The sequence below is a fragment of the Hibiscus syriacus genome, unplaced genomic scaffold (assembly GCF_006381635.1).
Source record: "Hibiscus syriacus cultivar Baekdansim isolate YM2019G1 unplaced genomic scaffold, ASM638163v2 tig00110432_pilon, whole genome shotgun sequence".
In the NCBI taxonomy this organism is placed as follows: Eukaryota; Viridiplantae; Streptophyta; class Magnoliopsida; order Malvales; family Malvaceae; genus Hibiscus; species Hibiscus syriacus.
The window spans coordinates 358,296-430,384 of NW_024062735.1; the positions used below are offsets into that span (position 1 = coordinate 358,296).

Below are 72,089 nucleotides of genomic sequence, written 5' to 3' on the forward strand. Positions count from 1 at the left end.
GGCATAAAGCTTGAGCTATTTGAATCTTAGTGATACTATTTGCATGATACCTTTCTAAAACTGTGTCTGTGTCATGTTGTACAGCACGTGTTCTTGTTTATACTTCCTAGCTTGTAATTAATCATGTCTGATTTAGTTTGTGATTGTGATGTTATGCATGTACTGTAACATCCCAAACTAGGGGTTAGTGACTAAATTGTAAAGTTTCAGAATTTGATGAATTAAGTAGAAGAATGGAATAATTCAAGGATTTATCTGGAAATAAATCCTAAAAGTTGTTAGTAATTATCAAATGAAGTAGAGGGCAAAATGGTCATTTGACTATTAAATGAATTAAAAATATATATGATAAGGATTAATATGTTAGAGGGGATAAGGATGAAGAGATATTCTCTTCATCTTCTTCTTCTTCTTCATGTACGAGAGAAAGAAGAGTCAAGCTTGCAAAGGTAAGATTCCTTGTTAGCTGATTATTTGTTATTTTTAAGAGTGGGTTTTGATCATTAGGTAATTCTTAAGCTTATGGATAGTTTAAGTTGTCCTAAAATTGAAAGATAAAGAAGTTATGAAAGATTAAAGAAAATGAGTTTTTAAAGGAAATTCTGGAAAAGAGTTAATAAGAGATTTTTAAGATGGAATTTGACTTGTCATCAATAAGAATAAGAGATTTATGAAGTTAGAAAAGATTTATAACAAATTTAAAAGTTTAGTAAGATTCTTAATTTTAAGAATCTTGATGAAATATGGAAGATAAATATGATTTATATGGTCATAAGTTAGTTTCAATAATGATAGTTGAGTTTAAAGTCATAATAGGGATCAAAATAGAAGAATTAAGGGAAGAGTTGATGATTTGCGTGTTAAAATGTCAGTTCTGGGCAATGTGCATCGATGCACATTCATTGTGCATCGATGCATCGATGATAAATACCAGAAATTGTTTAAGGTGCATCGATGCACATGCAGTGCATCGATGCATGATTTTAAATAGAAAACATCGAGTAGGATTTATGCATCGATGCATAAGGAGTGCATCGATGCATCCCCATTAATAAGGAAACATTGAATGCATTTTATGCATCGATGCACAAGTAGTGCATCGATGCATACCTTCATTAAAAGAGGAAATTGGCTTTTCTCTTAGCCTAAGAAGTGACAGTTTAGAAAATATCAATTGGAATATTGATATGAATCTGTGTATTGTTATGTAGAGATAGAACGTGATCCGTTTCAGGACAATTGAGGAATTAGAATCGAATCAAAGCAAAGCTAAGGTGAGTGCAATTTATTTTGTACTTATTTTATTGAATTAACATTGGCTTGTGATGAGCCAGTGATGGAGTTACTATGGTAAGAAGTAACTTCTAAATTGTTATGTGATTACCATGTATGCATTAATACATAGAAATAGATGGATGCTATGTTATATGATTTATATGCTTAAGTGAAAAGGCAACATATGATATATGTTATTTGACATGACATGCATGGTTACATGAAAGAAAGCTATGTGACTACATGTATATGTGAAAGAAGCTATAAGCTTATATGCACATGTGATATATGTGATATGAATTATATGAAATGATTTACGTGAATACATGTATATATAATACATGTGATATGATATGAGATATATGGTTACACATACATGTGGTATGTGACAGAAGAGAAAGAACAAGTGATACGAAATGTATAAATAAATGCCCATAGTATATGATACGAGAGCTATAGGTATAGTTGGCATGCCAAGAGTCGAGGGTTTACCTATGTTGAAAGGAACATATGGATAGTTGTCGAGGATCTTTATGACCTCTGGATAGTTACCGGGGTTCTTTATAACCTCTGGACAGGTCCTTCGGGACGAATACTGAACGAATGTTCGGTGCCCCATGAGGGAATTTATACGAGCTGTGGTGACAGCATTAGTGCACAACCTCAATGTACTCACATACCTCTATTCTCAATAATATACATGGGCAATGAAATTGAAAGACAAATGAAAGTGAAAGTGATAAAAGAAGGTAAGTTGCATGTGTGCATGACCTGATTGTATATTGTTATCATAAAATAGATTCATGCATATTGATATGTCATGATTCAATGATATGAATGCACATACATGAATTATATGATGTTATGTGTGTTTCTGGGTATAGTGATATATGTGTTATATGATGAGTATATGGTAAGTGGAAAGGATTATTGATAGTGTTTGCATATGTATGTCTTTTATGTATATGAAATGATATATGGTTATATTATATGTTTTATATGCCTCACTAAGTCTATGACTTAGCGTGTAAGTGATTTACACGTAGGTACCAAGAAACGAGAAGTGAAAGAATAGAAGTGGCAAAGACAATATCACTACTAAAAGATCAGATCAGAAGTATTTGACAAAGTATGTATTTGGTTATGTATAAAGTGTTGGCATGTAATAAGTCATTAAGTACGAGCACTCTGATAAAGTCTGTATTTTGTTTTAAATAAAGTTTTAAATTTCCCGGGATTTTTCTTAAGAGTCAAGATTTGAAAAGTCATGTGACACGTCGGACTCGTATCCGGGTCGGGTACGGGTTGGGGTGTTACATTTAATGGTATCAGAGCTACGGTTTAGCCGATTCTAGGCTAAAAACAAAGTCAAAAGTGTTTTAAAAAGTATACATGCCAACGAAATAGTGAAAACTTCTGATCTGATAGAAAGTAAGTATACTGTTTTGCTAATAGAATGATATGATTGTATTTTATTAGATGTCTGGACAAGACAACTCCCGAGACGTAGCGGGAAATGATAGATTAGCTGAAGGTAGTAATTCACCTGCCCTGGCCAGGCAAGGTGAAGGACATACACTTTCTGGAGTGCCTGTGCAAGACCAAGACGTTTTCTTTAGAACGTTAGACGCGGTGTTGATGCGTTTCCAATCTCCTGCTCCTTCCACTCCGAGAAGGAATATAGCAAAAGATTTAAAAGGATTAGGAGCTCCTGAATTCAAAGGTGAAGTTGAGGAGAGTCCTGTTGAAACGGACTTTTGGCTCAATGACGTAAAGATTATGCTAGATGGACTTCATTGTTCTGATATGGAAAAGTTAGACGGAGTAGTCTTCTTGCTTCGTGGACAAGCGAGAATATGGTGGACGAACGTTACTCTAAGAATAACAAGTGACCAAGTGACCTGGTTCTTGTTTTTAGAAGAGTTCAAACACAAGTATATAGGAGACCAGTTCATCAAGCAAATGAAACAAGAATTCTTGAATCTGAAGCAATTGGATCACACTATATATGAATATGAGTGTGAATTCAATAAGTTGAGTCGTTTTGCGGCTGAGTTAGTTCCAACAGAAAAAGATGCATGCGAATGGTTTGTGGAGGGCTTACACCCGAGATTAAAGGAGATGTTGATTGTGTTAAATCTGTCCTCGTTTCAAGAGGTAGTGAATCGTGCAAAAGCTCTTGAAAGAGCTCAGAATGAACGTTATGGGGATCAAAGAGTTCAATCTTTTAAAAGAACGGGGCCTTCATCGAGTTTAGTATCACCCAAAAGAAGTAGAGATCCTGATTTTCGATCTCAAGCACGGTCAGAGTCGATGACATCCTCCGCTAGAGGATCAAGTCAGATGAGAGATAGACAGACTCAATTTGTAGAGTCTGGTGATGGAAGAGCACAATTGAGACATTTTCAGAATTGTGGAAGATATCATGGTGGGATATGTAGAATTAAATCTGGAGCTTGTTTCTGATGTGGGGAAATAGGACATTTCATGAGAGATTGTCCATTGAATGACAGAGAGCTTGCACAATCAGAGTGATCTGTTTTGATGTCTCAAAGAGGTAGGGGTAGAGGTAGAGAAAGAAATCAAACAGAATCTTCTACTCAACAGGAGATGCGCTCCACTGCTAGAATATATAATCTTAATGATAATGAAGACTGTGAGGACCCAGAATTATTAGCAGGTATCTTTCGGTTGTATAGTAAATGCGTTATGATATTGGTTAATTGTAGTAGTTTTATTGATATAAACCCATTAAGGTATAATGTTCAGGTAAATAAGATTTGTGGTTACTTGAGTGGATTAAATAGCGTATGAGAACATGAGAAAATATATGGTTTAGTTATGCTATAAGGAAATCTTGATAATGAGGAATAAATAGAAAAAGATATGAGAATGATAGAGTTTAAAGAATCAAGTAGGATAAGTGTTATAAGTGGTGTTAGATTATTTATAGCATGAGTGAAAGAGATATGTATTGAGTAATTAAAGAGGACTGTATATAAGGATTGCTTCATATTGTTATAAAGTGAAAATTCGAGGACGAATTTTCTTAAGGAGGGGAGAATTGTAACATCCCAAACTAGGGGTTAGTGACTAAATTGTAAAGTTTCAGAATTTGATGAATTAAGTAGAAGAATGGAATAATTCAAGGATTTATCTGGAAATAAATCCTAAAAGTTGTTAGTAATTATCAAATGAAGTAGAGGGCAAAATGGTCATTTGACTATTAAATGAATTAAAAATATATATGATAAGGATTAATATGTTAGAGGGGATAAGGATGAAGAGATATTCTCTTCATCTTCTTCTTCTTCTTCATGTACGAGAGAAAGAATGAGTCAAGCTTGCAAAGGTAAGATTCCTTGTTAGCTGATTATTTGTTATTTTTAAGAGTGGGTTTTGATCATTAGGTAATTCTTAAGCTTATGGATAGTTTAAGTTGTCCTAAAATTGAAAGATAAAGAAGTTATGAAAGATTAAAGAAAATGAGTTTTTAAAGGAAATTCTGGAAAAGAGTTAATAAGAGATTTTTAAGATGGAATTTGACTTGTCATCAATAAGAATAAGAGATTTATGAAGTTAGAAAAGATTTATAACAAATTTAAAAGTTTAGTAAGATTCTTAATTTTAAGAATCTTGATGAAATATGGAAGATAAATATGATTTATATGGTCATAAGTTGGTTTCAATAATGATAGTTGAGTTTAAAGTCATAATAGGGGATCAAAATAGAAGAATTAAGGGAAGAGTTGATGATTTGCGTGTTAAAATGTCAGTTCTGGGCAATGTGCATCGATGCACATTCATTGTGCATCGATGCATCGATGATAAATACCAGAAATTGTTTAAGGTGCATCGATGCACATGCAGTGCATCGATGCATGATTTTAAATAGAAAACATCGAGTAGGATTTATGCATCGATGCATAAGGAGTGCATCGATGCATCCCCATTAATAAGGAAACATCGAATGCATTTTATGCATCGATGCACAAGTAGTGCATCGATGCATACCTTCATTAAAAGAGGAAATTGGCTTTTCTCTTAGCCTAAGAAGTGACAGTTTAGAATATATCAATTGGAATATTGATATGAATCTGTGTATTGTTATGTAGAGATAGAACGTGATCCGTTTCAGGACAATTGAGGAATTAGAATCGAATCAAAGCAAAGCTAAGGTGAGTGCAATTTATTTTGTACTTATTTTATTGAATTAACATTGGCTTGTGATGAGCCAGTGATGGAGTTACTATGGTAAGAAGTAACTTCTAAATTGTTATGTGATTACCATGTATGCATTAATACATAGAAATAGATGGATGCTATGTTATATGATTTATATGCTTAAGTGAAAAGGCAACATATGATATATGTTATTTGACATGACATGCATGGTTACATGAAAGAAAGCTATGTGACTACATGTATATGTGAAAGAAGCTATAAGCTTATATGCACATGTGATATATGTGATATGAATTATATGAAATGATTTACGTGAATACATGTATATATAATACATGTGATATGATATGAGATATATGGTTACACATACATGTGGTATGTGACAGAAGAGAAAGAACAAGTGATACGAAATGTATAAATAAATGCCCATAGTATATGATACGAGAGCTATAGGTATAGTTGGCATGCCAAGAGTCGAGGGTTTACCTATGTTGAAAGGAACATATGGATAGTTGCCGAGGATCTTTATGACCTCTGGATAGTTATCGGGGTTCTTTGTAACCTCTGGACAGGTCCTTCGGGACGAATACTGAACGAATGTTTGGTGCCCCATGAGGGAATTTATACGAGCTGTGGTGACAGCATTAGTGCACAACCTCAATGTACTCACATACCTCTATTCTCAATAATATACATGGGCAATGAAATTGAAAGACAAATGAAAGTGAAAGTGATAAAAGAAGGTAAGTTGCATGTGTGCATGACCTGATTGTATATTGTTATCATAAAATAGATTCATGCATATTGATATGTCATGATTCAATGATATGAATGCACATACATGAATTATATGATGTTATGTGTGTTTCTGGGTATAGTGATATATGTGTTATATGATGAGTATATGGTAAGTGGAAAGGATTATTGATAGTGTTTGCATATGTATGTCTTTTATGTATATGAAATGATATATGGTTATATTATATGTTTTATATGCCTCACTAAGTCTATGACTTAGCGTGTAAGTGATTTACACGTAGGTACCAAGAAACGAGAAGTGAAAGAATAGAAGTGGCAAAGACAGTATCACTACTAAAAGATCAGATCAGAAGTATTTGACAAAGTATGTATTTGGTTATGTATAAAGTGTTGGCATGTAATAAGTCATTAAGTACGAGCACTCTGATCAAGTCTGTATTTTGTTTTAAATAAAGTTTTAAATTTCCCGGGATTTTTCTTAAGAGTCAAGATTTGAAAAGTCAATGTGACACGTCGGACTCGTATCCGGGTCGGGTACGGGTTGGGGTGTTACATGTACCATAAAGAAACCCTGAGAAGAACTGACAAGGGCTCTAATGGAAGCGAAAGATGGCAACATTGTTAAGGAGGGAATAGAGGATTCACTTGAGACATTCAATGAGCTTGTGAAGGAGATGACGTCAAAGCAACAAGATATAAAGGACTTTGCTTTTAAGACTAAGACCATGGTAATTTACTCTTGCTCAGTTTATTCTTGTCTTTATATACCTGCATGTCCATTTCTGTTTTTTCAGTTATTAGTATCACTTTATGTAACTTACTTCATTGATAACGGGATAAATGTCTCTTTTCTGTGAAACTGTGGCTCAATACTTCCAGCTAAATGTTTTTAGAGAACAGTGTACTAGTGTGTATAAGGCTGTAAAAGTGTATTAACTCAAACAATGTAAGTAGTAAGTTGAATTTATATTGTCATTATACATTTTGTTTTTTATTTTTAATTGATGTGAACCAAAGCTAGGCTTAATTAATAATTCACTCTCTACCGTAGTAAAAAGAATATATGAGGAATTTTTAAGGTTTTTAATCACTTACTACATGGCTGTCTTATGTGACTTTTTTGGGTAAAAATGAATATTTTTAATTATAACATAGCAATGTTGGCAATTACATCAGTATCGAGCTGGACAAAGATGGTGCATTGCACTTGTTTTTGACTTCAGATTTTATAGGACATTTATCTGATCTATGTCTTTATTGTGGTTGTTTGTCCAAACATAAATATGCATGCCTTTTGTCATTGAAGACTTTAAATAACATTTTGGGTTTCCAACATATATTATCTCTCATTCAATGAATCTTTTTTTTTTTGGTTATCCGGCAAAACAATTCCTGCAACTTGGGTTAGCCATTTCACATTTGAATTTTGATATAGTATAAAAGATGCCAAAGCATATTTTCTATGAATTTATCGTGAATATAACTATTTAGGATGGCCGTGTGAGGACCACCACTTTTGAACCTTAAAACATACCAAATTTGGTTTTACTGAATGATCATGTTGATGATGCATTTTATCCACTAGTAGCCAATGCATTTTGTTTTTACTCTTGTTTTTTCTAAGAGCTATTAATAGTTCATGCGGATCAGTTTCAATTGTGTGTTTTTATTTTTGGGAAAAGTTGTTCAAGATATGAACTAGTTTACAAAAAGATAGATATAGATTAAATCTGAGCTTGAAAGACCTTTCTCTAATAGTTTGTAAGCAGTACCTGATTGTTTGGATATGTATAACCATTTCCTCCTATCTCTAATATATGGGGTTCTACTACAGCACATGCAATTACATTAGGTGCTTAGAAACAAAGGCGTTGTATATACCGTGCACATGGAAGAATCAACCGAAGTATTAAAACCATGCACCTAATGTCGTATGGAGACTGTTCTGTCTATGTCTCGTGTTGATTTTGTTTCACGCAATATTTCATTTTTCATGTGTTCTTATTCTAGAACCATTTAGTGCTTGTTCTCATATATATTCATTCATATTTATATTCTTTTGTGTCTGATTATTTTAGGTGTTGTTGAAGAAGCAATTGCATTTTTTGGTGAAGCATCTACTCTTTGTGCAAGGTACACAAAATCTTACTGGATTTGGATGACTTTACCCTCTTCTTTACCAAGTTATGTTTGCTCTCAAGATTCTAATTTTACATTATTTAATATCAGGTGGCATTTCAAGCTTTGAAATTTACTCCACCAATCCTTGAACTTGGTAAGAGCTAGTTTCAAGTTATGCAATGCTATGTGCTCCACTTGATACCCTATCATATACTGAACAATCTTCTCTCGTATACTTCAGGATGCTTAAAGCTTTGGTGGCTCTAAAGAGTGCAAAGATATTCTTTAAAGTTATGAAAGTTTAGTTTGTTAGCTTTGAACTTAATATTCTTTAAATATATCATGTACGATAAATGATGATAAATTGTTTTCTTTAATAAATTACTTACCTTCATATTCTCTAGTTTTGAAAAGAATGTTGCTTGATAGAACTAGGCTTCTGGTTATTGCAAAAAAACAGCTGACGTTACCAGCTCTTTAAATAATGTCATCAGACCCAATGTTTAAACTCATTAGTAAAATAATATTATATTAGCATTAATAGAAGTTTAAGGATTAAGATAGTGATGATAAACAATTTACAGGTTCAACGAAGAGCAACCCAATCAAATTTGCCTATACTAACCTTTTACAAATAGCGGCGTTAATATATAGCGGCATTTTGTATTACAAATGCCACTAAAAACAATAGAATTAGCGGCGTTTGTGGACAAAAACGACACTAAAGACAAGAGAATTGGTGTTGTTTGTGGACAAAAACGCCACTATAAATCATAACATATAGTGGTGTTTGAAAGAACAAACACCACTATATAACTCAACCTTTTGCGGCGTTTTAGATTCACAAACACCACTAACTTTTGTGTCATTCATTTTAACGGTGCTTCTTGCGACGCTCTTACTAGCATCGGTAGTGTTTTTAGCGACGCTTAAAAACGACGTTATAAGACTAAAAACGTCACTAAAAACCTGTTTTGATGTATTGTATCTACTTTTAGAGGATTTTTATTTCTTTGAAATATGAGTTGAAATGGATTAGTCAAAGGGTGTCAACATAAATTATGTTATAAAACGATAATGTTAATAATTATTTTATAATTTTTTTAATTGATGATAAAAATGGAAATTTAATCAAATTTCATGTAGTTGACCTGGAAACAAAATAATAAACTTTTGGGAGACAAATGATTAACTCGAAAGGCCCATGAAACCCAAAACAATAACTTGAGAAGAAGCCACGTGCTCTCTGCCCTCTCAAAATCCAATAAGCTGCCTGTTAATACTACATTAAAATATTCTAAGCGTTTAAGTTTTGTTTACATATATATTTGATTTATACCTTGTTATATATGACTCTTACTTGAAATTATTTTATAGTATAAGATAAGATTTTTTTTAACCATCATTTTCATTGAATTAACAACAGTTTAACAAAATATTGCTAAATATCCCATTCAGTTCGAAATTATTATGATTAAATTTGTTAATATATAAATTTAAAAAGTTACATTATATATTTATTTATGATTAAATTGACTAAACTTTATAAAATCATTAGCCACCAACTGTTCTATGCAAATCGAAATGAAATGATGAGAAATGACTAAATTAAAATTGAATTTATTTAAATATATTCTCATTTAATACCGTTAATCTCAATTTTCTATTTTCACTCATTAAACGGTCTTAAATTTATATAAAACTAAAAAAATTACACTATGTAATTGAATCCTCTCTCTCACACACACACGTAATCTTATTACACAATGTAAAATTCTTTTAGTTTTAGATGTTAAATGAGTAAAAAAGAATCTTGAGATTAATAGTAGAAAATGAGATTCATAAAAAAAAATTAATCTCAGACATCTACTTTCACTCATTCAACGATTATAAATCTATATAAAATAAAATAATATTTTACTTATATAACTGAATCCTCACTCATATATATATATATATATATATATATATATATATATATATATATATATATATATATTGAAGGGAAAGTAAGTGAATGACCATACGTTTCATTGAAAGAATAGTTAGGTTACGTACGTAAATGGCGCGAAAGAGCTTCGAAGGGTGAAAAGTTGATAATAATATATAAAGCAAAAATAGATGTGTTTTTCTTTTCCTCCTACTCCAAGCCATTCCTAAACTTAATTTAGTTGTTGTTTTTGGGGTTGATTTTGTTAATCGGGTTTTCTAAATTAGAGTCCGAAATTGCAGGGAAATTAATAAAATTGTAGAAAATTCCAAACATTTTAACGCTTAGCAAAGGTTATTTTAGATGACAGAGACTTTAAAGATATCCATTATTGTTATTGAAATGCGTGATGTTTCACAGATCTCAAGAGACGCATTGCCCAATCATCTCTTGTTTCTGTGTTTCACCTCTCAATCGGCGCCGCAATTGACGTTTCCCTCTTGCTTAGTGGCCACATGCCTTTAATTATTACAACCTTAACCCACGGTTTTGCTTTTTGTTTTTAGTGTTTGTCTTCATAATTATATTTTTTAATGTTTTCTATACAAATAAAACTAAAATTTAATTGAACTTGTTTCAATGACAAAGTGACGTCTTGAATTCTTTAATATTATTGTCCATAGTTTCATTAAAGATGGATGACTAATTTTGTTATTCAAAGGATAAATAATGAAAATTTATTGATTATTGTGTTGGGGGGGGGGGAACAAGAGATAGGACCAAATTTTACATTAAATTCCAAAAGGTCATGAACAAAAAAGTCCACCACTCATTTAAATCGCAGTCAATTAAGTCTAAAACGTGTAGGGACAGCCTTTTGAAAACCGACACCTGCCGGTTAATCCCTTCGAAGTAAGTGGCGAAACTCCCATCCCCATCGAATCATGGCATCTTCGAAGTTGACGAGAAAGAGGGTGATAAATTAATTAAGTAAAAATTATGAAAAATCTAATGGTTTTTTGAGAGAGAAAGCACATGGGGGGCAGAGTCCAGAGTTTTATATAAGAAGATATAAGGTGACCCTCCAATTGCAAGAGAGAAAACACCAAAGCGAGGCCACCAAGAAAAACAAAATTTGAGAGAATTTTTCGACAGTGTTCAATCATTTAAGTTTTCTCCATAATTCCCCCCTTTGATCTGCAATTCCCCGCTTCTCTGAATCCCTTTCTGTTATCGTCTGTCTTTCAAGCTCAACAAATTAGTGTAAAAAACAAAGCCTACACCAGGTTGGTTTTTGAAAGCCAGGTGATCCAGAATAGAGATCCAGGTTTCTGTTTTTTTTAAAATCAATTAGTACACGGTTTTAATCTTTATCTTCATCAGCTAAGAGGGTTTGTTTTTGTTCCCTCAAGGTTGTGTTTTTTTTCCTTCTATCAAACTATTGCCTGTTTTAGTTTTTGAATATGGCAGCAGCTATAGATATGTATAATAGAAGCAGCAACTCGGTCTTTTCAGATCCTTCTAGAGAAGAGTTAATGAAAGCACTTGAACCTTTTATGAAAAGTGTTTCATCTACTACTCCTTTATCTTCTTCTTTTTCCTCTTCTTTTTCATATTCTCAACTTCCTTCACAGCCTAGCAAGGGTCATGGGTTCTTTAACCATAACAATCTGGTGAGTTTCGAGCAAACAGGTTCAATCGGGCTTAACCAACTAAACCCTACCCAAATCCTTCAAATTCAAGCTCAAATTTATCAACAGCAGCTTGATTCTATGGTTCCAGCAACACCTGTTCAAAACAAGAGGCTCAACTTTCTTTCCCCGAAAGCTGTCCTTATGAAACTTGTCTCCTCAACTCCTCCAAAGCCTGCAAAACTCTACAGGGGAGTGAGGCAGAGGCACTGGGGGAAATGGGTTGCTGAAACCAGACTCCCAAAGAACCGAACCCGACTTTGGCTCGGTACTTTCAATACAGCGGAAGAAGCAGCTTTGGCTTATGACAAGGCTGCTTACATGCTCCGAGGAGAATTCGCCAGGCTCAACTTCCCCCACCTCAAGCACCAAGGATCTCATGTTTCCGGGGAATATGGTGGCTTCAAGCCTCTCCATTCCTCGGTTGATGCAAAGCTACAAGCCATCTGTGAGAGCTTGGGGAAGACCTCTCCCGTTTCCGATACAAAACCCAAGGTGAAGAGCGAGGAGATCGATCAGTCTCCAAGATTATCCGACCCTAAAGTGGAGAATTCACTGTCAACACCAGATTTATCCGATGAATCATTGGCAGGGTCTTCTTCGCCAGAATCCGATATCACTTTCTTGGATTTCTCTGATTCAAAGTGGGAAGACAATGAAAACTTCAGTTTGGAGAAGTTCCCTTCAGTGGAAATCGATTGGGAAGCCATCAGGGAACTTTCTTGAGTCTTGAAAACAAAATTACAACTACTATCATGTAATCTTTTTCCAGTGTCATTACTACTATTATCACTTGTAGCCTCTACAGTGAAATTTTTGACATTTGTAGAGCTGCTAAAGAGTTTTAATTAGGTGTCATGAGTTTAGAATCTATGTCATGTCAATATGTTGTAACAGAGATATCTGCCTTTGTAGACTGGTCCTGCTGATACTTTTTATCCTAGCAACGGCCATTGGAGTCCTTTGAAGTTAATGTTTTATTAAAGGTCCAGTGTAAAGTTTAGAAAAATATTATCAGATGACTATTTATAATATATTTTATCTTTAATTATGTATATGGTTTGCATGTGTTGGTGATTGATTCTCCTCCTCCACATGTTTTTGCCCTAATCTGTCCATTGAGATATCACTCTTCGTATCGTAAATAGTGATTAGCAAACAAAGATTCCTTGTAAACATTAACCTCAGAAGTTGCCGAAGCAATTGTACATTAATAAGTCTTTTTGCAGAAATTGTACATTTCTTTTTCATGACATAAAGGAAGATAATGAAGAAATTCATTATGTATTATTATACAAACCTTGACATGAAATCATATGTTCATGTTTAACTCAAAAAATCATTTTTCTCAATTTTAAGTTATTCAAGTCAACTTGAATTATTGAGTTGATTATCGAGCTTAAGCTAATTTGAATTTTGAATTTTTTTTATTCATATGAAAACCAAAAAATTTAACTTATTATTTTGAGAGTTTTGTGATTTGGACCATAATTTCTTTATTTCTTTAATTCATCCTTTATTCTAAGTCCATTTTTGCTCAAGGTGGATCTCGCTCTCATAGCCTCTTGGTTACTCCATATACATGTCATTGTCAAGTTTACCATGTAAGAAAATATTATTGACATCTATTTGCCACAACTTGCAGATTTGCTAGCAGCCAAAGCTAGTAAGACTCGAATTGTTATAATCATTACCACTGAGCTAAATATTTCTTCATAATCTAGTTCATATTGTTGAGGAAAATCTCGTACAATAAGTCGAGCTTTATACCTTTCAATAGAGCCATCTGGTTGGGTCTTCACCTTGTAAACTTATTTACAAGATATTAGTTTCACATCTTTTGGTTTTGGAACTAAATCTCATGTCTGATTTTTTTAGTGCATTAACTTCTTCTTCCATAGCTTTCTACCACTCTCGACTTTGTGTTGTCTCTTCATAAGTGGATGGCTTAATGGGTATATATTCATTCACAATAGCAATATTGTTGGCATACCTTGGATTAATTAGTTTGGCTTTGTTGATCTTCGTAGTTATTGTGCATGCTTCTCAACTTTCATTTGTCTTGGACGAAGCTCCTCGGATGAGGTTGATGTACACCAATCTTCCATGAACTCTTGTCCTTGGAGTGTGATATTTCTCTTTCTTCACTTGGATTTAATGTTTCTCTTAATTTTCTTCTTTTTCTTCTTGAACCTTTTCTAAGCCATGAAATTATGGAAACTCGATCTTCTAAGGTGACTACCATGAAGAAGCTTCATCAAATATTATATTTCTTAAAGTGTAACACTTACTGGTGGTTGGATCAAAACAACTTTATCATCGTACATCATCATAGCTGACAAAGATGCATCGAATTACCTTTTTTTTCAAATTTGCTCCTTAGGTGATCTAGCATGAAGACTTAGCATATGCATCCAAATATTTTGAGATGAGTAATAGTTAGCTTGACTTCTATAGCCTCTCATACCATGAACTAAATCCCAAGTTTGTTTGTGAGAGCCTATTAATTACATACACTACAGCAAAACTGTTTTGTAGCGGCGTTTTTAGCGGTGTTTATAGAGTAAACGCCACAAAATGTAAACATATAGCGGTGTTTACAATACAAACGCCACAAAATGATACTTTAGCGGTGTTTGTTTAAAAAATGCCGCTATAGAGTAGTACTTTAGTGGCGTTTTAAGTACAAACGCCGCTAAAACTCGTACTTTCGTGGCATTTTAAGCAAAAAGGCCGCTAAATACTCGTACTTTAAAGGCATTTTTCTACAAACGCCGCTAAATACTCATGTGGCATTTTAAGCACAAACGCCACTAAAATACTACTCTATTGCGACCTTTATATAAAAACGCCACTAAATACGAGTCTTTAGCGGCGTTTGCTTAAAAAACGCCTCTAAAGTACGAGTATTTAGCGGCGTTTTTACTTAAAAATGCCACTAAAGTAGCGTGATACAAAGTTTTTAAAAATTCAAAGAAACACTTCAGCCTCCTCTCAGGCGCGCCACTCTCTCTCTCTGTACTTTTTTATATATATTCTTCGTCCTTTTCTTTCATCGTCTCTCTGTCTCTCTTTAAATTTCAAAGTATATATTCTCTCAGATCTATTTCTTCATCACCATCTCTTCCTATTATTTCCCTCACTGTAAGGTTCCATAATTTCTTCCCAATTTTTTTATCCCTTTGTTGACTTCATATGTTTAGATTTGATTGTAATTTTGAAGTTCACCAACGCGGCAAGTTTACAGTTTCTAACCCTTTTTCATTTTTATTATGGTTACTTACAATTTTGGTGCCTAAATCGGAGACTGAAGAAAATCCCTTTTCACCAAATTTCATTCCTCCCCCTAGCAAAACAAAACAGTGAGAAAATCTCACCATTTTAGGAATCTGATGGACGGATCAAACGTTATGACGTCCATAGTTATCGACCAGTTATACGAGTTCTCGGAGCCATGTTTCTTTGATTTCATGAAAGGAGAATTGGAAGACGAAGCACACAATGTCGAGCACTGGTTCGCAACCTCCTTGAGCTACGCTCCTTTCTGTATGTTCTCTCTTTTTTCTCTCTCTCACTATTTTCTCTATAATAGTATCATTTTGATCCGTTATTCTTGGTATTTTTAGGGTTTTGATTTAGTCATTACTTTACTTTAGATTTTAACCTGATTGAATTTAATTATTTGTTATTGAATTATATTTTGAAAATTATAGGACTCGTGGTTCTCTTAATTGCTTAGATCTGATAGGGAAAAAAAGAATTGTGATGTAATTAAGCTTCACCGAATTAAGATAGTTTTCAGGGATAATGGGATATTAATCTAATCAACAATTTACCTGTTACCAAGTAAAATTGTTGCATTTTTATCAAGGAGAAAATTTGAGATTTTTAATTTCCTTTTGGTATTTTTCATTATGCAGTTTTTTTTAAAGAATTGTGGTTTTTTTCCCAACATTAATCGAGTTATGTATGAATACTTTGGTTCTTATAATTGTGTCTTTGATTCGATTATGTCGGATTTTCAGTGCCTTAACTGAAAAAACATGTTTAAATTTTCCCGACGATGAAGAGAAAAGCAAATGTACTGTGCAAGTAGAAGTTGAAGTTTGCACCCCTAAACCATTGATGATTTCTCAGTAAAAAAAACTAGTGAGTGATAAGAAGCATCAGACGGCTAAAAAGATAGCTAGAATGATATGGAACCCCTCGGTGTTGAAGATGAAAACCGACAATGTTAGAACTCCTAATATGGCTCTAGAAGATGTCACCTGAATGTAGCAATCGTAGGAGTGGAGATGTCACCTTACTGCATGAATTCAGAATCATGCTTATTGATGGTGCAATCGTGTAGTAATTAGTTGTCACCTGAATGTTGTATTCTGCATAAAGTGATGTTAGATAATTTTTTAGTAAATTTAAAAAGTGTCCATCTTATTTTTTTAACCATCTATTCTATTGTTAGCAAGTAAAAATATTATAAATATTAAGCCTCTAAATCATTCTAAAAACACACTCCTCATCCCTCTTGAATTTATTAAGTATTCATGTCGAGAACTTTCATTCCTATACGATAAGAGAGATGAAATATGTTGCTTCCAGAGATGCTATGGTTTTTAGCATGTTATAGGGATACGAAGTCTTGAAAGATGATAGATTTTACAAATCGAAATGTCTAGATTTTGAAAACTTACAAGTTTGCTCTGTATTTTAGTTTCAATTGCTGATCAACTGCCTTATGTAACTAAATCATTTTTCGTTTTGGATTTTGTGAAACTTATTTATTATGATCCTTCTATTGGTTTATATTCTGGTCAGTGGTTTATTAATTCAGATTTCTTCAGTGTTGCCAGAGATTTTTGGTTTTAAACTTGTTATAGGAATAAAAATCTTGAAAGACAATAAATTTTATAAAACCTGAATGTCTAGATTTCAAATGTATTATGTGTCGCTATATGGGTTGTGGTTTATGGTACAAAACAGTTGAGGAACCTTCTTTTCATATATACCTATGTCTTAGGTTCGCTTCAATATCTCATAGTTTTACATATTATGCGGATGAGCCGCATTTCATCTTCTTGGACAACAATTCTAAAATATATATAAATGAGATATAGATGTAATTTAGCTTAATCTTATTCTAACAGGACCTTTGCTTTTATGTTGTGTTACTGTACTATTTTCTGTCATGTAATTTCAGTATTTTGCTTGAGCAGCTACTTGTAATATTTGTTAAGTACTTGCAGCATTCTTTACAATTTTTGCAAGCTCAATGTGTCCGAGATAACTCTTCTTCTTATTTTAGTGCAATAGGGAAGAGCAGAGGATCCTACTCATTAAGAGATTGAGTTAACAATTGTTCCTAGTCCAAATAATGGCACTCATTGGGGACAACAGGTCTGAATTGCTCAAATCCACACACTTACTTCCAACTATAAGTATGCAATTGCTAAAACATTTAGGATCAATTTTGGAATCATGCATTAGAATTTCAGTTCTATAAAGCTTGATCAAGCAATTTTTACTTATCCTTCTTTCCTAATTTATCCATGCATTAATAGTTAGTGCTTTTTTTATATACAAGGCTTTGGTTTGGCAGTGTTCGTAGCATAAAGCATGTTCATGTGTATTTGCTTCTTTATTTTCCTAATGATTTTTTATTGCTTTTTATTGTTGGACATGTTTTTCTCTTTTATCATCCTCTTCATGTTGATGAAGAAAACTAGAAAGCTACTAAATGTACTGAAACTTGTAAAGTTATTGAGATAAACTTTTTTGGTCCTCAAGTATGTGTTATTTCTTTTTTTTATATGAACATGGGTACAATTTTGTCTATTTCCCTTATTTCAAGAATTTTGTCGATTTCCCTTATTTTGTTGTTAAGTATTTTTCTTTTACACATTTTATGATAAAGATGCTATTAACTTATGTGTTCATGACAACAATTGTGGTCTATCAGTTATTCTATAGAATGGTACTTGGACAGAGCTTTAGTTGGGATGCCATTATTGAATTTCTGGTCAAAGTCTCACTTGGAGCGTAAGTATCCTTCATTTTCAACAACTATGACAGGGGTAAAGATGTGCAACAAATAAATAATTAAAGGGAACTTTATTACAGGCAAGTCCTCTTTGAGAAAGTAGACTTTGCATGCCTTCAAGCTTGAAACTAATCAACCACTCATTCTGTAACAACCATTTTTAGAAATTATATCTGATTATAAGGCTCTTCTCGGTTTCAGTGTGGGCAGCGGTGGGCGTAGTCCACAAGGTTGCAAGAGATCATCTTTCGCTTATGCTTTCCATTAAGAAATGTCCAATAACTTTGAAAATGGTTGCAGACAAAGAAAAATGGGAGGAGTTGTAGAAGTTGAATCTCCAAGAAAATTTGGAATGGCTTTTAGGTCAGGAATCTAGCCAAATGGCATTTGTAGCTTATATTATATGCATACTAATTTATTTTTCTTTCCATATGTGGACTTGAACTCAATATTTTCGAAGTAATGAACATCAAAGCTACATTACATTAAATTTTAATGTTTATAAATTTTAATTTATTTTGTTGTTAAAATTGATGGTTGTTGTTAATTATATAAAGTTACATGATATTAAATTTAGGTGATGTGTAGCAAAAATGAAATATGCAAAATATCAATTACTCTTAGCTAAAGAATGGTATTAGCGACGTTTGTATTCAAAAACGCCGCTAGATATATGACCTTTTGCGGTGAGTGTGTCCAAAAACGCCGCTATTTATCTAACCTTTTGCGACGTTTGTGTCCAAAAATGCCGCTATTTATCTAACCTTTTGCGGCGTTTGTTCCAAAAACGTCGCAAAAGATCGAGACTTATGGCGGTGTTTTTGGCTCTCAAACGCCGCTAACTTTAGCGACGCTGTTTTTAGCGGCGTTTTTTCAATTGCCGTAAGCACTTTTAGCGGCGCTTAAAAACGCCGCTATAGGACTAAAAACGCCGCTAAAACCCTATTTTGCTGTAGTGATGTGATGTTATCCTCATACATTCAACCAGGAATCTTCACAATATATTCTTAGCATGAAACATGATTCGACAAGTTTCGGCAAGGTGACGATTCTTATGCTACACTACTCCATTTTATTGTGGAATATTGAGGTAAGTTAATTACCTTATGATTTTGTGCATCTTAAGATACAGATTGATCACAATCGATAAATATTCTCTTTCATGAGATATGTGTAGGCACAGAATTTTCTTATCGAGTTCACCTTCTATATTTTTCTTAAATTCTTTGAACTTCATAAAAGTTTCTGAATTTTGCTTCATAAATTAAACTCACACGTATCTTGAGAAGTCATCGATGAATGTCATTATATACTTCATACTTTCAAGTAATGCATGTTTTACTGCGTCAAAGACATCTGAGTGTATGAGCTCTAGTGGTATCTTGAATTGATTCTCTGACTCCTTGAATGGTAATCGGTGATTGCCAAATTCACATTCAACACAAACTATATTTGTTCGGATAAATTTTTTAATTTGTAAACCTAATTATTGAGTACGCATTGTACATTAATTAAGAAAGACTAAAACCAGTTACATGCACGCACAACGATGACCATAAATTTCACTATTGCAGTCTATACCACCTACGGAAATTTTGAGAAGCTTTCATTTAACGAATTGCATGCCAATGTGTAATTGGATGGGGCAAGTGCCCAATAATTGAAATGGAAGCATCTGGGATCACCCTAACCACTTATGATTTCCTTTTCTTATCTGCAGGGACTGTGACATGTGGGGATACAGATACCATTACTCTATTTTCTCTGCCCATTATCGTTATAATATATTTAATCGGGGGATCTTCTTTAATATATTTTTATAATATTCAATTCAGATTAATTTAATAAAATTTATTTTGAATTACACACAGAATTATAAGATCTTTTATCTCTTGAGGGTGAAGCCTAAGATAAGGGAATTTAGAGCCCACCACCCTAGAAAAAAATATCAGGCTTTACAATATTCTTATTCTTAACTTGTAAAGATGAGTTCACACAAATGGAAGGAGAGAAAGAGAGTCTCTTCTCCGGCCATTTCGAATCCTTCCAAAGCATAAGAAGGATATCTTCCCCGTTGCCCATACCCCCATATTCTTTTTATTAAATTTCTTTGTTCTTTTTACAATACCATATAATATAATATAATATCAAATCAATTTTGTTTTTGGATCGTTCATTGCTTTACCTTTAAATTCTGTCCAAAGCATTGAATGTGAAGGGGAAAAGTAGTGTGAACGAATGAAACTTGGCTTCCATCTTAAAGTTATTCAAGATTCTTTGGAGGCTGGAGAAAAGTTTAATTATACGAATCTAGCTCTTAATTTATATAAATAAAAATTCAATTATAACCGCGAAGAAAATTGTATATTTCTATTTTACAGGTAATTTGATGATGTGGAATTAGAGAAAAGAATAAATGTATGATTTTATATTAGGAGATGAACTTTAAAAAAATTTAAGGGACAAAAATAGATTATTTGCATAAAATATCTCAATTATATAAGAATTTAAAATTTTCAAGGAACAACCACACCTCGATCCCTCCATATTTAAGGGTGCTTTCAAAACTTTAAGATAAGCTAACATGAAATAAAGAGTTTGCATGGGTTTAACCCAAGAATTTGGAAGGTTGTAAGGTGCTTACAAACTGTTGGAGAGGAACCAAAAAGGAAAAAGTAATAGAGAGCAACCAAAGCATTCCATGTTAGACGAATAGAAAAGAAGAATAAGAAGATGAAAATGAAAATGAAAATGATGTGTAAATTATGCTTAGAGAGGAAACAAAGTGCGGTGGACTGCATGTGATGAAATGCAACTTTGTTGGTTCAAGTTGAAACGACCAACCAACCAACCAACCATGTCTTTGGTCTTTACTGTGTGGTAGTTGGTAGATGGAGCACAACTAATTAATTGTGACAGTGATATTATGGCATAGAGGGTAAAAAAAGTTTGAAAACAAATCTATCAGTAAGCTACACGTTATGCCTATGCCAAGTTGCCCGAGCCTTTCCAACTCATTGTAAAGTTTGATACCAATGTGCTAGCATAGGTCTCCTAGAGAAGCCATCTCTATTTTATTATGGATTTAAATGCCAATGGCAATGCAGTAATATGTGATATTATAACTATTATCGAGTCATAATTTGTTCAAATGTATGAATCAAGCGGCTTTGATTAAAATATGATTGTTATTCATAGAGATACAAGATTTGAGTACAATGTCTTTAAAGTTGTTTAAGCGTTAATTGTCTAATGATTGAAAATCTTTCAAATAAATACTATTTTATATTCATCCTAAACTAATAAAAAATTAATTCAAAGTTAAATTAATGACAGAATAATAGGCCCCAATTAAGTTAAAATATACCAACTCAAAGATTGGATTATTCAACTAACTTGATATAAATTGGAAATTTTAAAAAAAAATTTATTCTAACTAATTTTATAAATTTAGTTTTTAAAATTAATAAAAGAATAATTTTTTAATTATAATATTAATACCTTAGATTAATTCTTAAATAAAAAATATCTTATTAGTATAAAAATTAATTTTCTGTATTAATTTTAAATCATTCACCTTTCTCAATTCCCAACCCAACCTAACCCAATTAATCTTGGGTGTATATGTAGGCTAAAAGTCCACACACATACGGGCATGTGTTGGGGTGAGGCTGCTTTATTGATAGGCCAGGTCTTCTTAGTTTATTGGTCTGACTTATCAAGCCCAAATTCAAAAGTACTAAATCACATTCAATATAGTTGTATTATTTTTATAATTATCGGTAATTAATTGAAATAAAGTATGGTAAAAATTTATGAAAACAAATCTCACATTTTATTTTATTTTTATATTAATAATATTATAATTTTAATTTTAAATGTTATTGATTCAATGGCTCATCCTATTAAATCAGCAATTTTATGACAAAATATTAACTTGTAAATTGAGCTTCTATTGTTTCTTTTATAAGGAAAAGGGGGGAAATAATTTTTTTTATTTTTCATCAATAATGAATTTAAAATGATAAGAATTAAAAATTTGGAAAATATTTATTATGGTAGAGGAAGTGTATAAAATTATTTTTCTTTTAGATAAATGGCATCAGATATCATTGAATTTTATGGTATGTATGATTTTTATTATATTTTTTATATAACATTAAACATCAGTTTATTTCAAATAATCACTAAATCGTTAAAATTTAAAGATTTGATGATGTGAACGTTATTTTATTATTTAAGTCATGAAAGATTTGTAATTCTTAAACTCAACCCAAACGTTACAATCGAATTTTGACAGTCGATCATATTAATCATTGAAAAGACTCAAATCATTATTCAAGAATTTTAATGTTCGTAATGTCAAAGTAAATATAATAATATCTTACCCTTTAATTAACAAATATCTTATTTCATAGTATGATAATAATAAAAAGGAATATGAAAAATTTATGAGCATATTGAAGGTGACCTGAGACTTCCGTCCTTCAAATTTTATATCGACTTTAACATTCTAAATTATCTATAAAAAAACAAAAAAAATAAATTTGATAATCAATATATTGAGTGCAGAGATCGATTAATAAGTTGAGGGTGATAAGCCATCTTGTGTTTAGATAATTACTTCAGTTTAATAAGTAATTTAGTATAAGGCCAAATTTAAGCTTCTATTTTGTTCATTTAATTTTTATATGTTATTGATATCATGTTGTATTATTGTATAGTTATGTATTATTAAATTTTACAAATTTAACGTTTGATTATTTCGCAATACGTGGATAATTAAATTGTATTGAGTTCAAATTAGAATACCGACATCATATCTTATTTTTATATGTTATTAATATCATATTTTATTTTTTTGAACTCTTTATTTTATATAAAAAAATAGTTGCAAGTGACCAGAGGAGATTTTGTTTGGTAAAATTCGACATATCTAGTAGCACTGAAATGTCGGTCATGTGAAATACAATAATTAAGATAATTTAGCGATGTGATTATTTTTTTAAAAAAGATGGATTAATTGACAATGTGATCTTCAGTCCTAGTTGTTCTATTGCACCTACCATTGGTAATAGCCACGTGGAAGTCACCGTGCAAACGTGGAACTTATCAGGAAAGGGACCCACAAATTTGATTGGAAATTGCTTTTCTGATATGAATAAAAATAACTTATTCAATACGAATGATTTTTCATGAATAAGCATAAAAAACAATAGTTAAATTATAAAAATAAATTTTATCCTATAAATCAAATTAATTTTAAACTAATATATTTCAATCTTATGAAAAAAATTGGAATCCCAAGTAAATTTCATTCAATAATTGTCTAACGATTGTTTGTACTTTCCATGTTAATATGTTACAAGTATTTAACGATAATAATATGATTATATGTTATAATTAAATCTAGTTTTAGATATATATTTAATTGCAATGCTATCAGAGTGCATTCATCTAAATTAAAAATCAATTATTAAATTATTTAATCATAGTAATGATCAAAATATATTTAAATTTAAATTAAAAAATTAAGATTAAGATTAATTTTAAAAAAAGTAATATTAAATATAAACCCTGTACTTGTTTTCCGATATGCAAAGGGCTGAAACTGTAGGGGAACAAGAGTGGAATCAATTTAAACTTTGGTGAGGGCGAAAGGTCGGTTTTGTGAAATAAAGTACCCTTTGATTAGTTATTATTATCAAGTCGAAAAGATGTATTAGAGACAACTAGGCTTTGATTTAATGAAAATTTTAAAGTTTTACATTCAAGTTCCGGTACGTGTTCAAGTTATTTTATTAATAAAATTTGTTGAAATATATTTAAAATATTAATTGATTAAATTTAAAATTAATTAATTAATTTTGTAAGATTTTACCAAAGCTCCTTTCGCCCATGTTGATATGCGTATTAATTTCTCCAAAATTTTTATTAAGGGATGGTTAAGTTTTGTATGAGTTGATTTACGTATAGTTGGTGAAACGGTGGAGCAAATAGTGCATTTGTAAATAATAACGAAGGTGGGGACAAACTAATTTTACAATTTACACTAAACTTTAACTGGCCTATTTACACGCATGTAAGCCCAGCTGGCTTAAAACCAACTCCAGCGCATCGCTGGAGTCGATATTATCTCCACTTTGGAGAGAAAAAATAACTGCAGCCCATAGCCACTCTAAAGATATGATTGTGCCTGCACTATAGTTGCACGTCACATTTGGCGTTGAACTGCTACAATTTTATTTTGTTATTTTTTTAATTTTTGGTTTTGTTATTTTTTTTACTTTCTTTTATTATTTTCTTTTTCTTATTATGAATTATATTTTTTTAAATTTTTGGTTTTTTTATTATTTTTTTGATTTTTGATTTTTGTTTTTTCGCATTATTATTATGAATTGTATTTTTTTTATTTATTTGTATTTTCGCAATGTTTTTTTACGAATGTTTTATTTATGTTTTTATCTTGATATTTATTAGAAATGTATATGGTTTATTTTATATTTACAAAATTAATATTATAATAGTTAAATATTGTGAATAAAGTAGATTTGGTGGTAATGTAGAAATAATACTGAAAATGAATTACTGTTTTATCTTTAGAGTAGAGATAGAGATGTTGTAGAGTAGAGATGAAGACTGTAGATGACCTAACAATCTATTAACAAACTAACACTCAACTCATTACCACCTAACTACAATCAATTCGTCTCAAGAGATGTACAATTATTGTGTTACTTTTTAAAATGATGCTATAAATATATTTTATTATAAAGATTAATTTATTGAATTTAAAATTATGAGGGATTAACGAGGTAATTTTACAAAAATTCATCTTGAAAAAACGATTAAAGGTACTTTCAAAACATTTGTTTGGAATTTTTTCTGTCACTTTTTCGAGAATCAAACGAAAAGTTGTTTTACCTTATAATAAAAATTTGTTAGAGCACAAAAATTGTACATAGACGAACATGAATAACATTCATACATGGGATTCTTAAATTTTGAAATCTTATGACGTGTCATCAATCATATTTATACATAGACGAGGTTGATTACAATTAACTCAATTAATTATGATTTAATACTCTTCTCATTTCTTGAATTTTCTAGATTTTTTTGAAGTTGATATTCGTGCAAAAAATACAACAAATGAGTTGACTAACGAATTGACAACAAGACTTTGCTCAAGCATCACTAATTTATTTAAAATTCGTTCACTAAAATTTTTAATCATTTTACACATGAATATACAAAAATAAAATATACATTCATTTAAAAATAATTTATTGGATAGTCTCGTTAAGTAAAATGAGTGTTATTTTCGGTTAAGATATTGGGTTCAAGTAGATGTATGTGTAGGTTATCTATGTTATTAATAATTAAGAAATATTATGAATATATTTTTTTTCAATCATTACATACTATTCAAAAAATAATTATTATCAACTTTTTTTTTTTAGATTTTATACTTTTTTTTATAGATCAGATTAATTTTTTTTTCTTTGATTTTGTTTAGCCGACGATGATATCAGTTTTGATGCTTGTTGTCGACCGTTGGTTCTCTTCTCTCTTTATTCCTTTTTATAATTTTTTAAATAAAAAAATTCTGTATTTATGACACATTTTTATCTGTCTTTGTGGCACATTTTTCGTCTTCTTTCTCAGTCGTTTTTCCTTTTTTCGTTTTTATGTTTTATCAGGGTTGAATTTGACGACGTCGTGACTGATCAAGATGATGTTTATCTGTAATCTTATTGATCTTCCCCACTATGGACCCTCAGATTGAATTTGGATACACAACTTTACGTTCGAGGATAGTTTCTCACAACGCTCGACTCTGATTTGCGGTTTTCGATAGTTTTTCAATAATTTAATATCCTTTTGTGTTTCGTTTACCGATGCAACCAGATATTTTTGTATCTATTTTTTGTTCAAGTCTTTTGGTTGAGTTTTTAACATTGTTCATGTATGATTCTTATACATTCTAAAATGACTAGTTTTAATGTTATAGAAAAATATTCAAATTATATACTTAATTTACGATAGTCGTAGATGTTCACTGCAATTTTAAATATTTTTATTTTTAATAAGATCAGTGGTCTCTGTTCAAAAATAATAATAATCATATCATCATTTAAAATGATAAAGTAATATTTTATTTTAATTAAATTGGTGTACGTTCACTTCCCATCAAATAATTGTATGAAACTTTTACAGTCGGATCCCGGAAAGAGATTAAGATATTAAGAGAAGTGGAACGATATTGAGCAAAGTTTGGTAGATATTAAAACAACTAATAATTAAACATTGTACCATATATCTCCATCTTTTTTTAATTAGTATGAAATCCTTGCCATTGAACTCAGAGTAATTAGAAGCGAAGTTTCCAAAAAGTAGTGTCTTATTTTTCTTTGAATAAAAGTAGCAGCCAATCTCTTCATCCACTAACACAATTGCTCTTTCCGCATCTCCAACCAAACCCAAAGATGTAATACAATTAGATTTTCTAAAGCTCCGACTCAAAAGCACCAGAAAACAAATTCAAAAGTGGGCCTTTTTTTAATCATAAGTCCCATCCGATATTTTCCATCCAACCAATTGCCTGCCAACCACATCAATCCCATGATTCTATCTTTGCCAAATCCTAATCTTATTATTTATATTTTTTTTTTCGTGCTGATATTATTTTGTGGGTCGGCAGCAGACAATCCCATGATTTTATCTTTAAATTTTCGAATTTATTAGGAAAAAGAAACAAAGAGAATACAACCTTATTGGCAAGTGGGTCAGAAGAAGTGGTCAAAAACCAAAGTCTCAAACGATGGGCCGACCCGTAAAGTATGATAATGAAGTACGTTGTGCAGATAGGAGAACAGAGGGAAGTCCACCGCTGATAGTTTTGCCAATGCTTAGCCCTGCTTTTCTCCCATTTTGTTACATGATTTTTAATATTCGACTATCATACTAAGTGTTATTATTTTAAAATTAAATTAATAATAAAATAAAATAAAATATTAAAATTTAAATCATTACCATTAAATAATATATATAAAAGATATCCAACTCCGTACCAAATTACAAAGCCCGAGGCGTGATATCAGTCACATTTCCCTTTAGGGTGCGTTTGGTTCACGGAATGTAAGATTATCAGTAGGAATAAAAGATTACTAGGGAATAGGATTACTGAGAATGTTGTATTTTGTGTTTGATTGGTTTAGCAGGAATGTAAGATTATCGTGTTTTGTTAAAGAAATAAAAGATTATTGGAATATATATTTGACCAAATTGTCCTTATTATATATTTGTTTTTTTTAACAAGTTGGAAAATATTTATATATTTTATTTCAAAATTTTAAATTCATAAAATTTATATAATTTTTTTTTACAAAATTGAAAATATAAAAAGGTTTAATGAAAGGGTAAAATTTTATTTTAACCTCTGAACTTCATATAAAATTTTAATTATAGATTTTTTGTAAATCTAAAATAATTTAAGGATAAATTTGTAATTTAACATTCGTAGAATTTTTATTATTCAATGATAGAAGAAGTATATTTTTGAGAAAAAAAATTAAGGGTATTTTAGTCCAAAACACCGGTAATCCAACAATACTTAACGGAAGGAGAGTAATAATATTCCCGGTAATATACCCAAAAAAATCCACTATTGATAATAAAAACATTACCGAGAACGAGATTCCCGGTCAACCAAATGTGAGAATATAGATTTCATTCCTATGGGAATCACATATTCCCCGAACTAAACAACCCCTTATTATTTAGAGTAAAATATTATCAGTAACTCAATTATCCTTTGTACTGTTTGGGTTAATTAATTATTTTTTAAAATCGTACTTTATAATATATTTTAATTTTATTTTGATTAACTTTAGTTAGTGACATATATAAATATTTCTAGTTCTACCACTTATTGTTGTTAAAAAATAACTTTGATACTAACTTGTTACCATAAAATAATGTCGCATCATCATTGAAAATAAAATAAAAATGCCATGTGAACAGTTTTGTTATTTTTCTTAATACAACAACAACAACAAAACCCTATTCTCATATGTAATGGGATAAGGGGGAGGTAGGGTAGTAGGTTGCCCCCAACGCCAGGGTTGAGAGCAGCTTCCGTGGAAGACCTCCGGCATTCAGCAAATTAAAGATAAAGATAAAATGCAATGCATGTATAAATAAATAAATGCATAGTTAAACAATCTTCCTATGCAGTCCTCATATGCACGTCTGTAATGGGAAGTAATCCCTGTAAATAAATCCATGCATTAAAATATATGCATATAGACAGAAACGTAAGACCCGACTAAATTTAAAAAGAGGGAACCTGAAGAGAAGGATACACAATAGTGAACGGTAGCAAGCTACGAGAAGGAATAAAGTCTAATGGGTTAAAAACCTAAACTAAGGCAACACTACTCCGCTACCCTAGTTCTAATCCTTCATAAATTCTAATGACAGAAACGTATATAAAGTATAAGTCATGGAAATTATTACAAAGGCATTAAAAAGAAGACATAGATGTTACACCCTATGTCTGTGACTCGCACTACTCGACTACCCTGGTCTTAAGTCTCCATACTTTCCTATCAGAGGTCATGTCCTCGGTAATGGCTAAATTCTTCAAAACAGCTCTCAAGTAGTCTTCCCACTTCCGCCTTGGTCTTCCTCTCCTTCTGGCACCGTCGACTGTAATCGACTATACCTTCCTGACCGCATCCGACGGTTGTCGCCTAAGGACATGCCTAAACTACCGTAGTCTTCCCTCCCTTAAATTTTCGGATACAGACACCACTCCTAAGGACATCCTAATAGCAGAGTTTGGTGTCATGTCCCACAGAGTTCTACCACATGCCCATCGTAGCATTCTCATTTCTGCGGCCTCCATCCTCCTTACGTGATCCTTCTTGATTGCCCAACATTCTGATCTATACAACAGCGCTGGTCTTATTGTCATTCTATAAAAATTTCCCTTAAGTTTTAGAGGCACCCTCTTGTCATACAAAACTCCAGTAGCAGCCCTCCACTTTAGCCATCCCGCCTTTATACGATGTGTAACGTTATCATCTACACACCATCTTTATGTATCATAGACCCTAGGTACTTGAAATATTCTTTTGAGGTTATTATTTTTCTTAATAATAGGTGATTAATAAGAAACTAAAATATAATTTTGGATATAATTTTTTTAAATAATTAGGTGACCAAAACGAAACAAAAGTGATAGTTGGGTACTAAACTTATAGTTTAACCTAACCCATTGGTTATCAAATTCATTGAGGTTATAATTTGATAGTTAGACAACAAATCCGGCATATCTTGTTAACAGAGTCAGATTTCTAAATTTTACTGTTATAATAATACTGTCACATAAATGTTTGAAGTCTATTTACTGAAAAAGATCTGTACCATAAATTAGGAAAAATAGAAGAAAAAAACATTAATAGTCTAATACATATATTTATAGTTACCGAAAGAAAATCTAGCAGTGTCGAAGAACATATTAAGATAAATAAGATCTCCTAGGATTGTGGAAAAACAGAACCTTAGACACTGGTTTCGTCGGTCGTTGAGAGACAAACTTGTTTGGCAGAGCAGAAAAGAAAAAAAAAACACGTAACAGTAACACGTATTGTTAGCCAAACATGCAGGCCATGTGCAATTGTGGCATAAACGAGTCAAAAACAAATATATAAACGTCGGGATTCATTTTCCAGACAAAGGTATTCACCTTGAACTGCATGCAATATATATATGTTTTTCAGTGTTACTTTACAAAAACGTGAAGAAAACAACACAGAAGCAAGACAAGCTAGGAAGCAGCCATTGTTGGAGACGGATAGCATGTGAAAGGTAGGGAGATTGAATGTTGTTCTTACATGTGGCCCTTTTATTTTTCATTTGTTGTTACTGGAGTCCCTAACTTCTACAGTTCCATTGATGTGATGACACGTGGCTAAAAGGGAGAGAGAGGTGCCGGTCGACACACTGTGGTGTCCACCTTCCGACACAACAACCTTCGTGGCTATTTCTCTGCGGCGGCCGACTAAGTGAGAGAGAATGCCCACACAGAGCCTATGTACTTAATTAGTCAGATGTGTTTGTCCGGGTAAAACTGGTGGTTTGCAAAAAGAACGTAATCCACACCTTAGGTTTTCTGGGTATGTATGGGGGATCCGTAGATGTTTCATGTTGGCTTTATTTTTCACTTTTTTATGCATTTGCAAAAGGAAAAGGTGAATTGTATTTCATTTTTTTTACCTTTGGGAAAAGATGAATGAAACTCTCTCTATTACAGGAGTTTGCTTAAATTATATATATTGTATAAAAAAACAATCCAGTAAAGCTAAATTTGAATAGACTTATATTATTACATTGTTTTGTATAAAAGTATGAATTTAGAAAAATAACCCAATTGTTATTGCATAACAATTGATCTTCTTCCCTTCGAGCATTCCTCCATTTCATTTACAATTAAAAATAGAATATATCTTCTCCCATATTTACTCCAATGCATGTTCTTTCCCTTGAAGACTTGATAATGAATCTTGTTCGATGTTATTGCAATTCTATAATTCTCGTAACATGTTTATTCAAGTGCTCAAAATATTAAAATTTAATTTTTAATGGTGAATATCTCCATCTTCTAAAATTTAGGCAGCAAAAAATGTCACACAAGAAAAATATATATAATTTTATGTCAAGAGGTTATTAGAATTTTAAGATTACAAAATTAAAAATATATAAAAGCAGATCATTAATATAGAATAAATAAAATAATATAAGATTTTTTTTTAAATACGATCACCCCCACACCACTCAATCCATACACCTCCAAACCCACACTATTGGTACCCAACCCCAAACAATTTAAAAGCAACATAATATGTAACCAACCAACAAAAGTCAAAAATGAAAATAGATAAAAAGAAACCAGGAAAAAATAGAAGAAGAGAAAGAATCTCATATTGTTGAATGATAAAACCAAATTTTCAGTGGTTGAATGATAAAAACAAATACATGAGTGATTAAATATATAATTTCCCATTAAAAATACGTAACATTAATATGTTTTAAAATTAAATATAATATATGAATGTATTATGTATATGATCTTGTACATTATCAACATTTGATGATAACGTATTCTTAAGAGTCGAATCACTTAAATTTATATTCAAAATATTTAATAATGTATCATTATATAATTTATTAATGATATATAAAATCGTAGATTTATCTATACGTAAAAAATAATATCATACATTATGGATCTTAAAAGGCATTAATAAATAATCTTACTCTTATATTAAACTCAAACATCTTAGATATTAGGTTCAATGAACTAAAACAGAAGAAACAAATCTAACATGATTCGAGATTTTATTTTATTTTTGAAGGTATGATTCGAATTTTAAAAAGGAAATTCGTTCCCGAAAGCCGTCAGTCGACTCTGGTCTTACACGTGGCGAATGTCATGAGATGGAGTCGACAAAGGAACGTCTCCCACGCGGCATAACTGGAAGCAATAGCAGTAGCCTGTAAAAATTGTCTATTGCTTAAGTTTAACCAACCAATAAATTAATACCTAGGCCAATTGAAAAGTTTCCTTATAAAACAAAAGGATAAAATTAATACATAGGCCAATTGAAAAGTTTATAAACTAAACCACTTAAATTAAATAATATTTAGATGAAAATTATTAAAAATACAGTAATAAAAACATTTATAAACACTATTGTTGTTATTACTTAGTTTCGGCTTCTAGCAAAAAGTAGTGGGGAGTGGGAACCCACCAGAAAATTAAAAGAGGATATAGTATGAGGTTGGTGGGACCTTCAGAGTGGAGCGGGTCCCACGTTTTTGAATAGTTTGGGAATCAGTTGGTTGGTTTCGTGGGCTATAAAACGGGGTTCATTGCTCCCAACATTAGTCTCTCTCATTCTCTTCCTTGCTCCCTTCGATAAAAGAGAACCCTTTTGTAGTACTGTTGATGTTTCATCATTTCTAGTCTTTTAATTTCCTTCATAATCTGCAAGCTTCTTCAGCAAACGAAACAGAGTACTCTGTTTGAAGTTTGAAACTTTAACCTTAACATTAACATACCTAACGCCACTTGAATTCCACCTCTTCTTTTAACTACCTTAATTTACCCGAATGGGTAAGCTCTGTTTTTTTAAGGATTTTGGGGGGAGTGGGCAAAAGTTGTGGTCTTCAACTATTTACTTAAAAAGCTTTACTAAAAACGATGTTTGTTTGTTTGTTTTTTGGCTCTGTAGTGAGTTTCTTTGAAGAAAGAGCAAAGAATATGGCTGCCACTCAAAATGTGATCACTGATCCGAAATCAGTCCTCAACATGGCAATCACCGTGACCGTATCGGCGCAAAAGCTACCGGCACCTCTCGGATATATCTCCATTTCCAGGAAGAAGTTGCTGCAGAACCTTGAAATCAGTGCTGAGACAAGAGTTAATGCATGGGTTGACTCCATGAGAGCTTCTTCTCCTACTCATATCAAATCAACACCTTCCCTTGCCGATGACCAAGCTTCTTGGAATGTAAGTCATAACCTTACCTGGTTGGTGTCTTTGATATTTTGAACACAAAAAGATTCTCATTTTTTTTAATGGTTGATGAAAATTTTCAGCTACACCATCCATCTGCCCTTGAGATGTTTGAGCAGATAATCGATGCGTCGAAAGGGAAACAAATAGTAATGTTTCTTGACTACGACGGCACTCTTTCACCGATTGTCGAAGATCCGGATCGAGCTTTCATGTCAAAGAAGGTAAGCTATTTTTGTGTATGAAACCGACAGACAGTGCTTTAGTCTTTGTATAGTCAGTTTCCCTGTTAACAAACTGTTCATGTTTTGTAATGAACCAGATGAGAAAGACTGTAAGAAAGCTTGCCAAGTGTTTTCCTACCGCTATAGTGAGTGGCAGATGCAGAGACAAGGTACATTTTCTTGCCTCAACTTTGCATTATCTTTTTTCTTTGTTTATTTATGTTTTTACAATTGATGAGTGTTTCCTTGTCGTGGAAATGATAGGTGTATAAATTTGTCAAATTAGCTGAGCTTTACTATGCTGGAAGTCATGGTATGGACATTAAAGCTCCAGAGATACGTTCCAAATCTAACAGAGTAAGTGAACCACAATTTAGAGTTACAGATATCGAGATTCGAACAAATAACCGAATTAACCCCTTCGTTCTCGTTAGTATTTTTACTAACTCTTCTTTTACACTTCAGGATAATGAACCTCTTCTCTTCCAACCGGCTAGTGAATTCCTTCCCATGATAGATGAGGTTTACAGACAACTGGTTGACACAACAAAATCAACTCCAGGAGCTAAAGTCGAGAACAACAAGTTTTGTGTTTCGGTACACTTCCGCTGCGTCAACGAAAAGGTAATCGACGTAGATGATTATCGGTCACTATTAACATCTTATTATCTGATATCATGTTTGCTTACATAGAATTTTCTTCACTAAAAATGCAGAGATGGAGTGAACTGGCGCAGCAGGTTAGATCAGTTTTGAAGGAATACCCCAAACTCCGGTTAACTCAAGGCAGAAAGGTTCTAGAAATTCGTCCTACTATTAAATGGGACAAAGGGAAAGCCCTTGAATTCTTGTTAGAATCCCTTGGTAAGTTTTACTTCTTTATTACTTGTTTGATTCTCGAACATCTCCACTTCATGTCTGCAAGTGTATATATTATATATATATAATCCATAAAAAGTTTAAACAGCAGCACTTGATTACTTTATTACAGTTAAAATAGTTTAATGCTAGCAAAATCATGACATTATATTCTCTGATCACTAACCATTATTACAAAATGTGTTTTTCCATAGGATACGCTAACTGTAGCGACGTTTTTCCAGTCTATATTGGAGATGATCGAACGGATGAAGATGCATTTAAGGTATCCAATGCTTGAAACAGAAGCCGAGGCATCTCTTTAATTTATAAACACTAGTGGATCTTGCTAAGACTTTGATTTTTATTGGTTTTTAGATATTGAGAGATAGAGGACAAGGTTTTGGCATTCTTGTCTCCAAGTTTCCTAAGGAAACAAGTGCATCATATTCATTACAAGAACCCGGCGAGGTAACTGCCGAACCAGATATTACGTTTATCACGATTATAGACATAAATATTAGGTCAGAAAACAACAATGTAACTTCATAATATATATATATTTGCAGGTGATGGATTTTTTACGGCGCTTGGTTGAATGGAAACAGTTAGCTTTACAAGCACAATCCAGAATGTAAAAGACAAGAAGATATGGGGACAAAATATACTTGTCCAATAGCTTAAGAAGGAACTGTAAAAGGGCGGGGATTAGATTCTGTAGTAAAATTCTTGTTCAAGATAATTAAGGAAATAAAGAACAAGAAGGGAGAAACATATGATTATACGAATTCTGTCTCGATTTTTGGCTTGAAAGCCTTGTACATCTTGTAACTACCTAATTACAAGGGTAAAAGACTTGCAACTTTGCCACCTTGTCTAGCTCTAAAAATACTTATTTCAATCGGCATTTGCAATTCTTAAAAGAAAAAGACTATTTGTTATACCTCCACAAATGTTATTCTTTATTAATTTGTTAGAAAGCACATTTGGAAAGATTTATCGGAGAGCATAAGTTCTTGACATAATTCTCTATCAATATGCCATCAAGCATCTTCGGAAAGATTTATGAGAGAACATAAATCCTTAATAAGACTCTTAAAAAGATACTTCATGAATCCGAGAGATTTATCTTGATTAAATCTGCTAACCGACATTTACATTTATACACTTTGTCCCTCTCGACCTAGACATAACAATTATGATCCTAGATTTGACACAAGCATACAAAGAAAGTCCTTCCATGGTCAATATATAAACTCCATGAAAAGACGAGAGGAGGTGGTTTTTTCTAAATTGAAATTAGACCTTCCTTCTATCTTTCTTAAAAATCACTTTTACACTATCGGCTAACGATGAATCTGTCACTAATTGCAACTCTCCACTAAATTAAAAGAGGTGAACCGCTGTCAATTGACATAACTGTCTCTGTTCCATCAACACTATTCATTTTGACTGTAAGTGTAACCACGATGAATCCGAAACTTTCTCGTGGTAGGAAACATTATAGCCAGATTCAGACCATTTGATTAAGGAGTTCCCTTGAAGTTTTTGCCATGATTTTCACGTGATACAAATAATGTTTCCTCAATTATTTAACTAGTTATGTAAAGTTATCAATGCACCTACTACACTTTCAAAATGCATGCCATACCGTTAAGCTTGTGTTTGTAACTAAAGTTCAGCTAATCTGCAGATTTAAAAACATATACATGTATATATATTTTAAGAACTTTAACCATTTTCACTTCATTGCTAGAGAGACAACTAAAGCCAAGACCAGGTTGCATTATTGGAGGTTGACGAAGATATTGTTTCTTCAAAGTTCTTTATGAAGGTACCAAATTGATGGAACAGCCTCCAATTTTATTATTATTGTATCTATGTTATATATAATTCTTTTAGCCTCCTTTGAACTCAAAATGCATGGGGTTTCATATACAATCCACCTGGGAAAGAAGGGGTCTCTCATAATTTTCTTATGAACAATCTCTGGCATCAGCTTTTTTTCAAGAGGAGGAAGGTAGGGAGAATATTCCAGGGTTTTTGATATTTTTGGAGTGAAAAATATAATAGTTTCGGATATGGTCTCCGGAAAACTCTTGTGCCACTTTTTCGATTGCATTACAATGATCCAGGTTACAAACATGTCAAAATGCATTGTGAAGGTCAGGTAAATTTAGGGTTGAGTCTTTGTAAAAATATTTTAAAAATTGTAGTTTTAGAATATAAAAATATTTGCTAATAATATTTTAAAAGTTTTTTTTGAGAGGTTACTATTTATAAAAATTGTAGTTTTCAATGTATAAAATTTATTAAGATATGTAATTAATTTCTTTGGAAGATGATGGAATTTCAGCTAGAGGAACTTGTCCGAGAAATGGGAATCATCTTCTGACAGCATATATATAGCTTATAATTTAGCTAGGTTTTATATTCCTCCATTATTGATCTTACATTGTAGTACTACTATTTTGCATTTGACAATTGTTTTGGAAAGTTGAAGTCCTACATAATTGCCATTTCTGTTTATGCTATAATTATTATTCATTCATCAAAATGAATGTCTCTAACCTGCAAGCAACCCACTACAGATTCACCATTTTAATCTAAAAAATGAGTTTTAAATACTTATGTGTATTTAATATAAAGTATAAAAATATATTGTATATAGGAAAAAATCAACTTTTTTTTAGATTAAGGATTGATCTAACAAATATTGAAGGTAAGATGATAGCAATCACCAATGATTGGGTCAGGGAAGTTTGGGCAGTTTTTGGTTCCCACTTTTTTTCTTCTAAAATGTGCCTGCTTCTTACCAAAACACTATTCTTCTTTTATTTAAATCAAACAAGTAATAATTGAGATATATGCATGTGGGATTCTGCATGGTTCTCTTTGGTTCCTTTCCTTTGCACCATGGGATTTGAAGGGAGTCATAAATGTGTGGAACAATGAACCATATGAAGAAATAAATAGCTTTGGTCAATGCTAAAAAGATATGTATTCGCGTGCAACTTAATTTGTTAGATCAATAATTGCTGCAAATACAGGAAATAAATTATTGGGTTGCAGTTAGACTCGTGTCCAAAGGTGAATATCATATATGAGTATATATTAAGTTCTCGATTTAATCATAGCTCAAAATTCAGATCGAAATACGCACAAACAATGTAGATTACTAGTTTATGAAAATATATACTTGGTCCCTGGGTGGGGGGAGCATAACCATTGCTTACAAACTGAAGAACATGGGTGACCCCATTTAGTACATAGATTTGTTGGATCCACACAGAGTAAAGGAATCTGCTACTTGATAATCTGTTGTTATTTGTCGGGTGGTGGGGGGGGGGGCTCCCTTTGTTTTGAAAGGAGAAATAATAATCTTTAGGGTTAGGTTTTTGAAAGGGAAACCCACTACTAAGGTTGGGAATCATTTGTGCTGATTGAGTTGTTGGAATCCACTTAAAGGCTTGTTTGATATGGAGAAATTAAAGAAAACATTTATTTGCTGAATAAGGACATGAACATGGCTCCTACGCATTTTTGGGGACAAACCCTGTTCTTTATGTACGTGGAAAGATGGAGTCCAACTCCTATGATTGGTACCTTAACTGAACTAATTAACTAAATCATGGAGGTAAAGCCTCAATTATTGACAATGCCAGGCACAAGGAAACATCTCTCCTCTTCTTTTTCTTTAGTGCTGCAAATACAAATCACTTCTACACCCCATAAACAGGTAAATTCTACTATTCAAACCTACGATATATATGAGTTGAACGATGAATGCCATTGACTATCATGACCAAACAATAGTGTTCAAATACATTTAATGAACAACGTATGAAATAGTAGTTTAGGTTAGTTTTATGAGGGCGAAATCAACGAAATAATGCTCTTGAAGTTTTTATTTCACGAGATAATGCAGTGTTTAGATTAATTGCTCGAATGGGGTAAATTCTATAGTGATGGCCGTAGGTCGCCATGCACTCCAGGCATCATAGGTCGCCATGCAAGCCCGGCGTCCAACGTTCTCGTGATTCTGCTGCTCTGCCCGGCTGATGCTCTGCTTTGGTGCTATGCATGGGCCATGCACGGGGCATGGGATAGGTCGCCAAGAGCTTTGTTCACGTGGTCTGCTCTCGGCAAACCTCTGCTTGTATGCAGCGTGAATTCAACTGCATTATTGCAGCACTTATTGCTGCATTATTGTAGTCCTTCAGCTCACGTGAATGACCATGCAAAGGTGAATAATTGAAGCAAACGGGGGTGGTTGTATTATATATTGGATGGGGGTTAATGAGTGAAACATAAAAGAAAGAAAGGGAGAAGAGAGCAAGGGAAAAGATGAAGAAGAAGAAAGGGAGAGCACAACATCGAGGTAAGCTTTTTAATTATTTAAATTAGTTTTTTATTTTAAATTATTAGATTGTTAGTTTATGGTTTAAGGGTTTACAACATTTTAGTTAATTAGTTAGTTAGTTTAAGGTAAAAAAAATTGTAATTAATTAGTTTGCTTGATGGTTATATTTTGGTTGTTGAATTTATATATTATATAAAAAAATTAGTTAATTAGTTTAAGTTATATAAAAGAATAATTATTTAAATTAGTTTATTGTTATAAATTATTAGTTAATTAGTTTATTATTATAAATTAGGTAAAACAAAAAATTAGTTAATTAGTTTGGTAGTTTAAGTTATATTATTGTTAGTTTAAGTTATATCATATAGAAATAAAAAATTATTTAATTAGTATGTTTGATAGTTACATATTAATAAAAATAATCAGTTAGTTTGTTAGTCGTTAGTTATATAAAAAAATATGTAATTAGTTGGTGTTAGTTAAATAGTTAAGTTATATTTGTTTGTTGAATTTATATTATATAAAAAAATTAGTTAATTAGTTTTTTAGTAATAAATTATAATTAAAAATCATTTATTAGTTTAAGTTATATTAAAAAATAGTTTATTAGTTAACGTTATATTAAAGAATAGTTAAAGTTATATTAAAGAATAGTTTATTAGTTGTTTAAGGGAAAATTTACGTTTAACTTATATTTTAAAAAGTTTAGTTTGTTAGTTTATTAGTTTAATATATTATAAGTTATTATATTAATTTTTTTGTTGTGTTGTGAAATAGTTAGTTAGTTAGATTATATTAGTTATATTAAATGATTTTTTAAATACTGTTGTTTACTTCTTTTACAGATTCATTCCAATGGCTGACCAAATTCCACTGCTGAGACTTGACAATAAACATATTTCAAGTCATTTGGGAATAATGGTGAATAAAATATTTGTTTAATGAATTATAATTAATAAATATTTGAATATTATTTTATGATGATTGTGATAAATTTTTTGCATTATTTAATTGTAGGAGGACGAGCAGCGAGTCCTTCGTCTTCGGCTACATAAAGTGCCCAAGCCACACAGATTGATAGAAGAAAACTTGCAGGAGGCTGGATTTTTGTATGTAACATTTGTGCGAGATTACAAGTTGGTCCCAAGTTTGATAAGTGCCTTGATTGAGCGTTGGAGACCAGAAACGCACACGTTTCATTTGCCGTGTGGCGAATGTACGATAACTCTGGAGGATGTGGCATTGCAACTCGGGGTCCAAACAAATGGGATGCCAGTGGTAATGTCACATGAGTTTAATAATGTTGCACAACTTTGTAGCTTGTTTCTTGGGAAAACGCCCGTACCACCATAGTATAAAGGGTGGCGTGTGAGGTTGTCATGGTTGAAGAATGAATTTCAACTTCAACCAAATAGTACGGAGCACAAAATTATATATACAACACGAGCATATATATTACAGTTGATTGAGGGTATTTTAATGCCGGATAAATCCGGTAGTTATGTTCACACTCAGTATCTTCTTTTTTTAAGAAATTTTGAGAATAGTAGGCAATATAGCTGGGGATCGGCGATATTGGCGTTCTTGTATCGTGAGATGTGCAAGGTGTCATTAGTCGTGAATGATAATAATACAGCAGAAATCGATGGATGTCTGTTGCTGCTACAGTCATGGGCTTGACATAGACTTCCGTTTCTGACACCGATTAGTCGGACTGCGGTTGACTTTCCTTTTACCGGAAGGTAATATGAATTTTCTATTTTAATATAAAATATTAATTATAAAATAAAAATGACCATATTTTTGTTTTGATTGATATACAGATGGAGGCATAAAATTGAAGGCACGGGGTTGGTGCACAACAACATTAAAGAGTTCATGTTGAAGATCGATATTAAGGCAAAAAATGAGGTATGTATAATTCGTTATTTTTAATTATTATTTAAATTAACTATATTATTTGATTTAAATAAATTTTATTGTTTTTGTAATTTTACAGTTTAATTGGAGACCATACATGAATGAAGAAATACTTGCGTTGATACCGCACGATATTTTAGATGGGTTTCAATATTGGTGTGTTGTTACACCATTGATCAATTTTGCTTTTGTTGAGATCCAATTTGGGGATAGAGTGTTGAGGCAATTCCACTTCCACCAACCTATTCCGCGGAGTCCATGGGATCATGACCTCCTCCAAATCTTAGATGGTCGTCGTCAGGTGAATTGGGTTGAGACGCATGACCAGCTACACAGATTTGATGGTCGTCGTAAAGAAAATGTTAATTGGGTTGAGAAGCATGCAACCTACATTAATGCTTGGAACAATAGGGCTTCATTCATGCCAACTCTTGACGACATTCAAGACGACGACTTTAATTTTGAGACTTCGGCTTACCTTGCTTATTTTTTGGATAATGGAAAGCCATTCTTGACAACAATTGTAGAGATGCGACAATTTTTTAGGTTTAAGAAAAGATTTGGTAAAGCTGAATACTCTCTACCAAGTGGGAGTGAGAGTTCATCTCAACAACCTGAAGCGGAAATGACTGATGTGGATAATAGCACAACACAACCATTTGACGATGCATACATACCAGAGTTTGTGCAGCCTGATGCATCCATCTACTCTCCCATGTTTTCGTCGACGTATGACTTTGAACACATGTCAGTTCAAATGCCCCCAATGAATGAGGAGGATGGGTACCATACTCCTGAGCAACCGCAACGGCCACAACGCATCAGACGTCCGCCCCAACATTATCATTCAACAACACCCCGACATCGGCAAAAATTGTAAACTAGTTTGTTATTTATTACAAATTTAATATTGAAATTAGACTAGTTTTTTCAAACCTTAAAAAAATTTGACATATTTATAATGTTTTTTAGTATTCAATCATTATTATAATTTTATTACTAGTTATGTAACGAAAATATGGTTAATTGAACCAAACATTGTTCATTGTTCAAGTCGTAAATCATTATTATCAAATCATTACTAAATCATTAATATCAAATCATTAAATATTAATAATAAATTATTATTACTAATCATTACTATCAAGTCATTAAATATTAATAATAATTTCATTATTACTAATCATCACTAAATTATTAATATCAAATCATTAAATATTAATAATAATTTCATTATTACTAATCATTACTAAATCATTACTATCAAATCATTAAATATTAATAATAATTTCATTATTACTAATCATTACTAAATCATTAATATCAAATCATTAAATATTAATAATAATTTCATTATTACTAATCATTACTAAATCATTATTATAATTTCATTTAACGAAAATATGGTTAATTGAACCAAACATTGTTCATTGTTCAAGTCGTAAATTATTACTATTAAATCATTACTAAATCATTAATATCAAATCATTAAATATTAATAATAAATTATTATTAGTAATCATTACTAATCATTACTATCAAATCATTAAATATTAATAATAATTTCATTATTACTAATCATTACTAAATCATTAATATCAAATCATTAAATATTAATAATAATTTCATTATTACTAATCATTACTAATTCATTACTATCAAATCATTAAATATTAATAATAAATTATTATTTCTAATCATTACTAATCATTACTATCAAATCATTAAATATTAATAATAATTTCATTATTACTATTCATTACTAAATTATTAATATCAAATCATTAAATATTAATAATAATTTCATTATTATTAATCATTACTAAATCATTACTATCAAATCATTAAATATTAATAATAATTTCATTATTACTAATCATTGCTATCAAATCATTAAATATTAATAATAATTTCATTATTACTAATCATTACTAAATCATTATTATACTTTCATTACTAGTTATGTAACGAAAATATGATTAATTGAACCAAACATTGTTTATTGTTCAAGTCGTAAATCATTACTATCAAATCATTACTAAATCATTAATATCAAATCATTAAATATTAATAATAAATTATTATTACTAATCATTACTATCAAATCATTAAATATTAATAATAATCTCATTATTACTAATCATTACTAAATCATTAGTATCAAATCATTAAAAATTAATAATAAATTATTATTACTAATCATTACTATTAAATCATTAAATATTAATAATAAATTATTATTACTAACCATTACTATCAAATCATTAAAAATTAATAATAATTTCATTATTACTAATCATTACTAAATCATTAATATCAAATCATTAAATATTAATAATAATTTCATTATGACTAATCATTACTAAATCATTACTATCAAATCATTATTATTAAATCATTATTATAATGATTATTATAATGATTATTATTAAATCATTATTATAATGATTGTATTATTATTATTACAAATAAATAAAATATTAATTTTATTATTATTATTTACATACAAAACCAAACCTAAATATAAAATTAGAATACCCGAAGCCCATAAGAGGAGGCCCACGTGGATTAGAATTTTGTGTTTTCCTCTTCAGCCACGAAAAGTTACAACCGTTGGATCAGATCTAATTTAATGGTCTAGATCAACTGCAACATTAGGGTTTCATCATTAACCTTAGATGGTGTAGTAGCTAGGGCTGTAAATGAGACGAGACAGATCGCGAGCTATTCGAGATTGACTCGATCAAGGCTCAATAAATACTCGGATCGAATGGACTCGACTCGAGCTCGACTCGAGTTCTTAACGAGCCGAAACGAGCTACTCGATATTCGACTCGAAAAGCACATGTTATATTATAATTTCAGATTTTTTAAAATTACATTATTAAAATATATTAAAAATACACTATTGATAATTATAAAATTTTAAAAATATATTAAAAATTCTATAATACAACTACCCTCAAATTTTAATTAAGCACATGTTAGATTACACGTGTTTGGTTGATTTTTTTTCTTTTTTCTTTTTAAATTTTCACTGCACAAGTACTTGACAACATAGAAAAATAAAATATTATCAAATAATTACTAAATCATCAAATCATTAAATATTTAAATCATTATTAAATTATTATTATAATGATTATTACTAAATCATTATTATAACGATTATTATCAAATCATTATTATAATGATTATTATCAAATCATTATTATAATGATTATTATCAAATCATTACTAAATCATCAAATCATTAAATATTAGATTCATTATTAAATTCATTATTAAATCATTATAATGATTATTATCAAATCATTTTTATGGTTAATTGAACCACACGTCCATTCAAATCTATTCAAGTCATCGAATTATAAATGTCATATCAATTAGGTCCCTCTATTTAAAAACTCCGGTCGAATATTTTATCGACAAAAATTACATAATTTCAACTTAAATGTGAAGATATAATAATTTATCACCATATTAGTAATTCATTATTATTATTATAATTTCATTATTATTAATAATTACTAATCATTACTATCAAATAATTAAATATTAATAATAATTTCATTATTACTAATCATTACTATCAAATCATTAAATATTAATAATAGATGGGTGCCTCAGACTGCACAAACTCTGGTATGTATGCCGGGACAATATTAGTTATGTAACGAAAATGGCGTTAATTGAACTACACATAATCCTGATAAATACATAGAAATACATATATGATTACTAATGATGAGGCCTATATCTTGGTAAATTAGGACAATTGTTTTTTGAATGGCCTTCACCCCTACATAATCTGCATCTCTTTGCTTGACCTCTCTCTCTAGCATGAAAATCCATACTGGTATGAATTCGAGTGGACTCAGGTCGACCCTTCGGACTTATGCGAAGCATTGGATTTGGTAGCCATTCATCATTATCCTTTTTGGGCCAATATGATTCATTCTGGATCTGTCTGAACGCATAGCTGTAGACATTTAATATCCTACGTAGGTGGAAGCATTCATCAACATAAGTGTATGCGCTTACACCAGCATACATACATGCAGCGACTGCATGAGCACATGGATATTTCCATGCCTGAAAACGACCACAATCACACCATTTGTGTCGTAAATCAACTCTAAATATTTGGTCTTCTCCTCCTACGTTACGGCGTATGCACGACACGACAAAAGTATGGCCAACTCGGTCGAAATTATGAACAACCATTGATGTTGCCAATCGCTCATTTGCTTCCATTGATTCCACCACTGTAGGAGCCCAAGTTTGACCTCTATTTATGAGACTCTCAATTTCCTTACCTTTGTCCGACCAAACTTTAACCAATCTAAAGTACGTCTCTTTCACCACACTCGCTATTGGGAGATGGCGTGTATCTTTTAGTACCGAATTAATGACCTCAACAAGGTTTGTGGTCATATGTCCATATCTCCGACCATCGTATGCTTGCGACCATTTTTTCCGCGGTATTTTTGAAGCTCACTTCCAAACACGCTAATCATCGTAAAATACCTTCAAATTCTCCAATCTCTTGTCAAAATTTGGTCGACGTAGTTCGTATCCTGTTCCATAATATATTTTGTTAAACCGCAATTAAAAAAACTACGTAAAAAATGCACAAATATTGTAAATAAAACTTACCAATGCTGACTATCTCGCTACGAATATGTGCGTTATGAAACTGGTCGATACTATTCTTGCCAATATGACGGATACAAAATATCGGATATGCATACGGAGGTATCCAACAACTTCCTGGTCGTTCAATTGCCGCCAAAAGACCCGTTACTCTATCGGATATCAAGCAAACTCCATCTTCACAAACGACATATTGACGCAGATTGGTCAGAAAGAAATCCCAAGCCTCTGTTGTCTCTCCCTCAACAATGGCGAATGCAATTGGGAAGATATTTCGCTCACCATCTTGAGCAACTGCCATCAAAAGTACATGCCTATATTGACCATACAACCACGTATCATCTACTTGGATCATACATTTGCAAAATGAAAATCCTTCAATACATGCCTTGAATGCCCAAAATAGTCTATGAAATATTTTCTTCCCTCGCAGAAGTTGACCTTCTTCGTCATATGCGGGCATGGTTTGAGACTTCACTATGGTTCCTGGGATAAATCGCTTCATTGCTTGTAGCAAATGTGGTAGCTCATTGTACGATGTATCCCAATCTCCATACGTCAGCTTCATTGCCTTCATCTTCGCATTCCACACCTTGCCATATTTTACTTGATATCCAAATTGGCTTCAAATAGATGCAGCTAACACTGAACAAGATATCCTTGGATCCTTTTCAACCATCGCCTTCACGTATTCACATATTACATCGGAGTCCAATAGTCGGTGGTCTTGTTCGATGGAGTTTCACAAATATGTGTGCGGACCATTGTACCTCGTGATGACCCAAACATCGTGCCTTTGATTTTTCGACACTCTGATCTTCCACTTGCACTCTGGGCCATATTTTACACACTTCGCATATAGGGTTTTCTGGTTGGACTCTGCAACATGGACATTAACATGGCATTTGATGCAGTACTCTTTAATCGCCAGCATAGCTTCATTTTTTTCTCTGAATTACACCCCAACTGAAAATTCACCAGAATTATCGAATGATTCAGTCATTTGGTACGGAGGTAAATGTGTCATGTCTGGGAATTCAGGTGCCCTCATCGCATCATAGTCTATCTCGTACATGTGAGGAGTAGCTTCATACGGTGCCGGAACTTCATCAATTGCACCTCCACCAAAAATATTTTCGTCGTCACCCAAAACGGGTTCTTCGGTTTCTTCATCTTCGCTTGAATCATCGTGAATTTTTCCCCATCGATTTTCAGCGTCAATATCAACAACCAATTCCGGTATGTTTCTCGTCTCATACTCTGCTGTTGCAGATGTCCCCCCGACTTCATTTACACTTTCCAATAGTGCCATAAAACTATTCGGGAACCTGTATGTCGGCTCCTCAAACTGACTATATAAAGCCATTTTAGATGGATTTTGAGCCACACCTCTTGATGACCCAGGAACATCACATATGTTACGCATATCAACAAATAACTCAATAACTGCTATATTGGTTGACTCATGTAATCTAACCATGGTTCCAATATCATCATCTTCTTCAAGTGGAACTGCAGCATATCTGACTGGGTTGGGGCATATCATAAACCTATACCTCAAACCATCAACTGCAGCTCGAATTTTTCTTTCTATCTTATGCTTCATTTCTATAAATGTGATGTCTTTTTTTAACATCATATTTATTGGTTTTTCAGACTGAAAAACTACTCCGACCTCATTTTCCATAATCTGTCCATTATAATGGACAATCATGAAAAAGTTGTTGCTCATTTTCTCTACAAATAAAAAAATAAATTAATTTATATTAAAATATTAGATAAGATAATTTCATAAAACATTAAATCATTAAATATAATATAATATACTATTATATTAATGATCAAATAAAATTTGTTATTTAACTTGATTAATTGATTGATTACTAATATTACTAATAATGATTTAATAATTATTATTAAACTAATGATTTGATATTTAATGATTTAATAATAATATGATTTAGTCATGATTACTAATAATTATTTATTATAAATATTTAATGATTTAGATTTGACACTAATCATTTAGTAATTATTACTAATAATCATGATTAGTTTGATAATATTTTTTATTTTTTAAAAATATCAAACAAATTTGTTAGGCAAAATATCGTGATAATGCGTTGGCCGGATTATTTCATTCAATTAATTTTTACTCCTTACTAATTTACACATACAATATAAATTAAACAAAATATTTTTTTTAAAATAACACTAAATATTTTTAAACACAATATTTTTTTTAAACATATATTATCTCGCACAAATTAGTTTATATAATCTAATATAAACTTACTAACTAACTAATTTACACATACACAACAACAAAAAATGGACAACAAAAAATAATAAATTACTCACGTATTTATGCCTTCCTCCTTTCCTTTCTTTTCCTTCTTTGTTTCTTTCTTCGAATCAATTTGAACATGGGCAAATGTTGTGGAATAATGCCCTGTATGTGTAAACCGTTTAATTTATTTAAACAACAATAGCTCCCACAAATTAATTTTATATAATCTAATATATTATAATATAACTTAAACTAATAAACTATTTCTTTATTATAATATAACTTAGTTAAAATAACACACTAATTAAGAACTAATTAATTTTTTTTATAATATAACTTCATCTTCAAAGAACAACCTAATATACGTTTAAAGACACTAACAAATTAATTAATATTTTTTTATATTTAATAACTTAAACTAATTAACTAATTAACTAATTTTTTATATAATATAATATGTAACTTAAACTAACAAACTAATAATTTATACTAACAAACTAATTAACTAGATTTTAGTTTTACCCTAAACCCTAAACTAACAAACTAATAATTTCATATAATAAACTAAATTAAACAATAAAAAAATTATCTCATGAACTATGTTTGATCCTTTATCTTATTTTCTTCTTCTTCCTTTTCTTTCTCTCGGCAAAGTTTATATGTGCTTATGCTTATGCTCCTGGTTCTACTTCTGCTTCTACCCTAAACCCCATATCATTTATATAAAGCAAAAAAGCGTTGTACAGAGTCATTAAATTTGACTATTGAAGAAAATAATATTAGGATTGAATCGTATAACTATTGAGCATTGAAATGCTTCAATTGAACAGCAATATTTGTTGCATTTAGCAGCTAAATTAACGCTGCAATCATGCAGCTATGGATGCAACGCATGCAGCTACGGATGCAGGAATCTCTCAGCTATGGATGCTACGCATGCATGAGTGATAGGGTTAAAGCTTGGTCGCGATGCAGGAATCTCCCAGCTATGGATGCAACGCATGCATGAGGTATAGGGTTAAAGTTTGGGCGTGGTGCAGGACTTCACAACTTGGTCGCCGGGACTCCATGGCGACCTACACATGCAGCTCCCGCTCTTTGGTCACCGATCTCCCCATGCACCGATCTCCCCATGCATGCACGATCTCCCCATGCATGCACCGATCTCCCCCCATGCACACCATGCAGCTCTCGCTCCTTGGTCGCCCCGAGTGCATGGCGACCTCCTTGGTCGTTGGGAGTGCATGGCGACTCTTTGGTCGTTGGGCGTGCATGGCGACCTCTTTGGTCACTGTAAAATTAACCCTATCTCAAAAAATAATATGTCCAAAGCATTATCTCGTGAAAAAAAAATTGAGAACATTATCTTGTGGAATCAGCCGTTTTATGAGTCACGGGGTGAATGAGATTGATCAATAATTTATGATTCATTTTTTTAAGATTAGACGAAGAACTACTAGTTGATGGATCCCGATTCATATATGTTTATATATGTTTTGTCTATACTTGTGGATAAAAATGAGTTGGTCCTCTCTACCTGACATTACTCAGATTTTCAAGGACGTGTTTTATTAATCTAATAACCACTTAATAGAAACTATTATCTACTCTAAGTTATTCACGTTTATCAACTGTCACTTAATGATTTGATGTGTTAATATAATTGAATCTGATTATGACATAATATTTTAAACTAATATCATAAGAACGAAGAGTATAACAAATTTTATTAATTTATAATAGAAAAACATATTTAATTTCACGTGCATCAACCATTATGTAGGTGTTAGAAGAGGTAAAACTTTATGAGTAAATTTAACATTATTCGGAATACATACTTAGGCCTGCTCATAATAGATGGTGCTACTTAACTTTCCCAATGAAGATTTCAGTAGCTAGGCCATACTGGCCATAAATGGCGATACATGTATATTGTAGATGCTCGATTTGTCCGGGTCCCGTAAGTCAGCTATCTAACCGTGCAATCGTTTTGAGGCAACAAATAAGGATGAATTCATCATCGTGGGGAGTTATGGAAAACTGCATTAAAAATAGTTTTGTAAGTGGGATGATAAAGAGGAAAAACAATTTTGTAGGGGGTTCGGATGGGAGTTATTGGAAAGCAGTAAGAGAGAGTGGGGATTCATTGTAAAGAGAGGAAAAAACATTGTTTTTCTGAGGGAGATTGGAAATACAAAAAGGAGTAGAGGCCTTCTTTTTCGTTTTTTTACACAGAGAACAATACAAAGCTTTTCTCCTCATTTTCCTTTATTTTTTTCAAAAATCAAGCATCAATCATTTTTAATTTCAAAAATGACCAAGTAGTAACCAATCAAATAGATTATAAGCAAAAACAACACAAACACAGATAACATTGACCAGAAACAATCCAGAAAAAGGAAAGCATTTAGGAGTATGTTTGGAGCGCGTGTATGGGATTTTGGTCGAAACAAATGAAAAGGACAACCAGAGAATCAAAGAAATCAAATAAAATTTCTTACATTTTCATCGGATAAGCGCTACCATCTTCCAGTGAAGCCATCCCTTCCTCGCGTCATAGTAGGTAACTCCGTTTTCTTGTTGAAGTAATACACAGGGAGTAATACGTAGTTTTTTTTATTACAGCAAGCAATCCCATACGAAAATTAGAAATAAAATAAGGAGATTTCAAGATTAAAAAAATAATAAGTTTTTGATTATTTTACAATAGCCATTGTTGTATTTTTGAAGCAAAACATAGAAAGAAAGTAGTGGAGAAGAGAGAACGGCCGTGAGGTTCAAAATGAGTTTAGGTTTAGGTTAAAATTAGGATTTTATATGCTAGAATTAGGGTAAATTTCCCTCATACCCTTACACTTTAGCCGTATATTTTTACTCTAGTCACTGAAGGACTGCTCTTTAATTTATCTGTTTGTGCTTGTCTCAATTTAATTATTTTCCAAATTTTGCTTTTAGTTATAATGTTTTGGGTTATTTAGTTTCAGGTCATGGTATGTTCTTTGTAATTTATTTTGGTCCATAAATCAGGGTTTGCTTTTATCTATTTATTTTATGCACATTTAATTTTAGTCCTAGTGTTAATTTCCTTATTTTTTTTCTACTGTTTTAGACATTGGACCATTTAATTTTTACATGTTACTTTTTAGTCCTGTATATATTGGGTTTATTCTGGATTTAATCCTTTGTAATAATTTTTAGTACTCAGTATGGTATATTCGTATTTATGCCTTAATTGTCATTTTGTTTGCATTTTAGATAGTAAAATTCCGTTTAATATGATTTAGTCCTAATTCTAATATGTATATACTTTAAAAAAAATCAGTTTGGCATGTTTTGTATTTATTCTTGTATTTAAGTCATATTTGTACATTTTATGTAAATATGCATAATTTATGATTTTTAATTAAAATACACGTATATAATTTTTTGTATGTCACGTTGTATGATATTTTTAAGAGAAAATAACCTCAGTGACCAAAAATCCCATATAATATACGATTTTAACCAACTTTTTCCGGATTTGCCAAAATGACCAACAAAATCGCAATGCGATCACTAATTCGCAACGCGATCTCCATTATCGCAAATTCGCGTTGCATTTTCGCAATGCGATAGTTGAAAATCGCGTTGCGATGGTCTACAGTATCGTTGCGATTTTTCCAATTCGCAATGCGAATAAGTAAATCGCAACGCGAATTGGGAAAATCGCAATGCGAATAAGTAAATCGCAACGCGAATTGGGAAAATCGCAATGCGATACTGACTATCGCAATGCGATAATAAAAAATCGCAACGCGATACTGACTTTCGCAACGCGATTTACATAGCGCCATTCGTATTAACGCGTATTTTTTTTTTCAAATTCCAAACACGTATTTTTTCTTAATAAATCGAAAAATGAACCGTCCACAGTAATCGCAACTCATAACCTCAAACCCAAAAACACAACACTCAGTCTCATCTCCATCTCTCACTCTCTACGGCGAAATCCGTCCCCATCTCCGAAGATTTCCGTCCCCATCGCCGGCGAAATCCCTCACAACCATTCACAATCAAAAATCCCTCACAATCATTCAGAAATGGAAAATCAACCTCCGAGGGTTAGTTTTTTTTATTTTTATTTTGAAATTTTTGCATTATTTTAGGTTTTTCATATTGAGATTGATGATAAGTTTACTGGTAATTTCAATAATAGATTAACCATTTCACTTAGATTTCTTATTAAATTCATTTGATTGCTGCCAATACTGCTAAACTGTTTAGCCTGTGAAGTTAGTATTTGTCTTTGCTTTGTCTTTTGGTTGAAGTAATGCAGAAGAAGAATAGTTTCGAGAATGAAAATCGCAACGCGGAAATAACTATCGCAACGCGAAACCAAAATCGCATTGCGATTTTCATTTTGCGTTGCGATTTTCATTTCACGTTGCGATTTTTATTTCGCGGTTGCGATTTTCATTTCGCGTTGCGATTGTCTGGTCGCGATAGTCATTTCGCGTTGCGATTCTCTCGTTGCGATAGTCATTTCTGCGTTGCGATTCTCATTATCTCGTTGCGATTTTCATTTCAACCAAAAGACAAAAACAGTGTTGCAAATTTTAGTTTCAAGAATAAACTACTATTTATGTTTATTGTTTTGTTTTTGGTATATCTTGACAGTGTAATTTTTGGTATATCTAACTTGGTATGTTTATTGTTTTTTTGTAGAAATTTTTTTCGGCTTCATTGACATTAAGGAATAAAGTTAGCCTAGCCACTACAATTGCTTCGAAGCTTTCACCTGCACAAAGAAAATTGTTTGAAGAAACCTGCTTCGGGCCATGGCTGAGAGTACAACATCCGGGTGGAGATGCTAGTTTGACCCATTTGTGGCTTCAGACCATGACTAGCGATCTACCCGACAGTATACAACGTGGTGAGGAAGAGATATGGTTTCATTTTCCACCGGCGTATACTTGTTTTGGGCGGAAGGAGTTCTGCTTAATCACTGGTCTACGATTCGGACACGATGATGTAGGCCGGTACACTCGTCATATCACCCGCCCATCATGGTTATCCAGGGTTTTTCCTGATGAGTCAATAGAGAAGCCGAACTTACACGTCGACGACATGAAGAAATTGTTTAATAAGAAAGATGGTTTTACTCGGATGAATGACGTCGATGTTGTCCGAGTATGCCTTCTACTACTTTTGTATGCCGGCTTTCTAGGCAGAGAGGCCAGACAACCTATTCCTCAGGAGCTAATATTATTGGTAGAGGACCTAAATGCATGGAATCTGTTTCCGTGGGGTTCGTATATATGGAAAGCTACCTGGACTAAGTTGTCGTCTGCCTTTGATGACCGCAAAAGTTTACGGGGCGATGGGTCGAAATACACTTTGTCAGGCTTTGTTTGGGCCTTTAAGGTAAGAATTTCTATATAATGTTTTCAAAATTATAATTAATTATTTAACAATTACTAATGTTTGTTATTATATTGTTTGTAGATTTGGATATTCGAGGCTTTCCCCAGCATGCGGACATATGCATTAAAATCCTCAGATGATATTCCTAGGGCTATTTCCTGGAAGAGGAAACGTATGTTGGATTGGGAAGACTTAATACCATATGCGACAATAAATCATGTAAGTTAACACAAATACTATCATATATAAACAAGTTATTAATAGTAGACGTTTAACTTTGTTTTAGTTTTTATATTTTTAGGAGGCCAACACTCCATTAATGAGACTGACACCCACGGAGGCTGAGCTTGCCACTGATTGGTGGCAAGCTAGTCAGCGTTTTTTTGATGGCACGAATGATGAGCAGCCTCCACTTCCTCCACTTCGAGAGCCATCACCTCACCCAGAGCCATCACCTGATCGACCCGGCTATACACCTCTACAACGAGAGCCATCACCTATCCCGTCACATCATCGAGTCTCTTCTCCACCATCACCTCATGATAGACGACCGACAAAGATGCCACGACTTCTATCTCCCTGTTCTCCACCTCCACGGGATGAGTCAAGGGAGTTACGTGATGAGGTCAATGCCTTGCGTGAGGAGATCGGTACTCTACGCGATAACGATGGTGCATGGCGTGTGGAGGTGTCTACTTTACGTGGTGAGGTTGCCGCTCTACGTGAGATGGTAGTATCGTTGCAGAATGAGGTTCATACTCTACGCAACGAGGTAAGTTTAAGATTTTCCATATTTAACTTGATGATAAATTTACTCGTAATTTCACTTAAATTAACCATTTCACTTAGATTGCTTAGTAAATTTATTCGGTTGCTGCCAAAACTGCTAAACTTTTTACACTGTGAAGTTAGTATTTGTCTTTGTTTTGTCTTTTGGTTGAAAGTTTGAAATATATTTATCTTTGTTTTCACTGTTTAAATATCATGTCTGTTTATTTACTGATATTTGTATTTTTATTTAGCGGACCGATAAGGTGGATGCTTTACGTCGGGTTTTTCTTGCACGACAGAGTTCACACATCAGACGGCGTGCACGTGCTATTAAGTCTCCGTATACCCCAATAGTGCGAAGACACCGCAAGAAGAAGCCCGACTCGCCTATCATCCCTCAAGAGTCCACTCCTATCGTTGAAGAGGCCCCTATCATTCCTCGAGAGTCCCTTCCCACCGTTCAAGAGGCCACTGTCATCGTTGAAGAGGTCCCTCCCACCATTCAAGAGCCCGATTCACATGGCGTCATATGTAGGATTCTTGAGAAACCTTCTGACGTGCCGGACATGATGGATTCAAGTTGGCTCTCGTATGAGTTACCGGCCAGTACCATACCGGTATCTGAAGAGGAGAGGAAACAACTACCGGACACAATTCTGGATAACACCCTTTGGGCTAAGACCTCAATTGATTTTTATCTACATGAGCGAAGCCAGGGGTGTTTCACTGACATATGCAAGCTCAATGATGATATCTATTTGTTGCTTGATCGGTCTTGGTGGGGCGTATTATTAGGGGTCGAAGAAAATGGCTATTTCGATGGAGGGGTAAGTCTTATATTTTTCTTATATTTTCATTTGATTAATTTGTTTAAAAATTAATGTAATTCACTAATATATGTATTTTTTTGTAAAACAGCATATCGATGCGTGGGTGTCACGTCTACTAATAATTAGGAAACTTAAGGAAAATAAAAGAAATACACGGTATACAATAATGCCGACGGCTTTTAACGCAGTTCACTTGAAGAATCAACGAGATGAATCATTTGCGTTGGGCAATGGACAAGCTAAACTTTATCCTGCATGGTGGGAGGTCGATAAGGTTAGTGTTTATTTTAGATTGAGTTTAAAGGTATTCATAAATAAGTGCGCAAATGAATGAATTATTACTTATGATTGCAGGTGTTTATCCCTGTTTTGGAACGTAACCATTGGCTTCTCGTCGAGCTTCAGATCCCATCCCTTAAGGCAATAGTATATGACAGCATGATAAATTACATATCATTGGCTGATTTAAGAGATATTATTAAGGGATGGAGCTCTTATTTGGCTAAATACTTGGATGCGATAAATTATTGGACTCGTTCTGGAAACAAGAAGCCAAAGAAGCTCAATATTACAGTTAGCAGAGACGAGACCGCACCACAACAAACGAAAGGACCCAGAGGGGATTGTGGTCCTCTCGTATGCTTGGCGTTGGACCGTTTGATCACAGGAAGTATAAAGTATCTACCTCCCACCGATATAGATAGAGCTGCAGTAGGCTTGTGGTTTCGACATTATATGGCTAGATCGATATATACGAGACGCTCCTACCTGCATCCGCGTTATAAAAATGTCCATAAACAATTGGTATGTTTATAGGCTTGTGGTTTGAAAATGTTTGGTTAAGTACCTAGAATTCAATAATTTGCTGTTTGTAGGTTTTAGATGTGTAGAAAGTCTTGTTTGAGCAAATGTTTGGTTTATGCAGGTTAATCTCAGAAGTGAGCTGCGTGAAAATGATGTATGGCTGCAAAAGTTGATTCAATAGTAGAAGTGTTATTTTCTCTAATAATTATTGCTTATTTTTTGATTGTTTAATTGATTTGTAAAAGGTGATTTGTAAAAGTTGATTTGTTTAATTGATGTTAACATAATTCTTATTTGTGCTTGTTTAATTGATTGAAATGTAATGGTTGATTTTGTTGATTTCAATCTGCATTATGTTGAAGGCAAAAAGTACTATCGCAATGCGAAATGAAAATCGCAACGAGAGAATCGCAACGCGAAAATGAAAATCACAACGCGAAATTAAATTCGCGTTGCGATTTTCATTTCGCATTGCGATTCCCTCGTTGCGATTTTCATTTCGCATTGCAAAATTAGCGTTGCGATTTTCATTTCGCATTGCGATTCTCTCGTTGCGATTTTCATTTCGCATTGCGATAGTAATTTCCGCGTTGCGATGGACATTAAGATGATTGCCTATTAAGTGATAACAACTGGAACAGATCATAGCAATTTTCAAACTCAAGTTACTAATACATGCCTAACTGAAAATGTTAAAAGTTCACACATCAAATCTACATAATACAACGTTTGCATTTAAAAATCACCTAAGTTAACAGTCCCAAAAGGTGAAGCCAGTTGTGATTGGGATTTTAAAGATGATTGCGATTTTGATTGCCTTTTTCTTGACACCATATGAGCTTTGGATTTTGATGATGATCCATATTTTGGTAGAGGAAAAGATGATTGTGATGGCACTGGTGATCCACATGTCAACCTTGTATGACCACTTTCCTTGCACCGACTACATGTCGATCTCTTCTTCTCTTCACCCTTAGACGGTATACGATCGTGACTTTTTGGTCGGCCAGGTAGCCTTCTGTCCATGGCTGGTGGCAAAACTGTTTGTAAGTCATCTGGTATGTCCCACTCAGAAGGATGTGAAATAGGGTAGACAATCTCGGCATAAGTCTGTCGATATACTTCTGTAGTGTAGCAATTCATAACGTATGTGCTTGAATCATCTTGGTTTAGATGAAGAGCAACTTTTATAACATGGCCACATGGATAACCAGATGTTTGCCATTTCATACAACTACACGTCCTTGTATTTAGATCGACAAGCCCATTTAAGTTATTATCCAGTACTTCAAACAAAGTGTTTGAACATGGTTCAACTCTCCATGACGTTGACTTCACAACACGTTTCGTTATCTTTTTTTCAGTCCATGGTGTAACACGATGTTCCAATGTTCCTGTAAATTTAAATAAATAATACTTAGTAAAATATATGATAAGTTACGAATTCAAAGAAATAATACCTGCATGGTTTCTTTTCTTGTAGTACCACTGTTGAATAGAGGCTCAAAAAAACTCCATTAACATAGTAATGGGTAATTTCCGGGAATGATGACTTAGAGCGTTAATTGATTCTGCACTATTAGACGTCATGAAACCATATCTTGCTCCAAGTTGATGTACTATTGACCATCTTTCAAACCCGACATCTTCTAGTGTTTGAGCACACTGAGGCAAAACACGTCTTAAACAGTTTATATACTTATTGAAATCCACTTCCCGATAAGCCTTTACAGCCTTCCAGTATGTCCATTTGTGCTTTTTTATACCAGCAGACCTTGATTTTAGATTTCTATACAAATGAACACCACAAAGTCCATGAAAAGCATCTGGGAAACACCTTCTAACAGCGTTGTCAATTGAGTTTGCCCTATCGGATATGATTGTCAGATTGCTAATAGGACCTATGCAATCCCTAAGATGCCCCATAAACCATGTCCATGAATCAGAGGTTTTAGATTTGCCAACCCCGTAAGCTATTGGCAATATCCCATTGTTAGCATCCATGGCTACTGCTAATAAGTTTACTCCAAGGTATCGACCTTTCAAATGTGCTCCGTCAACTATAATAACTGGGCGCATGCAAGTAATAAACAACGAATCTACAAAATAATATACACAAGAAATATAATCATTTAAATTTTAAATGCATGTAACTAACAGAAATGAGTCAACAGAATTATATGATTTACTAACCGCAGCACCAATGGCGATAAACAGCAACTCAAAGCGTCCATCTCTATCTGTTTTGATATGAGTTACCGACCCAGGATTTTTCAGCTTTAAATTGTGACAATAAGCCGGCAGTTGGGCAAACGATGCTTCTGGCGACCCCCTCAACAATTCCAAGGCATAACATTTGGCTCTCCAAGCTTGAGAATATGATATACTAATCTTGAACCGAGCATTCATGTCAGTCATAATTTCATGTCCCCGATATACCCTGCCATTCAAAAACATTAACTCAGCCAGAAAACCACCCAACACCTTTTTGTTTGCCTGTCTATGGTGAGGAAAAACTTGGGTTCTTGAACATGTATGTTTATCAATAAAAGTCCTAACTTGAAACATTGCGCAATCTTTTATCCTCTTTGCAATCATACGCCACGTACAGTTTTTGTCAATCGTACACCTTGTTTCGAAACGATCTTTGCTTGATTTGTTAACTTTTAGTTGATAGCCATCTTCCACACATTTCGTATACAAAGCTATCTTCAAGTCTTCCTTTGTATCAAAACAATCATCTTTCTTGATACGAATAACTTTTGTGTAACAATCAACTGCTTTCTTTGCCAACTCTTCTTCCGGTAACTGAAGTAATTCTGGCATATTCCAGTTATACTCCCGTGGCATTTTCTTTTCTTCGGGGACTTTTTCTTCTTCTTTTTCTTCTTCAGGATTATATGAATTACAGAATGGATGTTCAACATGTTCATTCACAGTCGTAACTTCCTCCTCATTATCATCAACAACATCTTCCTCGGCAACGGGTGTTTCATCATCAAAATTCGGGTATTGACCAATATCAAAATCATTACACGCAGGGTCTGTTTCTTCTTCTGAAACATCATCAAAATCCGTGTATTGACCAATATCAAAGTCCGGGTATTGACCAAGATCAAATTTCGAATACTGACTAGTACTCACAATTTTTTCTCTTGGCTCATCATCGTCTAATTGGTCAATACGTAAACCGGAATTTGGTGCTGAAAGTTGATTTGGATTTGGATTAGAGAAAGGATGTGGGTTTTTTGACCCACTTAGTTGATTACTACCCGCTACTGACCCAACAATACTACTTCTAGGTTCAACAACATACAATGTAACATCATCACTTGAAACATTAATGTAAGCAATGAATCGTTCAACATCTTCATTGTCGGTTAACAAATAAACTTTACCATTTCTCTGATAAGATAGCCTAAATCCACTTAGGGGCTCTAAATTCAATTTCTTTGAAACACGTAACACTAGGGTTTCATAAGTTAACTTCTTTAATGACAGTTTTAGTTGAAGATTCATGGGTAAAGGCATATATTGTAAAACACCATGAACATTCTCCCATGACCCTCCAAAACACAAATCTATCCAAACATGATCAACATTAGATGATTTCATGGTTGTAACTAAACAAACGAGATGCGAAACTAAGACCTGTTGCCGGATGGGGAAGGATATCGTTGGATATTGGAACGAATGTCGCCGGAGAGAGTGATAGATGGAGATGGAATGAGTTGCGATTTAGGGATTTAGGTTATGAGTTGTTGCTGCTGCGTATATATATACACTCAAAATTTGGCTTGCGAAACTAAAACCTGTTGCGAACTTTGAAACTCGCATTGTGATTCTGTATTATCTCGTTGCGAAAGTCAGAATCGCGTTGCGAAAGGCAATCATTTGACCATCGCAATGCGAAATGCAAATCGCAACGATAGAATCGCAATGCGAAATGAAAAAGGCAACGAGGATTAACATGCATAAACTTTTAACAATTATTATTGAATTCTAGGTACTTAACCAAACATTTTCAAACCAAAAGGAGTATATATGTTAACAAAACTTGCATTATGTGTATTTTATGTGTGCACTTTTAACATTTTCAGTTAGGCATGTATTAGTAACTTGAGTTTGAACATTGCTATGATTTGTTCAGTTGTCATCAATTATTAGACATTCATTTGACTATCGCAACACGAAATGGCTATCGCAACACGAAAATGGTTATCGCAACGAGAAAATCGCAATGCGAAATGAAAATCGCATTACGATTTTCTCGTTGCGATTTTCATTTCGCATTGCGATTTTCATTTCGCATTGCGATTTTCTCGTTGCGATAGCCATTTCGCGTTGCGATAGTCTGTTTTGCCTTCGACATAAAGCAGATTGAAAATCAACAAATCAACTATTACATTTCAACACAAATTATGTACACATCAATTAAACAAATCAAGATTTACAAATCATCTTTTACAAATCAATTAAACAATCAAAAAATAATAATAATTCTTATTTCTTCATCAATTATTGAATCAATGAATCAACAACTTTGTGACCCCGTACATCCATTTCACGCAGCTCACTTAAGGATTAACCTGCAGAAACCAAACATTTGCTCAAACAAGACTTCCTACACATCTAAAACCTACAAACAACAAATTATTGAATTCTAGGTACTTAACCAAACATTTTCAAACCAAAAGGAGTATATATGTTAACAAAACTTGCATTTGACTTACCAATTAACAATGGACACTTTCATAACGCGGATGCAGGTAGGCAGCGTCTCGAATATATTACTCTAGCCATATAATGTCGAAACCATAAGCCTACTGCAGCTCTATCTCTATCGGTGGGAGGTAAAAACTCTGTGCTTCCCGTCGTCAAACGCGCCAAGCAAAGGCATACGAGAGGACCACAATCCCCTCTGGCTCCCGGCGATTGCTGTGGCGCGGTCTCGTCTCTGACAACTGTGACATTGAACTTCTTTGGCTTCTTGTGTCCAGAATGACTCCAATACTTAATCCCATCCAAGAATTTAGCCAAATGAGAGCTCCATCCCTTGAAAATATCTCTCAAATCAGACAGTGATATGTAATTGATCATGCTGTCATACACTATTATCTTCAGGGATGGGAGCTGAAGTTGGACGAGAAGCCAGTGACGACGTTCCAAAACAGGGATAAACACCTGCGATCATAAGTAATAATTCATTTATTTGCGCACTTATTTATTAACACCTTTAAAAAATTTAAAAAATAAACACTAACCTTATCGACCTCCCACCATGCAGGATAAAGTTTAGCTTGTCCATTGCCCAACAAAAATGATTCATCTCGTTGATTCTTCAAGTGAACTGCGTGAAAAGCCGTCGGCATTATTGTATATAGCGAATTTTTTTTTATTTTTCCTAAGCTTCCTTATTATTAGTAGACGTGACACCCACGCATCGATATGCTGTTTTACAAAAAAATACATATATTAGTGAATTACATTAATTTTTAAACAAATTAATCAAAATCATATATAAGACAAATATAGTCTTACCTCCCCATCCAAATAGCCACTGTCTTCAACCCCTAATAGCACACCCCACCAAGACCGATCAAGCAACAAAAATATTTCATCGTTGAGTTTGCTGATGTCAGTGTAACACCCTTGGCTCCTCTCATGTAGATAAAAATCAACTGCGGTCTTAGCCCAAAGGGTATTATCCACAATTGTTTCTGGTAGTTGTCTCCTCTCCACTTCAGATACCGGAAGGGTACTAGCCGGTAACTCATACGAGAGCCAACTCTCATCCATCATGTCCGGAACCGGTGGGGGTTTCTCAATACTTCGATATATTACCCCATGTGAATCGGGCTCTGGAATGGTGGGAGGGACCTCTTCAACGATGACAGTGGCCTCTTGAACGGTGGGGGAATCTTGAGGGAGAATAGGGGCCTCTTGAACGATTGGAGGGGACTCTTGAGGGATGACCGGTGAGTCGGGCTTCTTCTTGCGGAGTCTTCGCACCATTGGGGTGAACGGAGACGTAATAGCACGTCCACGCCATCTGATGCGTGAACTCCGTCGTGCAAGGAAAACCCGACGTAAAGCATCCACCTTATCGGGCCGCTAAAAAAAATTAATACATAAATCAGTAAATAAATAGACATGATATTAAACAAAGACAAATATGTTTCAAACTAGCATTGTATTCACCCAAATCATTATTCTATCATAGTTCACAAAATGCTCAGATAACATTCCAGAAGTAAGCACTTATATAAACATTTAAAAGGACAACATATATAAACATTCCAGAAGAAGAATAGTTTACTTTCGCAACACGAAACTTAAAATCGCAACGCGAAATGACTATCGCAACGCGGAAATGGCTATCGCAATGCGAAATGAAAATCGTAACGACAAAATCGCAACGCGAAATGAAATCGCAACGACAAAATCGCAACGCGAAACACAAATCGCATTGCGATTTTCATTTCGCGTTGCGATTTTGTCGTTGCGATTTCATTTCGCATTGCGATTTTGTCGTTGCGATTTTCATTTCGCATTGCGATAGCCATTTCCGCGTTGCGATAGTCATTTTCGTGTTGCGAAAGTAAACTATTCTTCTTCTGCAAATTGAAACTTGAATGGATTGCATTACTTCAACCAAAAGACAAAAACAAAACCAAAAACAAATACTAACAAAAACAGATTGGCAGCAACCGAATGAATTACGAGTATGAAAAATCTTAAACTTACCTCGTTGCGTAGAGTATGAACCTCATTCTGCAACGATGCTACCATCTCACGTAGAGCGGCTACCTCACCGCGTAATGTAGACACCTCAACACGCCATGCACCATCGTCTTTACGTAAAGTACCGACCTCCTCACGCAAGGCATTGACCTCATCACGTAACTCCCCTAACTCATCCCGTTGAGGTGGAGGTGGAGAACAGGGAGATAAACGTCGTGGCATCTTTGCTGGTCGCCTATCTTGCGGTGATGGTGGAGAAGAGGCTCGATGATGTGACAGAATAGGTGATGGCTGTTGTTGTGGAGGTGTATAGCCGGGTCGATCAGATGATGGCTCTGGTGAGGTGATAGCTCTGGGCGAGGTGATGGCTCCCGAAGTGGAGGCTGCTCATCAACCGTTCCATCAAAAAAAAGCTTACTAGCTTGCCACCAATCAGTGGCAAGCTTAGCTTCCGTGGGTGTCAGCCTCTGTAGAGGAGTGTTGGCCTCCTAACAATATAAAAGCTCAAACAAAGTTAAATGTGTACTAGTAATATCTTGTTTATAAACATATGGTAGTATTTATGTTAACTTACATTATTTATTGTCGTATACCGTAGTAAATCTTCCCATTGCAAGGTTCGTTTCCTCTTCCAGGAAATAGCCCTGGGAATATTATTTGAAGTTTTTATTGCATATGTCTTCATGGCGGGAAAGGCCTCAAATATCCAAATCTACAAACAATATAATAACAAACATTAGTAATTGTTAAATAATTACTTATAATTTTGGAAACATTATATAAAATTCTTACCTTAAAGGCCCAAATAAAGCCTGTCAAAGTGTATTTGGAACCATCGCCATGCAAACTTTTTCGATCATCCAAGGCAGACGATAACTTATTCCATGTAGCTTTCCATAAATACGAGCCCCACGGAAACAGGTTCCACGCATTTAGGTCTTCTACCAATTTGATTAGATCATTTGGAATAGGTTGTCTGGCCTCTCTGCCTAAAAAGCCGGCATGCAAAAGAATTAGAAGGCATACTCGGACAACGTCGACGTCATCCATCCGAGTAAAACCATCTTTATTATTCAAAAATCTTGTCAGGTCTTCTACGTGTAGACTCGGCCTCTCCAGCTCAGGAAAAACCCGGGATATCCATGATGGGCGGGTAATGTGTCTAGTGTACCGACCTACATCATCGTGTCCGAAGCGTAGACCGGTGATTAAGCAAAACTTCTCCCACCCAAAACACGTATACGTCGGTGGAAAATCAAACCATATCTCTTCATCACGACGTTGTATAGTCTCTGGTAGATCTCTAGTCATGGTTTGAAGAAACATGTGTGTCAACATCGCATCTCCACCAGGATGTTGTACTTTCAGCCATGGCCCGAAGCATGTATCCTCAAACATTTTTCTTTGTGCAGGTGAAAGCTTCGACGCAATTGTTTTGGCCAGGCTGACTTTATTTCTCAAGGTCAATTGAGCCGAATAAAAGTTCTACAAAAACAATAAACATACTAAATTAGATATACCAAAAACTACACTGTGAAGATATACCAAAAACAATAATAAACATAAATAGTAGTAGTTTATTCTTCAAACTTAAATATGCAACACTGTGAATTTCGTATTTGTCTTTATTTTTTGGTTGAAGTAATGCAATTCATTCAAGTTTCAATTTGCAGAAGAAGAATAGTTTCTGAAAATGAAAATCGCAACACGAAAATGACTATCGCAACGAGAGAATCACAACGCGAAACTAAAATCGCGTTGCGATTTGCATTTCGCGTTGCGATTCTTGGTTGATTTAATAAGCAATCTAAGTGAAATGGTTAATCTATTATTGAAATTACCAGTAAACTTATCATCAATTTCAATATGAAAAACCTAATAATAATGCAAAAATTTCAAAAAGAAAATAATTAAAAAAACTAACCCTCGTTGGTTGATTTGGTTGATTTTTCCATTTCTGATTGTGAGGGTGGCTCTGAGAGATTTAGATAGACGGATTTCGCCGGAGATTGGGACGGATTTCGTCGGAGATGGGTGAGAGAGTGAGAGATGGAGATGGGACTGAGTTGTGATTTTAGGTTTTAGGTTATGAGTTGCGATTACGGGATATACTGTGGACAGTTCAGTGTTCCAATATATTAATATTCATGTTTGGAATTTAAAAAATAAAAATACTTGGCCAGGATACTAATGGCGCTTTGAAAATCGCATTGCGATTATGTATTATCGCGTTGCGAAAGTCAGTATCGCGTTGCGAAAGTAAGTATCTCGTTGCGATTTTTTATTATCGTATTGCGATAGTCAGTATCGCATTGCGATTTTCCCAATTCGCGTTCCGATTTACTTATTCGCATTGCGATTTTCCCAATTCGCGTTGCGATTTACTTATTCGCATTGCGAATTGGGAAAATCGCAACGATACTGTAGACCATCGCAACGCGATTTCAACTATCGCATTGCGAAAATGCAACGCGAATTTGCGATAATGGAGATCGCGTTGCGAATTAGCGATCGCATTGCGATTTTGTTGGTCATTTTGGCAAATCCGGAAAAAGTTGGTTAAAATCGTATATTATATGGGATTTTTGGTCACTGAGGTTATTTTCTCTATTTTTAATGTTGTTTAATTAATTTTGGCATGACATCCTTTTTGCACGATTCGCATGGTAACCTCATTTGCATAACTCGACATATTACATAATTGAATTAAGAGTAATACACTTTTAATTTAAAATTATTTTAAGTGGGTTGTCATACCGTATTTGTTGTCCACTTTTAATGATTTTAAAATAAAAGTGTATCCCATTAGTGAAACCTAAAAAGAAATCGATTCTTCACCTAAAATTTGGGAATGGAAGAAAAAGAAATGTTCGGCTATTTAAATTTATCGAGAAAATGTTGTTATAGCTTTTAAGATCTGGTCTCGATATTTGTAAATAATCGAACATTCTTTATCTTTCTAAAACGACTTGGTAATTTTAATTAAATTTATTTGGGTGCATTTGAATATTATAATGAAATTTTAATATTATATTATTTTAATTTGAGTAGGAATTAATTTTCTCAAGTACTGATAAATTATTCCTTCTCGATATAAAATAATTTAATATTACTACATTTCATTGTAAAATTCATTTTTTTCGGGATCATAAATCAAATCAAGTTCGAATTTGTCAAGTTCAATGCAAAGACATTAATTAATCGACTAGGTATCGTTTTAGGGCGTTGTGGGGGTGCTAATCCTTCCCTGCACGTAACCGACTTCCGAACTCGGTTTTTGGTAACACAGACCTTAATTTGTTATTTTAATTAAAATTAATTTTTATTTAAAATAAAAAATATTTTTGGGTGCCCAATCACACCCTAATCAAAGATTGGTGGTGACTCTTTGAACCGTATTTTTCGATCATAAAGGAAATCCAAAAAAAATTCGAAACGAGAGGTCTTTTAAATTGCATTTGTTTTAAATTAAAAATTAATTGAAAGAGGTAAATTAAAATTTAATGTGGTTTTTCAAAATCTCACTTTTTCACCTTTAAGGGAAAAATCATTTCGACAGCTTGGCGACTCAGCTATGTACCTTTTTTAGAGAGTCAGGCCGATAGTCGATTAATTAATTGTCTTTTCAATTAAAAGTTATAAATTCATTTTAATTTGGTTTTTGATCCCTTGTTTGGTTTTTAATAAGTTTTGTTTGTATTTTGGTTTTTTTAATTTAATTCGATTAATAATTAAATAGTTATACTGATCTGTTTGCTAATGGTTTCAGAATAATTGTGTGTTTTGGGAATTGATTTTGAGTGTTTTTATTGTTTGTTTTTTCGCTTTTCCTCACACACTGCACAACTGCATTATCATAACTTGAGCTAAAACTGCGCTCCGTCCTAATTAAGTAGGAGTGAGAAACTATGTCCTCGTGTGGTTTTCACCTCCGCATGGGATAGTGGATTGCTCCTGGAGCTCACGCCTTATGGTCCTCGTGATGGTATTCACCTCCGTATAGACATAAGGAGGTGTGTTCCCTCGAAATTGAACTCGATCCCCTAAAGCCTCTGATGGCCAGGATTGAGGGTTCGGTAGCCCAAGGGGGCACCGACAAGGACAATTCAAGAACCTATTACTTTAGAACTGAACCTAACATATAGTGAACATAGAGCCCGAATTTAGGTTGATCCTAACCCGAACCTTAAGAGTCCCGTGAGGAGGGTACACAAGGAAAAGTTTTTTGAGTAATTCAATTTTGCCTTTTGAATAAATGCATGCGAACTAGGAATCATGCGGTTAGGTTTATTTGTCAAGCAAGCATGCAAATTAGATATCATGCGGTTAGGATTTGTGAATAACAAAGCATGGGGTAGATATCATGTTGGGTAGGATCTACTAAAGCATGATTGGGTAGCCAGCATGTAAGGGTAGGTTTTATTTAATGATTATGATATTTATTATTTTGTTGCTGATATTATGTGTACTAACCCATTTTGTTATATGTCTATTTTATTTTAATTTTATTGCATTTGCATCTTCATGTCTTATAAGGGTGTTACTTCGCAAGTGATTGACTAATAAGAAGGTTGATCATAATGAGACAAGAAATTCTTAACCATGTAGTCAAAATCAGGATATTCAAAGATGTTCAAATGATCCATGAAGAAGGACATCCGATGAATGAAGAAATCTGAAGCTGATTGAAGACTTCCTTTAAAGGAGTGAAGGTCAATATATTCATTTAGAAGATATGTACAATTATACCAAGGACGAGAAGACCCTTCACAAAGACATGAAGACTACTTCGTATTGAAAGTAAAAATAGAGACCTCAAGATTCAATTTAAGGATATCCGGCATCATCAAAGGTAATAAAGTACGCAAACAACTTTGGGTGCAATATTAGATTCCATGAAGAGTACGACTCAAGGAAATTAAGAATCACATTTATATTTTGACTACATGGTATACTGAATTCTTGTTGTCTAAATGAAGGTTGTTCTATGGTGGTCACTTTTGGAATTAACACCTTGTGCATTTGCATTTGCATTCTTATTAGCATTAATTAATTTATTTTTTTATTTTTGTTTTTTGTCATTTTGTTATCTCATTTGTACTAACTTGTTTTTATGTTGTTTTTTCTCTTTGTCCGCATAGCATGATCATGAAATATTCAAAAGGTTTGATTTGTGAGTGGTCATCATAGTAAAAGGTTTTCATGATGAACAAGGGGTTTCGTGATCAAACAAACTATAACACAGTCAAGAAATGGCATCCTGAGAAAACTTCAAAAATAGTGGAGAGTTACGCACATAAAGATCATAGATCTGACGAAGAGCACAAGGAGATAAGAGAGATAAAAGAGCAAATGTCCAAGATGATGGATATAATATATGTTTTGTCCAAAGGAAGAGAGACTTCTACAAAAGAAAAGAAAGAACTCAATGAAAACAATCTCGAGGTGTCAGATACGCAAGGGACTACTTTAGAACCTGTTGATTCTAGTCAGTATGAGAAATCACGCACAATCATTGTTCGTATCAACAAGTTGTTTGGAAATGACAAGGAAATAATGGCAACTATAGAAGTTCAGAAGGATGAAAAGAAGACATGCAGTCAGAACTCGTTGGTGTTTGATAGTTTACTCCAAACAACAAGGAAAATAAAACTGGAAACTCCAGTTCAACCCAAGTTGAGAGGTGACTCTCGTTGTGATTCCATCCCAATATCATATAAGGAATTGTATGATGAATTGTTAGAAGCCCGAGAAGTGGCCCCACATTATGTGAAACCTTTGCAACCTCTATATCCAAGTTGGTATGACGTCAACGTTCGTTGTGAGTATCATGCTGGAATTCAAGGACATTCTGTTGAGAATTGTTCTACCTTCAAACGTCGAGTCCAACTTCTTCTAGATCATGGAGTATTGGAGTTTGAATTGAAAGGACAACCCAGTTTGAAAACGGATTATCCTGTTGAGTTTGAACCAAAAGTGACCAAAGTTAAGGGTATAAGTGAGGATGTCCAGGAAGAAAATTGTTTGCCAAAATACGAAACTCTGATTCTCCATTTTAGGAGTGAAAATGATAAATTGAGTAGAGAGATAGAAGCTATGCGAGATGTTTTTCAAAGGATCAATCAAGCTTTTAAATTTGTTGGTATAGGAAATGTCCCAGATGAGTGGATAATAGGGGTCACTAAACTTAAGAATGATATTGAACAGTTGAGAAAGAATAGCAAGGTGCACGAAGGTTGAGCCGAGAAGTTTTCTCATGATTTAAAAATTGCAGAAAAAAGACACAATATAGCTGTTGATAATTTGGGAAGATATCAGGCCGAAAATCAGATGTTGAATTGGTCAATTGCCAATATGGAAATTTCATATCAACGACACAAGCGGGAGAATGACGCTGAGCTAGAAGTCGTTAGAGCCAAGAACAAGAAGTTAATGAAGATTGTAGATGACTATAGTGACCTTATACAAGAGCTTCATAACCACAATGACTTTCTTACAAGGAAGATTCAACAGCAGTGTCTACAGCTCTGAGAATCGGCACTCAAGATAGAGAAAAGAGACAACGTCATGAAAGAAGCTATGACCCAAGCAAGCAATGTGGCTCAGAAATGGGTTGATTTAGCTGGCTTTGCAAAAAAAATTGAAGCAGATTGACAACTCGACCCCCGAGCATGAGTGGAAATTAAATTGGCTTTTGAAGGAGATAGAAAAATTTGGATTGAAAGTTGTCTGTTATATGTAAAGTTTGTTTGATGTACCGAGACCTTTGTGTTCAATGAAAGTTGTTTTAAGATGGTCACTCTGGAATGGCACCTTTTGTATTTGCATTTGTCATTTGCATTTGCATTACATGTATTTATTTAAGCATTTTACATGCATTAATTATAAAAACACAGAAATAATTTATGGAAGGTTATGTGACAGTAGTAACAAGATCATTCATTCATACTCTTCCTCATCGTCATGAATAAACAAATGGAAACAATGGAGCAATCTCATAAGGGATCACAAGATCAGTTGCAAGAGCAGTTACTCAGGTCATAACAAGATACGAGGAATCAAGCATCGAGTTCTTTGCAAGGTGTATCGAATAAAATGATCCAGGTACTGGTACCACAGGCTGCTGGTAAAGAGAAAATGGAGGATAAAGGAAATCAATCTCATCAGACTGGTACATCAAGAGTGATAATTTGCCCTGGAGCATCTAATTCAGACCTAGGGATGAGCCTCGTCAATTTTGAGCAATTTGAAGACAAATTCAGGTGGTTGAATGAAGCCATTAAAGATATGAAGGTTGTTAATTCCCCTCACAAGGAGTTAGAAGCTAGAGAACTCAGTTTGGTCCCTTATTTGGTCATCCCACATGAATTTAGGGTGCCTAATTTTGAAAAATATGATGGCACTAGTTGTCCCATACTTCATCTAAAGATGTTTTGTAGAAAGATGGAATGGTACCTAAATAATGACAATATGTTGATTCATTACTTCTATGATAGTCTTGCTGGGCCAGCTATAGTATGGTATAACCGTTTGAACAAAGAACAGATCAAGACATGGGTCAACCTAGCTGATGTTTTTCTAGGACAATATCAATATGTTAAAGGTTTAGCCCCAAAATGTCATGACCTTCAAAAGATAAGAATGAAAGCTACTGAGAGCTTTAAAGAATATGCCCTAAGATGGAGAGGAGTGGCAGCACAAGTTCAACCTCATTTGTTAGAAGAAGAAATATCATATATGTTTCACGATTCTCTTCCAGCTTCTTTCTTTGAGTTAATGTTGGTAAAGTCGACGAATAACTTCAAGGATCTTATGATAGATGGAGAGTTAATTGAGGATGCAATCAACAAAGAAAACTTGAAAGACACTTCTAAAAACCCAACCGATCAAAAGAAACAAACTGATGAGGTGAATGAATGTTACGTCCAGAGCTCTCAAAGCCGTAAAAGAAAAGGGGTAGTGGGTTACTCGAGGCGTCCAAAGAAAGTCCCAATATCGAAAAATGCTTTGAAATTGTTTTAAACTCCTATCTCAGATCTGTATCCCCATTTGATTGAAGGTCAATATCTCACACCGAGGCCAGTGAAAGTGCAACCAGACCCTTCTTCTCATAGCTATGATCAATATAGTGTCTGTGATTTCCACTTGGGGGCATTGGGACATTCTACGATAAACTGTAGGCCGCTGTTAAAGGAGATAGAGATGCTTGTGGCAAATGGGACGTTAACAGATGAATTGGTGGAACAGTGGATGACGAGCTTGAGTGGGGCATCAAAGAGAAATATGTAACATCCGTTTGAGTTAAGTACCACGACATTAGATGGGTAATGGGGCATCCTAGGTAGGAAGAGATCATTTCATTCTATCTTGAAGCTTTATTCCATTTGCAACATCTTGTTTGAACTTGTTTTTCATCATTTCTCAGTTTTTTTATAATGATATTTAAATGAATTCATGCTACTTTAAATATGGTGATCATTGAATTAAATTTGCGATTTGAAATTCTTTGAATATCAACTGAATTAAAAAACTCTGTAAATGGTCAGAGTTATTATTCTTTGACAAAGTGACATGATTGAAACCTGGTAAAACAAGGACCCTGGACCTTACCCCCAGAATATACAATCGAACACCATACCCTTTCTTGCAGGATATAACCTTCTCCTCTTATAAGGGAATGAACAAGAGCCTTGGTATTCAGGTATGCATAGGAACGGACAACATGAGGCATCTTTTGTGTATGATGTTACAAAACCGACTAGATTTCACTTCTGTTGATGACGTTCAATGATGATTATGATCTTTACAGATGGAATAGTTGAGTATGTGAATCTAGTTTAGGTCAGTTGCTTGGAAATTGAACTCTAACGATGAGATTTTCTCACTTTCAACAACACCTAGACTATGACAGGTTCTTCTTGACAAGCTTAAGAAATTGGATCTGTATATCCAGATTATAATATTATATGTATACAATAAAGCTTGAGTTGTCCCTCTAGAGCAATTGGTTAAACGCTCCGGCTTTATGGACATAATTTATCTAGCCTGATAAAAATGATTATATATTATATGTATACAATAAAGCTGAGCTATTCCGCTAAAGCAATTGGTTATAGAGGAAACTCGAAAGCCCTGGCTTTATGAATAGATTATATTCAAACCATGACCTTGATTGGGTACTTGGCAATTCGGTGTATGCTCCACTGTGATTGTCAAGTCAAATATTTTGTGATGAAATGAACCCTTCAGCTAGCCCGATAAAGGCAAATTACAATAAAGCTGATTTTAGCTAGCCAGGCAATGGCAAATTAAATCAATTCTATAAATAAGGAGTTTCGGTAAAGATGGACTAAGGGAGTCAAGTAACACCTGTTATAGTCAATTTCACACGAGCACTCAGAAATTTCATTTTTAGACCGATATTTCTACAATGCCTTTGTTAGAGGAGTCTACGAAGCTTGAACAAATGGAAGATTTCAGAGAACTGAAATAGAAGTGTTCTAGAAAGTCTAGTAATTGATTATGCTAGTTGCGTCATTTTGTCCGTATCCAATTAAAATACCAAGCTAGAAGGAGGGGCATGTTGTGATGTTCGCAAGGACCGATAAAGAAATGTAAGTTTGTTGGCCGAAACCTTAAAAAATATGAAGCCAACCCATCAATTTTGACACTTGTCAAAGAGTTATAACTCTGAAAAATTAAATAGTTATTGATTCTTTTGATATTCTTTGAACTTATGTTTATGATTTGATTTGATTGTGAGCCTGAATTAAGGGGCAATGTTTTATAAAATTCTTTAATTATTTGATCCCTATAATAAGAGAAAAGGGAATTTTTTTTTCAAACATGACAGTTTCAAGTGTGAAAGGTCCTTGAAGCTTGTGAGACTCATTATGCCTATATTGGAGAAAAGGAATAAGCAATGCCAGAACATGAAGCATTCCACGATCTTGAAGTAGATGGTCCAAGAGAAAAGAATGAATGAAGAATGAAACTTATAAAATTTCCTTGTGACGTTGTCAATTACCCATTAAGAAGAAGATGATCTCATTATTCAGAAGGGGCACATATTACAACTTGTATAAAATGCAAGACATTTTGTTAGAAAAATTGGGCACTTCTTAAATGTTTATGACAATGTGAAGAGACGCCTTCAAACTACTTGACAACACTACTATGTAGTGACACCAGAATGAGAACATTCAAGTTAGGATATGTTGGGCACGAAGAAATCCATGAGTACCCACTTTGGAGCATGACCAGAAACCCAGATCATGTTAGGATGACAAGATTTAGAACAAGAAGACATTGAGAATGAGTCTCACAACTTGAAGTGTCAGGGGTAGACCGTGAATTTGAGCAGAGCTTAGCATCAATCAATGGTAGAGTCATGAAAGAACCACTCAGAAAGCGTAATTGAGTCAAGGACGAAAATGGGGCAACACAGTCATATTTCTGACCATAGCAAGAAGTTTGGAGAGAATGCAATTTCTCTGAAATGAAGATAGAAAACGAAGACAACAAGAAGATAGAAGAAGATCATAAGTCTCTTCAAAATACAAGTTGGAAATTATGAGTTGCTACACTGATATCAAAGCAAACCCTGGAAAGGAATGATCAAGTAGAAAAAGACTGAGTTTG

At 33.4% G+C, this 72,089-nt stretch overlaps 2 protein-coding genes across 3 annotated transcripts; both read left to right on the forward strand.

The window, feature by feature from the left end:
* Positions 1-11,371: 11,371 nt before the first annotated feature.
* On the forward strand, positions 11,372-12,953 carry LOC120125564 (ethylene-responsive transcription factor ERF060-like). Its single transcript, XM_039143967.1, has one exon. The coding sequence runs from the start codon at positions 11,734-11,736 to the stop codon at positions 12,685-12,687; it is 954 nt and encodes a 317-aa protein (XP_038999898.1). The 5' UTR covers positions 11,372-11,733; the 3' UTR covers positions 12,688-12,953.
* A 19,019-nt stretch (positions 12,954-31,972) lies between these two features.
* On the forward strand, positions 31,973-34,455 carry LOC120125541 (probable trehalose-phosphate phosphatase H). Of its 2 annotated transcripts, XM_039143947.1 has the most exons (10): positions 31,973-32,183; positions 32,302-32,579; positions 32,669-32,809; positions 32,908-32,979; positions 33,074-33,166; positions 33,275-33,433; positions 33,526-33,673; positions 33,883-33,953; positions 34,046-34,138; positions 34,237-34,455. In XM_039143947.1, the coding sequence occupies exons 1-10, from the start codon at positions 32,180-32,182 to the stop codon at positions 34,303-34,305; spliced, it is 1,128 nt and encodes a 375-aa protein (XP_038999878.1). In that variant the 5' UTR covers positions 31,973-32,179; the 3' UTR covers positions 34,306-34,455. The 2 variants fall into 2 exon arrangements, with proteins under 2 accessions (XP_038999878.1, XP_038999877.1); XM_039143946.1 differs by having other exon boundaries at positions 33,074-33,433.
* Positions 34,456-72,089: the final 37,634 nt, after the last annotated feature.

Bases quoted from the DNA above. Each gene is read 5' to 3' on its own strand.
- LOC120125564 (XM_039143967.1), top strand. From the start codon at position 11,734: ATGGCAGCAGCTATAGATATGTATAATAGAAGCAGCAACTCGGTCTTT.
- LOC120125541 (XM_039143946.1), top strand. The intron at 33,674-33,882 runs GTAAGTTTTACT...GTTTTTCCATAG, and splicing joins ATTCTTGTTAGAATCCCTTG to GATACGCTAACTGTAGCGAC. The intron at 34,139-34,236 runs GTAACTGCCGAA...ATATATTTGCAG, and splicing joins CATTACAAGAACCCGGCGAG to GTGATGGATTTTTTACGGCG.